This window comes from Vigna radiata, unplaced genomic scaffold, assembly GCF_000741045.1.
Source record: "Vigna radiata var. radiata cultivar VC1973A unplaced genomic scaffold, Vradiata_ver6 scaffold_160, whole genome shotgun sequence".
NCBI classification, from domain to species: domain Eukaryota; kingdom Viridiplantae; phylum Streptophyta; class Magnoliopsida; order Fabales; family Fabaceae; genus Vigna; species Vigna radiata.
In genome coordinates, this window is record NW_014542361.1 from 59,309 (window position 1) to 130,294 (window position 70,986).

Here is a 70,986-nt window from a genome sequence, read left to right on the forward strand (position 1 = left end):
TAATCAACCTTCACTAAAGTAATCGATATTTATTAACTAAATTGACTTAGTCAACAAACAATGATAAAAATTGGAAAACAACCTTAAATGGAAAAGAAGAAAAAGAAACTAAATGCATAAATGAGAATCCTAATATGCTTAACATCATAAAAGTTCAATCCTAGCTTTTGCATTCAACATTTATCTGCTTCATCAAGACATGTATGCAGAGTATAACAACAAAGACATTGAATTCCCATAACGAAACACATGTATGCAGAGTTCTACAATTTAATTCATCCAAAACAAAGACAATAGAGACTACTCTTAAACCAAGATGGAGAGAGTATAACAACAACAAAAATTAAACCAAGATGGAGAGAGTATAACAACAAGAAAACAAAATAATCTGAATTAAACACATTTCAAGATTACAAGCCGCCCATTTCCAAACCCCAACAAAATATGCTTGTGCATTGATATATATTAAACCCCCTACGGTTAAAACAACATACCTTGTGGATGGTTAGTGGTGGCTGCAAGTATTTGAACCCGAGTAATGGAGCACGAGAACAACTGTCACAAATATAAGAAGCAGACAACGCTCTTGAGCTTCAAATCCTTTAATCACCTGTACACAATAGGCAGAAACCAAAAAATAAATAAAGATAACTTAAAATTAGCATCTGCACAAATAATATGAATTAACTCTTAAATATAATTCATGAAGGTGAGAAAAATGCTCAAAAATCACGTGTCCAAAAAGAGAGGACCTGTAGTTCAACCAAATAAATGGAACCTAATAGCCCTTTCTAGGAGACAACAAAGAAATGAAAGACCCCAGATTTTTTAACTTTGTATGTTAGGATTTACTTAATTTGAAAATGCCAACAATTTTGTCTTATGTGACTCCACACTAAATGGGCATGGTTAGTTAGTGGACATACAAATTTCCGCACTTATTACTAAGAAACCTATTTATAAGATATTTTGAAATATGAGATTATGAAAAACTCAAGATTGTGATGCGTACTCATAAATAACATAAAGATCTTGACTTTCAAGCATGCCAAACCCCAAATATTATTCATAGAACCTACAAACCCCTGTGGTGGAAGCTCCTCACTTCACAAATGCATCGAGGGAGGATAATTATATGTAGCCTTCCCCCATTGCACAAAGCAATGAAGCGATTTAAAAACTAACCAAGGCAAAACTTTACTGTCGTGTCAAGGATCTCCCTCCATATTTCATAGATTTAACATAATAATAGAAAAAAATAAATAAACCCTTGGGAATTTAGAAATCTATCATGCTAAACGACTCCTCTTAAGCACAAAGTTAGGAATCTGTTTCTCTGTTACTATATTATATTAGTACTACCTTAAGTCTATTGTAGCAGGTTGAAGCTGATGGAAGCCGATCTACATCCTATCCTCCAATTGTTGACCAAAGAGGAACATCACAAGCAACTTGTGTAAACAAATAGACATGAGTGCTAATCAATGGTTTCATCTAATAACTGGATCTTGACGTTGCATAAGAGGGAAAAAGAATAACAGAAATCCTAGAAAAAAAAGGCACATGACAACATGAACGCTTGAGTATCTCATACGAAGCACTTAAAGCACTGAATATCTAATGGAAAGCTTCTTCATTTGCAGCATCGACAACAACAAATAATTATAGATAACTGATTAGAAGAGTTCAAGATGTTTTGCTTCCTAACTCAAGTGTTGTGCTTAATATACTTTGCGTGAACAATAGAAAAAATTGAAATATATCTTAATTATTAAAGAATAGAACACAATGGGAACAGAGAAGACTTAGTATAAATGATTTTGAATGTCCATCAAACATAAAAGATTAAGAACATACCTTCTGAATTGAGGAAACAAAACTGAGGAAACAGAAGTCAAGCACCCCATATATCAAATGAATTGAGGAAACAGAACTGAATAAACCAACTCCACAAACTCAAGCACATGAGAAATTTTTGCAATGAACTTAAAAAGTGAAGACTCACCTGGATTAGGGTTTAGGGTTCTGCCGTCGAGCAAATGGTACCGTGATTCTTGGTGGATGGAAGACGGCGGACGGGCGGACGGTGTCCGGCAACGGCAGTGCGATGGCAGTCTTCCCGGTGAGCACGAGATGGTGAGAGGCGGGTTTGCGAAATGGGTTTGCAAAATGGGCAACGCGGGTTTGCGAGAAGGGCAAGGGAAATGTGGTTCGAAATGCTTATCAGATTCAAATTTCAGAATAAAAGAAACATTTCTCTCTCTGCCACACGTCAACATCTCAGCTCATCTTCAAAAACCTGTAACTTTTTCTCTCTTTGCCACGTGAACGAATGAAATTTTGACACCTGTGGCGTGTCTAAATGTTGTTGAAAAGTGTTGTTCATATATCATTTTCCTTAAGATTAATCATTGTAAAATAAACTTTCCCATCTAAAATCTAGTTCAAAATGTTCTTTTCAGAATAATTTCTCAAATAATTGGGACTTGGGAAATCCCTTTTCCCAAACTCTATCAACTAAGATGTTGGTTCATATTCTCTACTTTCTTGTTAGAGTTCTTAATTTGAAATCCCTTGTATTTGTCAATCACTCATTTAGAATATCTAATTTGGAAGCTTTTTGAATCTACTTCCTATCGTATTTTCTAGGATGTGTAAAAATTTTAAAATATTAATTTCGACATTCCATATGGTAAAAATATATTGGGTTAAATATGATTTTAGTCCCTATACTTTGGGGCGATTTTGGTTTTAGTCCCTCTTTCAAACTAAGATACAATTTAGTCCTTCAACTTTAGAAAACTCTGGTTTTAGTCCTTTTTACCAAAATTTTTTAACTTTATTTGCTGTTTCAAGCACGTTTTATTATAGCATTTGGATTGTTTACACTGTTTGGCACATTTTTGCTTTAATGTTAACTGAGAAACGCATTTGAAACAACAAATAAAGTTAAAAAATTTTGGTAAAAAGGACTAAAACCAGAGTTTTCTAAAGTTGAAGGACTAAATTGTACCTTAGTTTGAGAGAGGGACTAAAACCAAAATCGCCCCAAAATATAGAGACTAAAAACATATTTAACCCAAATATATTTAGAGACAAAAGGTAAAAGTATCCTTATATCGGTGGTGGTGCGACAAAATATTTATAAATAAAAAAATAATTTTTTAAAACGACAAATTTATAATTTATAAGTTCTAAAATGATAACTTGATAAAGTAGAAAAATTTAGTAAACTAACTAATAAAACATTTGGTAAATATAAGTAAATATAACCACCTAAGTTTTGTTGTATAAATAAATTTATGTTTTCAGTTAAAATTATGCAATTATAATTTTACATTTTTTTTAACTTTTCTTGAAAATAGTAGTACTTTTTTTTAAAGTTGGGTAGACTTTACTTTATTTGAATAAATTATTTCATTTAAATGAGTTGATGTAATAAATATTATTTTAATTAAATTTTTATTTTTTACTTATCAATTTATACCACTGTTATATTTAATTTATATTTTATGATTTTCATTGTATAACATTAAAATATTTATTAATCACTTCAATTTATAATGTTAAATCTGAATTACATAAAAAATTAAAAAAAATATTAAATTAATATTGCAAATACTATAATAATTAATTATGTTTAAAATATTGAAATAAATAATAGTAAATAAAAATATATTAAAATATAAATGATAGTAATTGAAAAAAAAAACTATAATATTTATCATCTAAAAGAAGTTTATGCTTTTTAATATATATTTTAAACACAAACTAAGTTAGTAAGTGACTTAATAATTTATCATAGATAACATATTTTATGAATACTAAATATCATTTAATTCATCTTTGGTTACAAAAATAAATACTACCATTTGGATTGAAAAAATATTTTTAAAATTATATTCTGATTAAACAATCATATAAACGAAATTTTAATAGAAAAAAAAAACTTTGAAAGAATCATTCCTAAAAAAAATTAAAAAAGAAAACAGTATGAAAGTTTGAAGATTTCCAGATTGTGAACATATATATTTTTTATGATTTGATTCAAAATAAAACAGAAAGAAATTACAGGGAATCTATTACAATTGAGAATAATAGATGATGTCTCTCACACTGCCTTTCCTGTTGACCTTCCTCGCACTCTCTCAAGCTCAACCACTCTCCGATGACCCTCCGCAACCATCAACAACTATATGCATCGTCGGCGCCGGCATCGGCGGCTCCTCAGTTGCCCATTTCCTCCGTAAATACTCCCCGGAGTCAACTCCAGCCACCGATATCCGAGTATTCGAGCGCAACGGCGTCGTCGGGGGCCGCATAGCCACCGTGACGGTGGCGGGGGAGACCTTCGAGGCCGGAGCCTCCATTCTCCATCCTAAGAACCTGCACACAGTGGATTACGTGAAAATTCTGAACCTGAAGATCAACGAGCCTGATTCGGATCCCCTCTCTCTCGGCATTTGGAATGGGAAAAAGTTCGTTTTCAAAACTGTTACTCTTAGTTCCGATGTTCCTCTCATCAATAAGCTTCTTGAACTCCCATTTGTCGATACTCTCTTGTCGCTCTTTAATTCCGCTCGCATGTTCCTTCGCTACGGCTTCTCGCTCTTCAAGATGCAAAACTTCGTTGAGGTATTTCAACTGTTTAACCGTTATACTTACTCAGTTATTTAATTACTTACTAAATGAATCTTTGTCAAAGGTGAACTTGTTTACAAGTGTAGATACAGATTTTACACGTTCGAATAAGTCATTTTTAGTGCTTAATTTGCATACACAAGTGTACTCCTCATAAAAAAAAAAAAAAAAGAACTGATTTGCTAGGAATAATACAATCACACACACTGACGAGTACTCATTTGGCAACACAAGCTGATCTTGTGAAGAAAGACTTGAATTTCATTTCTCCAGTACACACACTATTAGAAAATATTTTTACATAAATATCTAATAGGGATTTATTTTGTAGTATAAATTAAACTCTTTCTTAATTAACAAATTACCTGTATTTAAGTTAACCAACAATGCAAAAAAGTTTAGTTAATGAAAGTGGGGTAGGGAGGGGGGTGTCCAAAAAAGTTTAATTAACAAATTACCTGTATTTAAATTAACCTCAAATATGTATTGTTTCCTGACGAAGCTTTATTTAATTTAGAGTGCTGTTGAGAGATTCTTAAATTACTATAAGGACACTAGTTCGAGACCCATTTTTGAGACTGTGGATGAGATGCTGCAGTGGGCTGGTCTATATAATCTTACTACAAGGACTTTGCATGATGAATTGGTGGATGCTGGGTTGTCTAACTTGTTGATCGACGAACTAGTCACTGTAAGAATTCCTTTGATCCTTTCAAATGTATATCTCAATCAATATTAATGTTTCGGTGATTCTGCTGAGTACATTGACAGCACTATTTTGGTTATGATTTGCTAGCAGTCATTGTGGTAGACTAGTGGGGTTTTGTTATGAAGGATTGTCATTGTTTCACTGTTAACAGTTACAAAACTGTTTTTTGTGTACATATGACAACACCTTTTTTTTTTTGGTTTGGTGGGGTGGGGTGGGGGGTGGAGAGGGTTATTAAACTACCTACTTAACGACGAACAAAAAACCTGACTAGTTTTTCAGGATTTGTGTTTGCAATTAATATTAATGGTTTTATGTGGAAGTCATTGTTACCAGAGAGCAAAAGATTTCACACAAATAATAGATTAATATCTAAGATTTAAAGTAACTGATCTGAAGATGGACTTCTGTCCGTTTTATTTATGCAGGTAATCACACGTATTAATTATGGCCAGAGTGTCTCCATGAGTGGGTTGGGAGGGGCAGTTTCTCTCGCAGGATCAGGCGGAGGATTATGGTCTGTCAAAGGAGGTAACTGGCAAATGGCTGCTGGACTGATTAATCGGTCAGATGTTGCACTACACCTGCACGAAGAAATAAAATCTGTTGCTGACCTTGGAGATTTTTATGAGCTCAATTCAACAAAAGGAAACAGTTATAAATGTGAAGTTGCTGTGGTTGCTACACCATTGGATGAGTTAGATATTCAGTTTATTCCCCCAATTTCGATTCCTGAGAGAAAAATGCAGCACACGTATACAACTTTTGTCAGGGGCCTTCTGAACCCTGTGAGTATTTAGACTTGAGGCATAAAATTACTGAGATTAGTATTTTTCAGTTTTGTATGTCTTTTCCTTTTATGGTGGTTGGTGTTACTTCTGATGGATTTGCTTTCTTGTGCACTAGGCATATTTTGGGCTCAAGGCTGTGACAAAAATTCCTGATCTTGTGGGCACAGTAGAGGATCCTAGCCTTCCATTTTCATGCATTGCAGTTCTCAAGAAGCACAATGAAAAAGAATCCACTTATAAATTATTCTCTCGTCAACCAATGGAAGACACATTACTGGATAGCATCTTCAGGTAATAATATCTGCTACTTGTTAATTAATTTCCCTTTCCTTGACACTGAAGTTATGCTACTGATTGTATACCAAAGCCTTCTTTACAAACCTGCCCTGTTGGAAAAGAAGTATAGTCCTTAATAATAACAATGTGGGCTCTAACAAATCATTAGAATTCAGCTTCTCTAAAATGAGCACCTCATTTTATAGGTAAAGTAACTAATCCCAATAGTAGATAGCAAAACTAATTTTCAATGTTACATGCACATATATAACAAATCATCTGTGTTGAAATATCAACTGCTGATTCTTTTTTCAACTGATATCACTTATACTTGCTCACTTTAAAGAGCCAAACCCAATTATTTAGTCCTAAGGTGCAAGTTGGACACATATATGGTTTGGAACCTGATGTTGATATTTACTTGTTGAGCTTTGCATTAACTGTTGAGTTTTCTATCAAGTGTCGTCCCGTTTCCCTCCCTCCTACAAAAACGAGAAAAAGAAAACTTGAACAAGGTTGTAATATTTTGTTGATTGGTATCACTGGCAGTGTGAGGAAGGAGACTATTCGGATAAACTGGGCTGCATATCCTCATTACCATGCCCCAGAAGTATTTGCACCATTTATATTGGACAAGAGGCATCTATACTACGTAAATGCATTTGAAAATGCAGCTAGCACCATGGAGACAAGTGCCGTAGCAGCTGAGAATATTGCCCGACTCATACTGTCAAGATATTTTGGCAAAGAAATTGTGAATTCATCCAATTTGTCTGCAACTTCTCGAGGAGAGGGTACTCATTTAGATTTATGATACATTGATTTTAATTTGTAAGATATTGTTAGTTTGGGTAATGTTGAAAGATTTTATGCAAATTGTATATGAGAATTTGGATAATCATACAACGTGTATGTACTGGCCAACCAAAAAAAGATACTCCCTACCAACAAAAGCGACTCATTTGCCTGTTTATTAAGAAAATGGAGGGAGAGGTCAAACTTAATATAATGTTTACATTTTGATGCATACGGCATACACGCAAAATACTCCATCCCCTTGTATTTTATTAATTGATGATGTGTGTTAATGTTAAGATTCCAATTGCTAATGAGGGTTCCGTCACCATGGGGTTGGTTTTGTACACATATCTAGTAGTAAGCAGTTCTTTTCATTTGTAGTAATTATATTTATCTGCGAGTAATTTCTTTTAAATCCTGATTTCTAAGAATATTATAAATGCTTTTGATGCTTAAGAGGTTCCTAGATTTGTTGACAATGTTTAGTTTTTATGCTTAACTTTTTTCCTACAATGGAAACCTTGCATTTTTATCCCAACAGCCCTGTTGTGGGGAAATATGGTTGAAATTGCAATCATGGGAATGCTATGGAGTATGGACTATTTGGTTAAGTTTTTTCTTCTTTCTATTTTTACTGTTGAGTACAGAATACCAGTTTAGTTTTAATTTATTTTTGTTTATAAAGTTTTATGCAGGAAATAATGTAAGTAAATGTTTATTTCTATATAATTTATAAAAAATATTGAAAACTAGAAAGTAAAAATAAAGCATTTTTTCCATTTTTTAGTAATCATGGTATGGGTATAAGGATATAAATCTTGGATCAAATGGTTAATTTAAAGATCTAGAAAAGTGATAATGATTAAAATTAGTGAAAATCGATTATTTTAATATTAAAAAGTTTTAATAAAAATAGTTTTTTTTTATGAATAAGTTTTATTATTTTAAAACACATCATAATGATTTGGGTCTAATCAAAATGACCTATTACAAAAAGCATGGTTAAGAAGATCTAAGAAGGATGGGAAACAATAGATGCCAAGCAATCTCTTTTCAACATGTTTACATGGAAGGCATAAAGACTCGTTCGGCAAACTCTATTCCTCGACCAACTATTGATCAACTAACTACATTAGAAGTCACTCAATGTAAGACATTTCAGAGAGCATTCTAGGCCCAACGGGTTACTTCACGCCCAGCGAGTTGCATCTCGCCCAACGACTTTCTCCCTCGCCCAACACCTATGTCAGATACCTCAAAGTAGCATGGTTTGGGCCCTGTATTTTGGGCCAAGTAGTCTAGATTTTATTTGGGTTTTGTATTTTAGGCCAAGTAGTCTAGATTTTATTTGGGCTTAATATTATGGGCCTAGTAGTGTAGGACTTCAATTGGGCCTTGTATTTTGGGCCAAGTATAATAGGATTTTGACCAAACAAGTCAACAAAGGGCCAAGGCCCAAAGTTGACTATGCTTGGATGTCCAAAATGGGTGTGTTGAACAAGGGGTCAACATTTTGGCTAAGCTTGGAGAACAAGGGAGAAGAATTTCATCCTAGACATGTGGAAGCTTCCCATTGGAGAGTTTTCCTCCTAATTAGTGGTCATGTGTCACTCTAGGAATGAAGAGTTTCTTCATAGGTAGTGGCCACATGTCACTCTCTCATTTGAGAGGATTTTTGCCACTTGTCTCCCTCCTATTGGAGAGGATTTCTCCTTGCTCTCCAAGACAACCAAGGTTGCTCTTTTAGGTTAAAGTTTCAGCCCATTTTTGAGACACCTTAGCCTATAAATAGAGGTGTTCTCCATCATGTAATACCTTTGATTTAGAGTAAAGTTATGCTGCCATTTTTGTGCCATACTACTCTTTTAAGGTCACCCTAGGCTAGAGCAACCCAAGTGGCCTCCTCTAGCCACCTTCCTCCAAGAGTTGGCTCAATCTCTCTTAGAGAACCACCAAACACACCTTCCATCACCATTCAAACTCATCAAAACCATGGGTTATCAACACCTTTCACCACCACCAAATTCTGCAAACTTCATCCATTATCTTATGGCTTGATTTGCTTCTAGATTTTGCTTGTCCTAGCTAGAGCATTGCCATCAGTGGTGCAAGGTGCAAGAAGTACTAGTCCAGGATCTTTACTTGGCCAAAGATGCTGACAAACTAACATTGTGTGTGGTAGCTTGGGTAGGCAAACTATTCCACCACCAAAGGTGCAAGATCTCACGAGATTTCACATCAATGTTTTATCTAGATAATTGAGTCTAATATGAGTCTTCATATGTGATATGATTATTTTTTATGAATGAGTGATGTATGATAATATTTCTATGTTTGTTTTATAAAAGTTCTTTTTCATATTAACTTATCCTGTTGTTTTTTTCTTATGGTTGTGTTGTTTCTTTTGTGATTATCGCCTTATTGGTGTGAGCAATTGAGGGATAGGTATTGAAACATTTCTAGTGGGAGACAACAATGTTATAGGGTTTTCTTCTTAATGGTTTAGTAATTATTCCTAATTGTTCTAGATATATTTATTATTATGGTTTTTATAAGTTAGAGATAAATATATTTTGTTTTATCAATCTTAGCACATTTTATTTTATCTGTTATAAGCTAGTAAATTTGGGATGATACCATAAAATCATTATCACTTATCTTAATTAATGCTTTTAACATTTTTTCAATTAAAAAATTAATAAAATTAAAATTTTAGAATTTTATTTTTAAACCATATAACTTGATGAGCTGATAAATTTCTAATTTAATGAGTATATACCAATATTGATTGGCTGGAAAAATATGAAACTTCTAACTAATTACTTCATGAAAAACTAAACAAGTTATCACCTTTAGTATTTCAAATAATAACACAGTTCCTTTTTTATCCAATAAAAAAATCTTATTCGTTAATTGAAAATGTTTGATACATGTTGAAAAAGTGAAAAAGGAAAACATTGAAGTATATTGCTCGATAGTAAAAGGATAAATGTGGATTGTTCTCATACTTTAAGGATAGGGAGGCTTTTACTTCCTACACTCCCACAATATTTTTGACAAGTTCTCCAATTTTCAAAATGATCATTTTATGTATTTTTGACTTCCAAATTGTTCTGGAAACTTTCTGGAACAAACTTTCCAAAATTTCCTAAATAAGTTTTACAAAATCTTTGAAATACAATTTTCGGAGAAGAATTTTCGAGACATATGAAATGCATTTTGAAATTAGAATTTCTGAAAGAAAAAAACTTTTTGAAATGCATATAATATTTTTCAAAATGGTTTCTCTGAAGAAGACCCTGTATGCATGAAGTGTTTCAAGAAGAGTTTTTTTAAACAGATGAAATACTTGCGGAAAAAAACTTTTCAGAATGAAATTCTTTATCATATTTTCTCTTTTCTTCTTCCTTTACAGGAACGGTCGATGAAAACGGTGGCGGTAATGATACTAGTAGCGGTAGTGGTGAAGAGTATTTGAGAAGTTTTTTGCTGTAAGAAGAGTGCAGTTAGTGTTTTGAGGGGTGAGGAAACAATAACCTAGTAATGTTGTGATTAGAAGTGGCTAAAAATAATTCATCTACTGAATTATAATTAATTGTACTATATTATATTAAAAAAATTATTCACTTTTACTAACTTAAGTATACTATTTTATGATTTAGTTTTTAAAAATTGAACTTATAACATTTTCGGTTTCAGTTATCTAAAAGAACATGTATCTACTCTTTCCTCTTCTTCTGTTTCGTTTTAAAAAAAAAAGTTATTTAATAATAAAATATTAATAAAAAAACCGTTCACATAAAAAATTAATAATAAATTTTGTATTGACAAAATTTTTTATCACAAATTTTTATATTTTTTTTATTAATAAACATATATTACATTTTAAATAATATTATTTTGAGTAATAAAAGTAAAATATGTTTTTTTAAATCTAATTTTATTAAATGATTAAGTAATATAAATAATAAAAGAAGAAAAAGACTATATAAAAAATATAATACTTTAAATATATTATATTTTTTAACATATTATTAAATATGTAAAAGTATGTTAAATTTTTTTTAATGATATTAAAACGTCTGTAAATGCACACATTAAAATAACTATTTATTTTAAAAATCAACTTACTTTAAAATAATTATCAATATTATTATTTTTAAATTATAGTATTTTATGGACTAAAACTAAAATATATTTTTTAACATTAAATTTTATTAAATAACTATATAATGAAATATCATAAAAAAAAATAGTAATATAGCAAAAATAATTAATATTATAGAAATATCAAATAACAAAAAATATTAACAAACTTTCATAGTATCATCTTTTATTATATTATAATAATAAATAAATATTAGTTTAATTTTTATATAATAAAATATAAATAATAAATAATTGATTAATAAAACAATTTTATGAAGCAACAAAATAAATATAAATAAAAAATTATTTAAAATAAAATAAGTAGATAAAAAGATAAAATAACTATATACACATATAAAACGAAAAAATAGAAGTAAAAAATTAAAAAAATAAATATAAAAGTGAAATATTATTCATGACAAAATAAATATAAATAAAGAAATAAAAAATAAAATAAAATAAATAAAAAATAAAACAATTTCCATACACATATAATAATAAAAGAAATATAAATAAAATAGAGAATAATAATATCGAATAATTAAAAAAGTAATTTGTAAGATACTTATGAATAAGATAAAATAAATGTTAAAATAAATTTTGATTAAAAACTTTTCAATTTTAATTAAAAAATTACTTTAATAATTTATTTAATATAATTACCGTGTTCTTTCATGGTATCAGACGGTTACCATTTAAAAAATTAAAATAATTAATCTTTTTATAATAAACTTTTATAAGCATAGTTGTATGTGTTTGTGGCAATTTAAGAAAGTGGAAATATGAAAATATTGATGATATTTTTCGGACTGGAGAAGTAAGTATTTGATGTAAGTTTTGCATAAATATTGATGATTTGAATGTACTGTTTAATTTGTTTGCATGTCTTGTAGTTTAAGTTGGAGTGGTATGTTGGCGAGCGTTTCCGTAACATGCCCGAAATCAAAGCTGCTTTTCAGCTTTTTGATGGAGGGATAGGTCTAGCGCAATTGCCAAAACGATGTAGAGTTGAGGAAGGTGATGATGATAGCTCCGATGATGGCACCTTTGAAGCAAAGCTTGAGGAGACATTGAAGAAAAAAAATGAAGAAATGATGGCCTTGAATTCAAGGCTAGCTTTTTTGATTGGATCCTGGACGACGAAAACATAAGATTACTGGATGCGCTATCGGTGTATGGGTTGTTGTAGGATAATTGTCCTGTGTTCAAATGTAGTGAACATTGTAAGAAACATTATTGTTTATGGAGACTATGTATTTTTAATATATAGAAACACATTGTACAGATTGTTATATGAATAAGAAATATGATTTCTACCTTGTTTATGTTCAATGCACAAGGATGTTGTAATCGTTAACGCGAGTTTCTTTGTAATCGTTTATATATTTGAAGACATTGTACAAATGATTATTGCAATACAACGATTGATTTTGAAGATTGGTTATGTACAATGTTGAAATAATTGTTGACTGATGATTGATGTCCAGGTTTTACTGGAATCTCCCACAAAAAGCACTCCTGTAATCGTTTACAAAAGCCTTGTAATCGATTACGCGAGCCATAATGCAGTTTTGGACATCCTGTTGAACTGAAGGAGCCACCTGTGCCAACGTGGGGGACCACTGGTCATTTTGGGTGTTTTTTGAAGGAAACTTGACTTGTTTTTGTTGCAAGTGTGAGTGTAGGGTTTGATGTGATGGTTGAGACACCCCATGATGTAGAGGGGTCCCACCTAGGGTGATGACATGAATCTACGCGAGTTTTAGTGTAATCTGCCACAAAAAAACTCTTGTAATCGTTTACAAAAGCCTTGTAATCGATTAAGCGAGCCATAATGTAGTTTTGGACATCCTGTTTAACTGAAGGAGCCACATGTGCCAACGTGGGGGACCACTAGTCATTTTGGGTGTTTTTTGAAGGAAACTTGACTTGTTTTTGTTTCAAGTGTGAGTGTAGGGTTTGATGTGATGGTTGGGACACCCCATGATGTAGAGGGGTCCCACCCAGGGTGATAACATGAACCTTGGTGAGTTTTAGTGTAATCTGCCACAAAAAGCACTCCTGTAATCGTTTACAAAAGCCTTGTAATCGATTACGCGAGCCATAATGCAGTTTTGGACATCCTGTTTAACTGAAGGAGCCACCTGTGCCAACGTGGGGGACCACTGGTCATTTTGGGTGTTTTTTGAAGGAAACTTGATTTGTTTTTGTTTCAAGTGTGAGTGTAGGGTTTGATGTGATGGTTGGGACACCCCATGATGTAGAAGGGTCCCACACAAGGTGATGACATGAACCTTGGTGAGTTTTAGTGTAATCTGCCACAAAAAGCACTCCTGTAATTGTTTACAAAAGCCTTGTAATCGATTACGCGAGCCATAATGCAGTTTTGGACATCCTATTTAACTGAAGGAGCCACCTGTGCCAACGTGGGGGACCACTGGTCATTTTGGGTGTTTTTTGAAGGAAACTTGACTTGTTTTTGTTTCATTTTGGGTGTTTATTGAAGGAAAGTAGATTGCTTTGAGAAAATAAATAGTGTTGAATTCATTCATCTCAAAACAATGATTATAATAAGAACATTACATGACATCTTACTAAATTATAAAAGTGCACAATAACAACATTGAAACTTGAATACAAGTACAGTCATCCAATAACCAGTCTTAGAGCTGATAACATACTATTACAGTACTCCATTAAAGTAATTTTCCCCCTTCACTAGAAAACATAAATTAAAGCATACGTAAATTAATCTATTAATTGTCTGCTTGTTTGGATGATGATGACGGTTGGTCTGCTTCTGTGGATGATGATGACGGTAAGTCAGTTGCACGCTCAACTGTCCAAAACAAAATAACACACTAAATCAAATAACAAGAGGATAGAAGGCAAGAAACACACCAAATCAAATAACACACCAAATCAACAAAACCATAACGGATGCAAGAAAACACAAGAAGCCCAATACCCAAACCTAAAACGAAATACCCAAACTTAAAGAGGATAAAAGGCATTTACCTTGGTCCAACGAAGGTCCATTCCGGAACTTGCCATTTCAGAGCAATGGAGAGCACTTGAGAGCAATGGAGAGCACGCAAAAGGAGAGACGAGAGGACGTTGGGAGACGACGGGAGAGAGACAATTTGTCACACAAAACCAATGAAAAAGCCGAGGAGGTAGAATTGGAATACAAAGTTTCTGAAAAGCTTTCCATTTTGCAAAGCAAATTTAAAAAAGAAAAAGTAAAAAATGACTACCCAATAAGATGTTGACACCTGGCAGTGTCAAATATGTGTCAAAAATTGGGTGTCAAAATAATGGGACCCAAGAAATTTTAAAGAACTCCAAACAACTCATTATTTTATATTTTATTCTCTTTTTTCATGTACATACCACCACACTCACTCATTCACTCTCTCACTCGCTATCTTATATATATATATATATATATATATATATATATATATAAAAGCAAGTTTCCTTAAGTAACTTGCAATGGCAACTCATGGACAAGCAAATGGTACTTTAAACAACTCACGGTGTTTAAATCGTGTTCATCCAATGAAAAATAGCTTTAAACAACTAGCACTTTGTTCAACACCTAAATAAACGTAGTTGATTAAAGAATGAGTTTAAACAAAGAAAATTTTAAAATTTTAAAAACATTGTTAAAATATCATTTCGTTTATGTTTTAATTTCTTAAAGTTTAATAATGTTGTTATAAAGTCATTTTTAGAATATTTATTAGGATTAAGTAAGCTTCTAATCTCACCATAAATAAATCCTATTAAATTTGGTATCATTAAATTTTTTTCCGTTTTTGAAGCCAACATTAAATAAGTACATAAATTTGATTTTATAACTATTTCTATTACACATTAATTTAGATAATATCGTGGAACATGTCCATATCTTAATTCAAAAGTAATAAAAATCAAAATCAAATTTATTTATTTTTTTGTTAACAAAGTTTGAGACGGAATGGTTCAGATCAAAGGTTGAGATAGATCTATGCTAAAATTCAACCAAATTTGAACGTGATACCACAGTCAAAACTTGGTTGAATTAGTTTTGACAAAAATTTGATTGAGTCAGTCCTGACCAATAATCGGGCCAATTCGATTAAAACGACTATGATCGAAAATCAACATAATTCGACCAAGACTTTCACGATTGAAACTCGGTTGACTTGGTCCCGACTAAAATTCGCCTAAATTAACTCGAGATAGTCCCAACCAAATTCAATCGGGATTACCACACCGAAAATCGATCTAGTCAATCCCAACCAAAATTTGGCCAAATTCTGGTAAGTCGACCCTGACAAAAAATAATCAGGACAGCCACGACCAAAACTCCATTGAATTAGTTTTTACCGAAATTTGGTCGAGTTGGCACAGACTGAAAATCGGCCAAATTTAGGCGGGAAGGCCATGGTTGAAACTCAGTCGACTGAGTTAGCACCAGTCGACAATTGAATGCATTCGGCGGGGATCACCACAGCTGAAACTAAGCTGAGTCAATCTTGGCCAAGATTCAGTCGAATTCGACTAAGTCGACCCCAACCAATAATCGATCGAATTTATCTAAGTCGGCCTGGCCGAAATTCAACCGAGTTTGTCCCAACTGAAATTTGGCTGAGTTGATCCTAACCAAAATTCGATCAAACCGATTCCGATCAAAAATCGGCCGAATTCGGTCGAGTAAGCCGCAACTAAAGTTTGGTTTAATCGACAATCATCAAATTAAACTGCAACTTTAGAGATTCTCAAATAAGTAAAAAGTATAAAATAATGTAGTTTTAAGTTAACAAGTAGTTGTCTGAGCTACAACTTTAGAAATTAAGTTTTTTAAAGCTGAACTACAATCAGTTCAATATTTTTTGGTATAACATAATATAGTTAATTGATAGTTCAGTACAGTTGAGTTAGTTTTACACACTCCTACTTATCACATGGAAACCTTGTAATCAATGTTTCCACATGGACAAGGAAGGCACTAACGAATGGCACAACATCATCAACCAGGAATTTCGGGATATTATTGGTAAACATTTTCGGTTAACCTTGGAGTATCTGACGTAAATGATGTGAAAGTAGTCGAAAAAGGGAAGAAGGAGGGGCAACAAAACATATGATTCAGTCTATAGCTCTGGTTAAAAGTCATGTACAATTATACATGGAAATCTGTACAAATTAAATGTCACTGCAGATAAATCAATCAAACTCAGTAGATGCAGAAATTTTGCAAGAGAAATCTGTAAGATACAGGCAAACAAAGTCATATTGCAAACCTTGGTTTACAGAGCAATTGACATGTTTTTGGTCGCAATGTTCTTCAAGCTGCCAATGGTTCCTCCATAACTGTTTGCGTAATAAGTAATTAATTAAAAGTTAGATAATTTCTTTTCTTCTTTTATCTCTGCTTTGGAAGTGGACAAGAAGGAAGTGGAAGATACCTTTTCTTTTCGTAGATACATCAGCATCACTGGTAACTGGTGCTTTGGTTGGTACATCAGGAAGGTCCAACTTTTCTTCGATTTCTTCATGAGCTGAGTGAGGAACTTCAGGAAGATCTTGGACGGTAAGCTGAAGCAACAAAATGAACTCTGTCAAATTTCCATATCTAAGCCTCTTTTAATCAGAATTGTTTTTGCGACCATTTGTTATATGTATCATTCCTATTCCAAATTCATTATCTCTGTAGTCAATCACCAGCTCAAAACTTTGCATACAGGAAAACATAATTGAATCATATGCTTTTACTAGGAGAATTGCCAAGCCTATAATATTAGATCCCCATTCATCTTAACAACAAATAGTTGGCAAATTTAACCTATAAGAAGCCCTATTAGCCTTGGCTAGCACAACAATAATATGCTCATGCCATTCTCCCAAAGATGTACAATACGTGTGAAAAGGGTTAAAATGAAGCACAACAATTTATGTCCCTTCCATAATCCAAACTATTATGATTAAATCGGAAATTCAATAGGAACAATTTGAATGGATGATATTTATATTGGAGAGAGTAAAAGGTAGAACTAATACCAAATTATAAGAACTGGGAAAACATATACCTGGGTTTCCAAGTCTTCAAATTCTGCTAAAATCTCCTCCTCATCTTCTGCTGATAATTTTTCCCCTAGTATCGCATTAATTTCCTTCACATTCAACAAAATTATGGCAACCATCAGTGAGCATCAAATATAAACAAGGCATATGAAAAATAGTAAACAGATAAATAGAAGCCAATAATAATAGCACTTTCAAGGCCCGGTTTTATCAATCTTAGATAGCAGAAAATGGCAGAAAGCCAACAATCTGTTGTACATATAGTGGATAGCAACGTGAGAAAATTATGGAAGTTACGCTGGAATATATTACATATACCAATTATATATGTATAAGAAAAAATTGTGCTCTATATATGCATATAAAAGATAAAATGCGCACAAATTGGCATAATAATTATTCAATATATCAATTAGGCAGAGACTCCCTATAGATAACAAGAGGATGCAAGTGACATGCCACAACAACACTTCTAGCAAAAGGAGTTGCAATCATGGATTCAAGGAATTTCACAATGCAATGGTGCTATAGCAGCTGTAAACATGTTTGAACACCCCTCACATTCATCTACCTTCCCCAAAAAAGGAAAACCCTCAATATAAAAAAAGCCAGACATGGAAATCAGTTTTCGTAAGCAGAAAAGCTGAAGTGTAACCACAATAGTAAAGTCAAACTCACATCTTGATAGGCTTTAGCTTCAGCGGTGTCATCCATAAGTTTCTGAACATCGTCAATATTTATCTCACTTTGTATGGCTTTCATTGCATCATTACCAGCCTTCAAACTTTCAAACACAGCCTTCTGCTTGCTTGCCAGTTCAATATCTGCTAACTGAAAAAGAAGATTGTTATAGGTGTATAATCAAGTAAAAGGACAGCAATGTTAATTCACAATAATTTCCTCTGATTATTGCAAAGAAACAGAAAATTGTAAAGCCATATAAGATGCAAACAGGTAATAGTATAGTTATTACTGATGGATCAAAATGAAACAAAAACAAAGACAAAATATATAAAACAGAATAATAATATAAAAATATTACTTGCTGCTCAACATTTATAAGCCAGGTATCAACTTGCTTCAACAATTCTTCTTGTGTCTTCTTTTTCTTCAGTGCTAGCAAGGCCCTATCCTTCTTCTTTTCACGAATCAAATCTCGTGCAGCCTGTTTTTCTGCTTCGATAACTGCATCAAGCTGGAAAGACGAAATGATAGAAAAAAATGAAATAGCATAAAAAAAGAAACAAAAATGAACTAAGAACAAAAGAAAACAAATGGTTAAAATAAAACCAATGCCTCTCTAAACTTCACCACCAAGGACATGCATGAAAAGCATTGTTATCAATTGCAGATTGCAGAAAATGGCAGAAAGCCAATGATTTGCTGTTTCGTAAAGTGAATAGTGCCATAGAAGTCACAAATGTTGATATATATGCGTTTGTGCGTATAAAAATCAAATTGTATAGAAAACAAAGATTAATTACATAAAAGTTAGCATTATATTAACTCAAAAGTTCAATAGACTAAAGAATTGTCAGAGATAATAGGAGCAAGTGAGATGCATTCCACAACCACGACAACTATAGTGGCTGCAACAGCACACAAAGTTCCAAGCGCTAAAAATTCCACTATACGATAGCTATGTAGCAGATATTTAACAAAACTTGTAAGAAATGCAATTAATATGCAACCACACACAATCTCATCTCACGATGCAATTTAAATTAGAAGCATGCTCTATAAACACAAAAATTAAAAAACATGCTCTATACCACGATGCAATTAGAAAAATGTGTTGGTCTAGCTTGGAAAATGATTGAAATTGGATCAGAATTATGGAGAAACAGAAGAAATTCCCCTGATTAGAATACGATTGCAGAAATTCAAGGTCTCCCAATACCAAAAGGCCTCGATCCTCTCAAATGACAAAATAACCTTCTCTAAGTCCCTCCTTCTATTTATAGGCAAACGCCCAATTTCTTATCCAAACCCCTCTACAAATTCACATCAAACTAACTAAATCTAGAAATGCACCATCAACTAACATTTACCTATCACAAAATTCAGCTCATTTATTATTAAATTGCCAGTGGATATCATATTAATTTGAATGGAACATATTAAAGTTCAGGAACTGCCCACTAATTTTGCAGCAATTTTTATGAGTTAGTTTCCAAGAGTTTAACATGGATAAGAGGTTGTAACATTATGAAAGCGTGCAATGTTTGCTGTTATATGGTGTATTTGGTTAGAGGCTTACAGCAGATGCAGCAATTATATGCATAGTTGTGAAATACAATCCAGCAGACATTTATTCATCGGAACTAGCCATGAAAAGATTCCAAAAGATCCAAATTCATATATGTGCATCTTTACTGATCATATTTTTTACCCTATTGTCTTGTAACATAAAATTCAATCAGAGAAAAAAAAAGATTTTTGGAGAAGGAAAAACCTTCTGTTGATATTGGGCGAGTTTGCGTCTCTGGGTCTTGAGAGCGAGGATTGCTTTATCAACGTCTGTGACCTTTGGTTTCTTCACAAACAAATTACCCATTGATTATTCTGATCTGAATTTCACTCTCCTTAGCCTACAATTGTCTCCTAATTTGTGCTTGGACTTCAATCGAATGATCTTTGAGAAGGAATGTGTATTGATGAATATAGTTCTGTTGAAGCTGCCAGCGAATCAAACAAAATCTTTGCTGCTTTAGTTTTACCAGACCATACACACACTTTTACAGGGTTTTGGTCCTTTTCTAAAACAACCTAGTTATTATTAATTTCAAATTTAATTTATAGGTTTAAAGATAATAATTTATCAAGAAAGTTAATAATATAATTTATATATTATTAATGAAACCACATGTACTATGTTCTTGTGTCTATTTTTTTATTATAAATAAAAGATTTATTATTTTATTAGTATAATAATTATTTGAATAAAAGTAATATTAAAATATAAAGTAATTTTAAATTATTAAAATAAAAATATTTTGAATAGTTATTTGAATTAAATAGTTATTTAAAGAATAAAAATAAAAAAAATTGTATTAAATATTAAAATATATTTCCTTCATCATAATATAATTAAAATGTTTATGGATTCTAATGGTAAATTATTTGCCAAACAACTTTTTTATTACATTTATTTTAATCATGATATTGATTCATAGTGAAAACACAAGAGTTGTATTAACTTTTTTTATAATAATAATAAATAATAGAATTATTTTTATTCTTATTATTAATAAATTTTATAATTTTATTGTAAATGGTTTTTATTAATTGTAAGTATTTTTTTAATTAAAAAATGGTTAAATTTTAAAAAAAAAATCTCAAATAAAAAAACGGTTAAATGTAAAGAAACGGTTACTTAAAGAAAAAAATAATAAAATAATCATTTTAATTTAGAACAATTTTTATTTAAAAATAAAATTAAAAGATAAATATAGACATCAAAATAAAAAATCATTTTTATATATAGTTAGACTTTTTCTTTAATTTCTACGAATTAGATAAGTTATTGGAAAGTAGTAATGGATAAGCATTATTAGCTAGACTCATTTTCTTATTCTTGTAAAAGTATATTCATTTAATAGTATATATTATAACTACCAATAATTAATAAAATTAGAGTATAGAAACATTTCTTGATCATAATTAGTAATGGTAAAAATATTTATGTCTATGGGTATTATGAGAATGAGTTTTATATTAACTATTCAAAAATGATAAAAACATACTTATCTTTATTCACTTTTTTAGTCATAAAATAAAAAATTATCACATAATGAAAGGCAGTTCACTCGACGAGGAGTGTGACTCTTGGACTGAGTGAAATTTGGGCGCCAAAAGCTATTTTAGGTTTCAATATTTTCTTGTATTTCTGTCAATCTATTAGTGTTTTCATTTTCTATAAAATCCCATTTTCTCGCTTTGTCATTAATATTCACTCTAATTAATCACTCATTCACGACACAGAAGCAGAAAAGAGGATTCAGGAAATGTCTGGGAAGGCCAAGAGGAGAGACGAAGCCGGTGCTTCTGACGCCGAATCTGAAGGCCACCATCCGCCAACAAAGATACCCAAGAAGGATTCCGACGACGAATCCGACGATATTGTCGTCTGCGAGGTTTACTTCTCTACTATACTAGGGTCTATCTTTTTTCCTTTTTTTACTAAAAAAATTTTGTTTTATCGTTTATTTACTATGTTATTTCGGTGGAATGTAGATTTCTAAGAACAGGAGGGTTTCTGTGAGGAACTGGCAAGGCAGGGTTGTGGTTGATATTCGCGAGTTTTACATCAAGGATGGCAAGAAATGTCCTGGCAAAAAAGGTTATATTATTTTGACGTTTTTGTTTGATTATGTTTTTCGAAATTATTTGGTTTTTTGATTTTTTTTATTACTTTTCTTACATTGGTCTGTGAGTTTATTTTTAGTTCAGTGGGTGTGTTGTTTGAGGAATAGGAAGGGTTTTGGATTAATTTTCCAAGGGTATAAAATGTATTATGCTGGATGGATTGAAGTATTGCTATCTAATACCCTATGTCTCTTGTGGGGTGGCTCATTCTTTTTGCAAGAAGGTAGTTAAACTGATGAATGTGATATGTTCTGGCTGATGATCTATTCAGTTCTTGTACATTGGTAATGTATTATTGATAAAATTGATGATAAACACGTTCCGTGGGATATCAGGTCACCTCTTTGAGATTTACTTTGTTAGCTACTGGTTACTCAGCCCATTTTTTTTCATTTTGTGAGTAAAGGAAACTCTAGTTCATTGTAATGTATGGTTTTGGCAAACAATTAGGTTTAGGATAATATGAAAACTGAATTAATTTTTATGATTTTGAACTTTGTTACTGTTAGTATAAATGAATTTTGTTAAATCTGCGAACATTCAATTTGATTTTGTTTAAGAATCTGGACGTTTTTTTCTGTGAATGAATTGGAAATAATTCTTACTAGTCACCATATCAGTTGTTGGCTCATTGGAAATAATGTTGTTGAGGTGTATATATGGACTGCACTTTTACATAATTATCATGGGAAATAATGACGGGGATTTCTCTTCTCTTCCTGACTACATGTTTTTTTTTTCTGTTTCTGCTGTATTCCCGTGTTTTCCTGCTACATTTTGTTCACACATGTGTTTATGTTGTTTATTATAATTGTCGTGCATTTTGAATGGGGCAGAGAGAGAGAGAGTATTTACTTGTATATAAGTCATTTTTAAGTAGAATAATGGCTACTCAGCGGTTTTCTATCTTGTCATAGTATTTTGTCGTTGGCTGTATGTACTGATATCCTAGATCTGTAGCTATGCATTTATATTGAAAATTTGCTTTTGCTGCTAACCAATCTTCTATTTTTGTGAACAATAGTTGTTTGGCTTTTGACCTGATTGACTTTTCAAAGGTCCTGATTTATGCCACCCATTTGTTTCCGAGATCATGCTTGTGCATTGCAAATGAGGCATCCTTATATAGATATTGTAGAGAAAGATTGGAGTGCAGGAATAGATTTTGTTGTCTTCTATTTTGTCTCCACTGAAAATTTGATTCTTGATAGAGCTCATTATATAGATATTTGATATTTATTCTTTTATTTTAAACCAAGGGTTATCCTAACATCTTTAAATTTCTTTTCAGGTATCTCGTTGAGCATGGATCAGGTATATCTTGAAATAATTTGGATGTTGCTTGGTTACAAGTTCTTTTTCTATGCATATGATCAATCCACGCTTTATTTTTTTCCTAAAATTTCTAAAGAAATGATTTTCAAGTCAGCAACCAATGATTCATTTTCTTTCTCGTATGCAGTGGAATGTGCTTCGCTCTCATGTTGAAGAAATTGACAAAGCAGTCAGTGAGAATTCTTAGGAAATCGGCACCGTGTGTACTTACGAAATGACATGTGTATACAGTTTTTTGGAGTATTAGAACAACACTGAAGGGTTATGTGATGTCTAATCACACCTTCTCTAAGCTGGTACTGCTATTGTAGGTTTTGGATGTCTAGCTTTGTTTAATGGTGCCTGTAAAGTGAACAGTTATGTGCTTGTTATCGATATGCTCTGCTTCCAGTCTAGTGTGTGCCTTCCATTAACTTTGATTTAAACTCAACTTCTTCATCGACGATGGAATGCACAAACCAAGATAGAAATGAACTCCTGGAACAAATCTTGGAAGTTCTCCTAAAATGGGAAAAAAATACACGCTTTGAAAAATATTTTACAATTATAACAAACTATTTTCTGTTTTTCCGAATATAGTCATATGACGTCTTTTATTAGGCTTTTTTAATGTTACAGGAGCATCTGGACTAAAAGATTATTTTCTTTTGTATTTAATCAATTTGGTTAAGAGAATTTTATTGTTCTTTTTCGACTCTTTTTGTCTACTTTGCTGTTTAAAAGAATAAAAAAGAGGTTTGTAGAGTGTATGTATACATCACTTTGGAACTTGATAAATGAATACAATTCTTTTTCATATTTCAAAATAATATGAGTAGTTTAATCTATTAGTTTAATTTTTCAAGTAATTTCTACCAAGCTTTTGAAGAATTTTGGTGACATTAAAATTTAAAGTATTCCCATATTTGACTATTATCTAAAGGACTTTTAATCTTACTGGGAGGTGTCAAAAGGGTTCTGCAACATTTTTAAATTTAATATTGCATTTTCATTACTAGTGGTCTAAATCAACGTTATACGAGAAGAAATTTATAATTGTCTATTTGTATGAAGTCTCTGACTACTGTTCTGTCATGCATTGAGCTTCGGAAGATGAATTCATTACCCATATCATTTACACGGCAAAAATGATAAAATAACGTATAAGTTAATGAAATTGGAGCAATTTTGCAGTCACTAATGAGAACGCAACACTTTTAGAGCTTGAAGCTCTTAATCAATGAAAGTTAATCAGAGCAAAAATAGATCACACAATCATTTCTAAAAATCTAGAATGTCGTGTTACAACAATCATCAGGACGTGCATGTATCCTCTGCAAGCATCACTTCATTATTTCTGAAGTTGAAAATGCTTCACCCAATGCATTTTAATTTTCAGGTAATTATGGTGAAAAGTGGCATATACAGAATTTGAAGAGTCAGGAAGAGATGTCCAATGGAGTGGCGACGTTTAGATTTTACCTGAAGAAGAGTGTATAAGAAAGTTGGGCTAGTGGATAACTTCATACATGTTTTCATCTACCATCATTATATAGCAGGTATGCTTATAGATCCCATGTCAAGTACTCTTGGCAGGATCTGCAACAATTCACAGCTTGTAAGATTTGAGGCAGCAAGCAGCAGTATCGAGTATAAACAGAGAAGATAAACTCAATCCATACCTCACCCAATCGTGCATTGATTTTCAAGGGAACAAAATCATCAGCACGCGTCACACCCACGTTCACAATTGCAGTAGCAGCACCGGCCTCGTGAGCTGCTCTGTTAAAGTCAAGTCAAATCACAAATCCAATTATGTCATGTACGCAATCAATGCACAAGAAAATGAAAAATATTTCACTGCTTGAAAATGGGGATTAAAAGCTTCTTTCTAAATTAGAGTTTTGAAGCTAATTACAACAAATAGTTTTCTAATTTCAAATGATATTTTTATACGGATCTCATTCTCAATAATATAATTGCCTAAATTGCATTGCCACAGGTAGTTTTTTAATTTCAAACATTATTATTATCATCATCATCACTGTTCTTATCATCATGATCATTATTATTATTATTATTATTAGTATGTTGTGTATACAAATACTAGAATTTAGATAATATAGACACCATAACTAGAAGACCCTGAGACATTATAACTTCAATCTACCTGACAAGTCGAAAAGCAGACATGGTCATCAGTGACGACCCAAGAACAAGAAAAGCATCACATCTTCTGGACGCTTCCATTGCCATATCAGCTCGGTCCTTGGGAACATTGTCACCAAAGAAGACAACCTTCATAATTATTCAAAACGAGAAAATTAAGGACACCAGCGTAATAGACAAATCAAAACGATCACACATTTTCATATACATGATTGACTAAGTATGCTTTCTCTGTCCATAATCATTTTTGTTCAAAATGTACTTATATTCTGTTCCTTCAGCTGAATCACGAAATATCTTGAATAACATCCCTGAACTTATTCAAGAGATAGAATAGCATAAATCATAACACACGAAAGAGATACATTAGAGAATACACCAAGATTTATCACATAAAATAGAACCACAAAAAATAATACTCAACTTCAATGGTCATCAACATGGAATTTTATCTCAGGGATGACAAAATAATCTGCATGCTCCAATATTCATGAGTAAAATTCATAATAAAATGGATATTAGATAGGTATCTATAATGGATGCCTATGGGTAATGAGTTACTTGTTGATGGGCGGATACAAATATCATTATATCAAACTTGCATAGCCCACTACCACTATCCTTTAGTGACTTTATATATTTGAACTGGCAATCAAAAGATCCAGAGGTGTCCACTCAGCTTCTCGCATTTCAAGTCGTATAATGCTTTATGGCAATGTTTTTTTCTCTATGAGAAGTAGAGAGGGTGTGCTCATAGGCTCACGGTATCAGATCCATAATTATAAAGTAATGATTAAGATTTCTTATACTCTTCTTGCCCCCACTTGTTACCAACTAGATAATAGAGAACAATACTAACAGGCTGAAGTATCCAGAAAAGTATCACGCACAACCAAATATCTCAACTGAAAGAAACCGGATGGCTTACATCAGGTTTGAGAACTCCATTGCACTTATGACATGTTGGGATTATAAAATCCTCCTCCCAAAATCTTTCATCAATCTCAATATCACCATCAGGTCTTTGTTTCATGCCAAAGCTCTTATCTGATCCAGGGTTTCCATGGTCCAAGTTATCAATTGCTTCCGCCCACTGGTTTATCAGAAAAGGGAATCTCAGAACAGAAGAATGCAGTCTTATTGTTTTAAGAAATGAAAACTCCAACTACTGTATAAAAGCATTGATAAAATGAAGCAATATATTGTTGCTTTCAAATGCACAGTAATGACGCAAGCTATGTTCTCCTACTTTCAGAGTTTCAGTTTCAGTACAAGGGACACATTTAATAGAAATTATGGAAATGATCTCAACAGGCAAAAGCATAATTCGTAAGAAAACTCAACTAACCATCCTAATATATAGTCAGCTTTGTAATTCTACCGTACACAGTTTAGTAATCCCTGCAAGATTCAAGATGAACCCCTCAATAAATTGTCTTTTTATCTCCTTTATTTATGTGCAGTGTGAAGGAATTTAAGAAAACAATAAGTATTTGAGGAAAGGAGTTAAGAAATTCTATTTTAATGCCGCAACAAAGGGCATAAGTCTTGCTTAAAACATGAGGTTTAATAGCCAGTATTACTAAGTAACATTTGAAATATTTAAGCTTTATCTACTTAAAACATGGAATATTTACTTACACATTTGAAATATTTCAGAGTTTTTCCCATACTTATCTCTCTACCTTTACTATGAAGCATGGACTCTAACAAACATCCAACACGACACAAACATTCCTGAAACAAACAATGTCTAAAGTGTAGGACACAAGGACATACAAAGAGAGCCGCCAAAAAAATGAACTTCGAGTAACATAACAAAATATCTAATTTGACGATATATTCACATTTTTAACCTTGTTAAGAAAAGCAAGAAACATTATTTCATGGTGACTTGCTCCAAAGGCCTTGAACAGTCACTAAATAATAAGCAGATAGCCAATGCAGAAGCTCCACGAAAATGAGAACTAAATGTGCAGCGGAAATGGAAGATGTATGGTGTGATGGAAGAATCTATGGTGTGTGTGGTGGTGGATCTAGCTTAGACAGCCTACCAACCAAGGAAGGAAGCTAGAGGAGTTAGGGAAGAACTTAGAATAGAGGTGACTTTCAAGCATAGCATTGTTGGAGTGATCTCTATACAATAACACTATAATTGCATCAAAATTGAGAAATACAATGGATGAGAACACCCTGTATGTATATTTAACACAAAGGGAGATTAATCTCATACATAATTTTCCACTATATATAGTAGTAATCATGAATCACTTATGTATTTGAAGGGTCAACATAAGTTGCAAAAGAGACATGCCAAGTGGTTAGAGTTCTTAGAGCAATTCTTCTATGTTATTAAATACAAGAGAGGAAAATCCAATGTGGTGGCTGATGCTTTGTTAAGGAGAAACATTCTTTTAGCCACTTTGGGAGCTCAAATTCTTGGATTTAATAATATTCCTGAATTATATTCTGAAGATCTTGAGTTCTCTAACACTTATGAGGCGTGTTTGCATAAGTCTCAAAGTGGTTTCTATGTGAAAGATGGATATCTTTTCAAAGAAGGCATGCATATCCCAAAGTTCACATAGGAAACTCCTTGTCAAGGAGATGCATGAGAGTGGTCTAATGGGGCATTTTGGGGTAGACAAGACCCTACATATGCTAAAAGACAATTTCTTTTCGCCCCATATGAGGAAGGATGTCCAAAGACATTGCTATAGATGCATTACTTGTTTAGAAGCCAAGTCTAAAGCAATGCCTCATGGACTTTATACTCCTTTTACCTATTGCTTCAATCCCTTGGGAGGAAATTAGCATGAATTTTGTCTTAAGACTCCCAAAAACTTCAAGGGTTTTTGATTCTATTTTTGTGGTAGTGGATCGTTTTAGAAAAATGGCCCATATTATACCATGCCACAAAATAGATGATGCAAGCAATATTGCTAAATTATTCTTTAGAGATGTGGTTAAACTTCATGGTTTACCTCGCACAATAATTTTGGATAAGGATACCAAATTTCTTAGTCACTTTTATGGTCTAAATTAGGGATTAAGCTTTCTTTTTCCACTACTTGTCATCTTCAAACAGATGGCCAAACTGAAGTAGTGAATAGATCCCTACCTACCTTGTTGAAAGTAACTTTGAAGGGAAACCATAAATTTTGAGATCCCATATAGAGTTTGCATATAACAGAGTAGTTTATAGGATTACTAAAATCTCTCCTTTCGAAGCTATCTATGGTTTTAATCCACTCACACCCATGAATTTGATACCTCTTCCTACTTTTTTTGATTTTGTTCATAAAGAAGGGGTACCCAAATCCAAATTTATAAAGGAATTACATGAGAGGTGTTGAAGTATAATGTCTTTATTTTATTATTAATATATTTGTTAGGGTTTTGTTAAGGGCTTCCCGCCCTTTACCTTTCAGAACTACTGTCTTCTATATATACAATAGTAAGTTGTATCAGAATTAAGTTAATAAAAATATAAGAGTTTTCTTTTTCTCTCAAATTCAAGTAGAGGATTAAGACACAAATTCAACATCAAAATGAGAGATACACAAAGTATAACAATAAGGGGAAAAAGGAAATGATCTTCAATGAAGGAGACTTAGTTTGGCTTCATCTTAGAAAAGAAAGATTTCCAAACCAAAGGAAGTTCAAACTTGGTCATAGAGGAGATAGTCCTTTCAAAGTCATTAGGAAGATCAATAATAATGCTTATCAACTAGACTTTCCTAAGGATTATAGAGTTAATTATACTTTTAATGTTGTTGACCTTCGTCCTTTTGTAGGGGATTTGGAAAGTGAAGATGATTGTTTAGATTTGAGGGTAAATCCTTCTCAAGAGGGAGGGGGTGATGACTTGGGGCCAAACCCAGACTCCATTCAAGGGTCCATTAATCGTGGTATGGCTAGGAAGCTCCAAGAAGAACTTGAAGATACATCAAAGGATCTCAAATTACTATATACTCAGTTCCATTGGCAGCTTTTAGGCCCAAAAGAAGCCCACTTCAAGCCCATTTCAGCCCATGAAGAAAGCCGCCCACTTTAGCTTGTGGATTGGGCTTGCTCAACGTGGCATTTGATCCATGATTAGTGGCTGACGATCAGCAGAGCCACCTCCTCGTTCAAGAGTGCTGAAATCCCTATAAATTCAGCCCCTCATCCATTGTATTTCTCAATTTTGATGCAATTATAGTGTTATGTTGTAGAGATCACTCCAAAAATGCTATGCTTGAAAGTCACCTTTATTCTGAGTTCTTCCCTTACCCCTCTAGCTTACTTCCTCAGTTAGTAGGCCATCTGAGCTAGATCCACCACCACACACACCATAGATTCTTCCATCACACCATACGTCTTCCATTTCTGCTGCACCTTTAGTTCTCATTTTCGTGGAGCTTCTGCTCTGCTCGTGATTCAGTGACTGTCCAAGGCCCTTGGAACAAGTCACCATGTTAATATTTCATATTATATTTTAAACAAACTTTTTAAAAGATGAAAAATGAATTTATGTGTCAAGCCAACCAAATTTTTTTTTACTGTATATGTGTGGGGGAAAAGTAAAAAACGTGTGCAACACAGTGACACTTCAACCCAAAGATGTATCTGTGCTTCATAGCTTTTTGGTTCACATTACTTCTCGACAATCAGATTCCACCCTAAATCTATAAAGTATGAACCATTTAATGGTATCACTTCCCCATGTTATACACCCGATGATTGAGCAGCAGCTGCACCATTCTTCTCCTTCTTGACTTCTCTCTTCCTCATATATAAGAGAATAAAAAAGAGGAGAATTTTTTTCATCACAAGAACCAACCCAAAGAAATCATCAAGACCTTTAGTCAAATGGCACTTACACAGATACTATAATTATCAAACAACAGAGCCATTATGACTTATATCTAAGTGTTACATCTCTCAACATGATAATATACTTTATCCCTAGAACAAAAGATTATATCTTTTATGTATCATGACTTAATCACACTCACTTCAATGGCATTTTTCTCATTACATAAAGCACTTCTTAAACTCTTATTCATCGATCATACAATTTTTTCCATTAGCTGCAAATCCTAACCTTTGGATTAAGGGCTTTCAACTGGTCTTGAAATAAGCTCCGGCAAAAGGAATATCCACAATCTATACAAATTACAGTGTATACAGTCCCATGTATTTCTAATGGGTCGCTACCAGCACGATGATGCAGCCTGCAAATGACGTACAGTAAAATTCCAGGATATGTACAGCAAATTTATAATTGTAAAAGGTACCTATCAACATTTTGGGTAATCATAAAATCAATCCGGCCAGCTTTATCTAGTGTTGCCAAAGCAGTATGGGCAGCAGATGGTTGTGCCTCTGTAAATCGTCTCCACCCAGCATAGCTCCTTGCCCAATATCTCCTCCGAGCTCGACTTGAACGGAGAAACTCCTTTTAAATAAAAGAAAGGAGAACTTAAGACAGACTAAGATGAAGGGACTTCATGAGTCATGACTATTTTGGCATGCAAATTTAGCTGGGTATTCTTCATCAAAGTCATTGCCATAAGCATTCAAATTTAAATATGCACACATGAATACACTGGTGCCAAATTCTTAATAACTTATCAAAAGTCGAACTTGAAGTCCTTTTTACCAATCTGTAGATGGTTAGCATTCAGTTTTCCCTACTCTTTAGGCTAATAACTTTTTTTTTTCTCAAATCAAAGAACGTAACCAAAGATAACGGCATACTGCAGGTATTGTGTTCTTTCTTTTCCCCTATGAACAGTAACACCTAATGTATTTGAAAAATGACATGAAATCCCAATGCGATATCTCAAAGCAAAAGATCTATGTTCTCATATACTTAACCCTTTTTTCCCTCTTCCATTGGCCATGTTTTTCTAAATTATATAGGTCATATGAGGGTACAATAATCTAACAGAACAAGCCTTTAAATTACCTGATGGGTTATCGGTTTGAAACCAGAACTATAAGCTCCATTGGGGCTGCAGTAAATAATAAACTGCTATCAGTTAAGTGAAGAACAGATAAAGGAAAATAAAGTTAGCAACATGAATAATAAATGTTAGTAATGAATTTCACATTCTCAAGATATCAAACTCAAAAAGGATGACGCCTATATAATCTTTACACACAACAAGTACGGATATCTCTTTGATTCCACCGATGATTGAAAGTGGAAACTGATCAGAATTAGCACTAGTGACAGTGAGTGAATGGACCGGGCCCCTCCAATTGATAAGTCATTGATGCATTTGATTTCAACTATTTACGCAGTAGCTTTGTTTTTTCTTTTTTTTTTTTTCTCTTAGCCCTCTTTGCCACACATACATTATTACATATTGATGCAGCAATGATTTTAGAATTTTTTTTTTCAATTACACAATTCTTCTAGAAGCATATAATAGAATAAGATCAAATTAGCATAGACCGAGATCAGATTCATGTGATCTCAGACTTATTTTTTTATTTTATGTTCCCCTGATCTACTAGTTTGAAAAGCAGTCAGTTTGGTTAAAGAACACAAATCCAACTCACCCTATTAAATGAAAAAGATGAAACCCAAAGAGACCTACAGATCCCTTTTTTCTTAAGATTGACAGAAACATACGTAATACCAATGACCAAAATTTCAGATCAATGTGATGAAGTATAGTAAATATTATCAATCAAAGTACAGTATCTATAACATTACCAAAGAAGAATGTAGCTAACTGAGTAAAACATTTAATCCTTTTATGTTGCCATCGGTGAATGCTTAATGCTACATCTACAAAACTTACACGGTTCAAATATTAAAAATAGTGGAAATAGTTTACAATATCATAAACAAATTCTCACAAGTAGCAATTATGAGCACATGTTTTACTTTTGCTCAATAAAAATTTTAGGTAGCTTTATAACGTTAGAAAGTAGTACATAGAAGAGCCAGAAACCTTCTGTAGTCGGGGATGCCACACTCTGTACTGATTCCAGCTCCAGTTAATACCGTGAGCTTGGTACTGTACGTTGAAATTGAAGTTCAGTTAGGGAACTGTTAAAATTTACAAAAATGAAAACTATCAAAGTACTGTTATTATTACATGTAGTATGCATGGAGGGATCTAATATCCTTCTAACCCGTAAAAAGACAGATTAAAAAATTTAACCTCTGGTCCAAAAATTCATACAAAAGATGAACATCTTTGATACTGGGAGGATCTGCTTCTGGAACTGTCTTCTTATCCCTTGAGATATTAGACAAGGCCTTTTCTTCATTTCTTGGGAAGGTCCTAGGGACAGAGATTCGGCACGTTGTATGTGCAAGCCTTACACTACCTTTAAATGATACAAGTCTTTCTCCTCTTCTTGCTAAGTGCCAATTTCCACCCATTGGTTTAACAATATCTATTAAGATGAAATAATTTGCAGAAGCGCAATGCTATAGTGAGTGAAATAAGCCACTACTGTGAGGAATTACTCAAATTAAGAGTTTGTGTGAGTGCAAAAGAAGAAGCTTGAATGCAAGGGGAGAATACTTGCCTGTTATAAGATTCCCCAACACTTTCCTCACAACCCCAAAAGACTGTTCATTTAGATAAAAACAAAAAAACAAAAAACACATTGTTAGTTACATCAATAACTATGTTTCGGTATCTATAATCACATGAGTAACAATTTAAAGGACAGGGAATCCTACTATCATTAACCATGTTTCTAGAAAACCCTCCTTGCAATAACAATCCAAATTACCGGGAAAATGGTTCTCTACTTCAATTTTGTCCAGTTTCTGATTCTTCCTTTACTCATAATATCCAATTTATATGCAGTAATCTTTGATAAGACTCTAATAGAGAGAGAAAGGGAACTTACAGTGAGAGAGAAAGACAAAGGCATTTTGTTTGTGTGGTGGAGAGAACAACCAAACAACCTTGCGCATTGCCCTTTGGCCTTTTACTCTGGATTTCGGTTCATTATGTTCAACCACTTCCACGTGGCATACTTCTCCGCCTAACACAGTTTGTTTTCTTTTCCAAAAACACAATAATCATATATAAATCTATAATCTTTTGTTGAAAAATGAACTTAATTAATGGACTATCACGGTCGAAATTTCTAACCTCTCAATCAATTAAATATGTTTATGTAACACCTTTAAAATCTTTACCATAAAATCTAAATCATAAATTATGAAATCATCCATTTGATTAATGATATGTTTCTATTGAAAATCTAATTAATAATGTACAGAGAAGTTTAATTTTAATTTTTTATTCACAGAACCTAGATTCCAATTATAAATCTTTTAATAAAAAAATCAGAAAGATGAGAATAAGTAATGTAGTTTAGTTTAAAAAACAATATCTGTGGAATAACAATATATTTGCTATTATTAATATTTTTAGCATCAAGAATACGAAGACGATGAATAATAATGGAAATAATTTAAAAAATGAGTATCAAATTCACTAATCAGCCATATATTAATATTACTGTGAATCTCAAATTTGTATAAAATTAATGTAAAACTAAAAACAAAATTTATTCTCATAAAATACAACAAGGAGAGAAAAAGGAGGAAGTCAGAAGAGAAAGGGAGGAGAGAGAAAAGAAAAAGAAAAAAGAAAATAAGTGAAAAGAAAGGGAGGAAAAACAAAAGAAAGAGAAAAAAGAGATTAAGAGGAGAGAAAAGGAGAAGAAAGAAATTTTACTTAAAGAAGAACTCCTACACAAAGAAGTGCTACTTAAGGCATCTCTCACTCCCCCAATCTTAATTGAGTCAAGAGTTCTAAAGGGAGTTTTCCAAACATTATCCTTTTATTAATGATTCTTATTTTTTGGTTTCAACCTTTACTTTTTAAAGTTTTTTACCTTCATTTTCTTTCACTTTTCATTAATTTTAACTTCTCAATAACCTTTGAAAAATCAACCTTTGAGTTGTTGTTGTCTAACAAGTTACAAACAACTAAAAGTGGACAAAATATTTTTTGTAAAGTCAGTCTTATTACTTTAGAAGAAAAAAAAATCCAATAATCTTTCTCATAAAACCTTTTCCAAAAATAAAATGCCTTCTTTCTTTGTTCTTCTGTCTAGATCTATTCTTTTAAAAATACTCATACTTACTATTTGTTGTAGGTGTTAAAATAAAATCATCTATAAGACTAATATGTCTAGAAGTTCTCATGTGTTTTGAAGTTTAACCAAATAATATTAAATGAAATGAGAATTTAAAGATTCTACAACTAGTATAATAGGACAAGCAAAAACATAAGTGTTAGGCTCAAAAATCCCTAATCACCTAGTAACATAGGAAAAGCCTTAGGAAAACACTTAGGCATAAACGAAACGTAAAGCAACCCAAGTTAAGGGATCCAAACAAAACACCAAATAACTTCCAAGTCAAAGTGTCTATGAGGGTTATGCTAAACGTGTAAGTTATATTGTACCAAATGGTAATCAGTTAAACTCTCAAAAGGATGTTGAAGTGTCAAGACAATGTTTTGGTAAAATCCTTAAGTGTCTTAAGTAAAAATCCAAAAGCATGTGAAAACCAAAACTTACTTAGCATTCTAGACAATACCGTGAGTAAAACTTTTCACTTCTGTTGATGGATCGACAAGTGTACCGAATTGCACAAGTAATATAAAATGGTAAGACCAAGTATCATATCCCACAAGACTCTCGGCACCAGACAGTCGTGTGATAACTCGATTAATTAAGACTTGATATGTGAATGCACATTTACTGATTAGGGATGTTTTAGGAAGACCAAGTATCATATCCCAGAAGATCATTGGTTTCAAATGCAAAAACACAAAATTAAATATGATTGCAAGTTGATCAATAACAAAGTAGCACAGAGATGAACGAATATTGTTTAATATGAGATGAATATGTTGTTGGGGTTAGATTTCACTAAGTTCCCTCTCATGTATGTAAGAATTCTTCTTTATGCATTAAAGTTAACATCACTCACTAAATCACCTATACCTGATCACTCGGCGAATAAGCATGTCCCAAATTACCAGTTCATGCAATTCCTAGCATTCCTAGTAATAAGATATGAAGATCAAGAGCCTTAAGATGACCAAGACAGAACCTGAATTGTAAGGAGCCTCCCAGCACTCATGCAGTTAATAAATCATGCTAATGAATGAGTTAAACACAACAAGCATTGAAACATATGAATTACTCTAACAAATAATGAAAAAAAAAAACATATATTATTGAGAATAAATTCAAATACATGAGAGTTCACAAGGTTACATCATCCCCCAACAACAAATAGAGTTTAGTTCCCCCATAGACATGGAGAAACTAGATGAACAATGGAGAAGAATGAGATAAAAAAAACCCTAAAAATTGGGAATGGAAGCTCCCGCATCCAAATCTGCTTCTAGAGGTGAAAGAATGTGTTGTTGCGCTCCTCTCTGTCAAAGATACTAAACCTAGGACGTCTGAGTCCTTTAAATAGAGCGAAAACGAAGTTCGACCCTTGTCGCTGGCGCTCAAGCGCCCTAAGTGGAGCACCTGGGCGTCAAACGATACTTTTTGGGGTTAAATATGTTTTTGGTCCCTTAACTTTCAGTGAAAATTGAAATTAGTCCCTCTTCAAAACTTTAGCCTAATTTAGTCTCCCAACTTTAGAAATGTATGAATTTAGTCCTTTTAACTAAATTTTGTTAACTTTATTTGATGTTTCAAACGCATTTCTCAGTTGACATTAGTTAACATTGAAGCAAATATGTGTCAAATAGTGTAAACAACCCAAATACTGTTATGAAATATGCTTGAAACATCAAACAAACCTAACAAAATTTAGTTAAAAGGACTGAATTCATACATTTTTAAAGTTGGGGGACTAAATTAGGCCAAAGTTTTGAAGAGGGACTTATTCCAATTTTCACTGAAAGTTAAGGGACCAAAAAGATATTTAACCCTACTTTTTTGCGCTTAAGCACCCCAAAAAGGGCGCCTGGGCGAACAACGTCACTTAAACTAGCGCTCAACACCTAAAACTAGCGCTCAGCGCTACTTTTTCTACACACTGGTTGACTTTTCTGCATTCTAGTTGATTTTTTTGCATTTTGGTTGACTTTTCTGCACTCTAGTTGACTTTTCTGCACTCTGTTAAGACTCCGACAAGTGTACCGAATCGTATCAAGTAATATAAACGGTAAGACTGAGTATCGTTTTCCCAAGAGACTCACGACACTAAACAGTTGTGCTTTTGCTTAACCAATCAAGACTATAAAAGCAATATTTTTGGGTTTTTGAATGCAAAACGATAAAGTAAATATGCATACAATTTGATCAATTGAGGCTAAACACAAAAGTGAATTGATGATATTGGTAATATGAGATGAATATGTTGTTAGGGTTTAGATTTCTCCTAATCACTCTCATGCATAAACGAATTCATCTTCTTCATTAATGTTAATGCGACTTTCTAATTTACCCTAATCCCAATGTCTTGGTGAATAGAGCCTACTCCTAATTACTAGTTTACAATGTCTTGTCTCCCTAGCAATTGTTCATTCATTACATTCGCACAGAAGCTTAAAGGCAATCGGTCCTTCTATGTCTATGTCTAGGTAATATTGCTCCCGAGAGAATTCTCAGATCGTGATTTGTAAGATATCTCTTGATAACAATCCTAGGGAGAGAAAAGGAGGGTTGTCACATCCCTAAATCCTCCAACCCTAGGAGTACGAAATCTCCTGCAACCCTAGGAGTACGAAATCTCCTGATATTTACAAATCATAACATCAAGCGCATTGAAGCAAAGAAGAATATCTCTAACAATTAATAACAAGAATCAATTCAAGTACAAGAGAGTTTAGAGGTTACATCATTCCCTAACAACAAATAAGATTAGTTCTCCATCGTCATGGAAGAACTAGGTGTACAATAGAATGGAAGAGATAAAACCCTAGAAAGAGAAGAGGAGAGCTCCCGCATCCCCAAATCTACTCCCAAAGGGGTGAAAAGTGTGTTTCTATGCTTAAGCCATCAAAAGATACATTCTCTAGGTTGTCCAAGTCTTTAAATAGGGCAGAAAAATAATAGAAAATAGACCTACTACAAAAAAGGGCATAGATAGCGCTTTTTTTTTTATCATAGATAGCGTTTTTTAAGCACTATCTATGCGTGCACTATCTATTAATAGATAACGCTTCTAAAAAAAGCGCTATCTATTGTCAGCCACCAATAGATAGTGCTTCTTTAAAAAAACACTATCTATTGGTGGCTGACAATAGATAACACTTTTTTAAATAAGCGCTATCTATTGGTGGCTGACAATAGATAGCGCTTTTTTAAATAAGCGCTATCTATTGGTCTAAATTTTTTTTAAAAAAAATAATTAATTTTATAATAAAATATAAAATATTGGTTCTATTATTTACAAATCCACACTATTTATTGGTTCTATTATATACAAAAAAAAAATATAAAATATTGAAAAAAATATCACAAATGTCTCAAAAAGAATGTTCATTAATATGAATAAAAATTATTAGTACAATAATATTTCAAAATTTAATCGTTAAGTCGTCCAATACATGTCATGACATAACATTGCTTTATAAGATAATATATACAACCATAACATATGTATCCTATCAGTACTTATAAGCATCCACATCACTATAACATAACCTATGATCATGTATTAATTACATGTAAACACCAATGTTGCCTAACTTCAATGGTTTGACTTTCACAATATTGCTGACATCTGCAACTAGAAAAATACTGCAAGAAACAAAAAAATATAGAATTAGTTAATTAAATTTTACTACAGATTAATTATGACAATGAAGATAACTTACATTAGTTGAAATTATTCATTCTTCACAATATTTGATAATTTCCTTCATATATTGACACACGTAATACCCACAATCATTGTTGTTGGGTTGTCTAGGACACTAGAAACCAAAATTAAAAAACATCTTTATAATTTGAATATAACAACAAACCAGAACTCTACTAAACTCCAAACAATTATATACCAATTAGAAGTTTAAACTTTAAATTCCAAAATAGTAAGTCATGCTTTCAAATCATCTCTAACACTATCATTCCCATTTCTTGTTACCCCTTTAAAGCTTGCAATTTACTACTATAGACTATAGTTGGTCATATAATAGTACAATAAAACCTCTATTTGAGATTGGTAGACTTTGGGGTCATAAATTTTTTAGATTGTACAACTTCCCAAGTGATGCCGGAATGTTCCCACTAAGGGAATTGCTCGATATGTCCCTGTAAAATAGGGAGTTATATTGTTGAATATGATGTCTATATGACTATAACACCAAAATTAAAGAATTTGAATTTGTTTTAAAAAAGGACGAACTAGAAAATTCACTAAATAACTAAAAAAAGATAATCATCTTAAATATTACTTTTTCTTTCCCTTTATTCTTTCAGGCCATTTATTTTTCGAAAGAAAACATAGTGAATGTACAATACAATACGCCCAAATAATTAAATACAAACAACCAAGAGAAGCAAGAACTAAAAGAAACTCACAAATATATGAGCAACGAAAGGTTTCCTATTTCACTTGGAATGATTCCACTAAGGTAATTACTCTGTAAAAATCTGCACAACCAAAATTAGTAGTTATTACCAAGTAGTAATAGAAAAAAATACAAATTTGCAATATTTATAGGATTTAACAACCATTCATCATCAAAATGAATTGAACAACAGAAAAATTAAAACTAAAACAAATTATTTTAGAATTCTAATTCAAAGAAGAGATAATGCCTTGAATCAAAGCTTACAAAAAAAAATGTCTGACAGTTAAGCAGTCACATATATTTTGGATGTCCATTACCGTATAGCCAAATTTACTCTTAGAAGTTGATAGTTAAACCACTTAGAATTCAGTATTGGATTTGGGCATATCTAATTACCTGGATTGATACTTGGGTAGAAAATTTTACAAGACCTTCTGTAAGTTTTTTAGATGAACTTTTTCCTCGAACACCTTTTGTTACAAGCTTTGTAGATTCCTTACCTTTATGCCTTTCAAACAATCCTTCGTCAAAGTGCATCTATATCAATAAGCTTACCTTTTTCCTTACCTTTTGTTACAAGCTTTTTCTCTTGCTTCAGTTGCGCTTCTGGTCGCCCGGGCTGTGTGTTTTCCCTCCTTCCGGTGCCTTTTGACCCCTTTTGAGCTTCCTCTGCTTGGTCTTTCATCTCTTCTTCCAGTATTACTTCAATCTCTATCAAAACAAGGGGAATTAATCATAAAATCAGTGAAATCAACCTCAACTCTCTCATTCACACAATTTATTCAAAAAGGATGAGTCCAAACAAGTTTCTAAGTGAATACTGGTGCTTTTAGTATCAAAATCATAACACAAATAACTGTATTTTAAACCGTTATTAGCAGGCGCGGTTTCAACTTTTCCCTTTCTTGGCTTGCCCTAAGTGTCATTGTCCATATGCTACTTGTTTAGCTTTCAAAGTTTGAATTTCATTCAATTTCTTCTCAAACATGCAACAACTAGACCCCTAAAATGCAACTATAACATAATCAAAACATAAAACAAAAATCAATCAACTGGGTTGCCTCCCAGGTAGCGCTTGTTTAATGTCATGAGCCTGACCCAAACTCTTTCTAGCACCCATCAGTAGGTGCAAACCTTACCATCACCCATCAATAGGTGTACCTTCCTGGTATCCTTTAGTAGATACTCAGTCATCTAGCATCCTTCAATATATGCTTAATCACATAGCATTCATCAGTAGATGCTAATCTTTCTTATCTTCATTGGTATCCCTCAATAGACACCAATCTTTCTCATCTTCATCGGCATCCATCAGTATATGCTTAGTCACCTAGCATTCATTAGTTGATGTTATAAAAGCGTCCATCAGTAAATGTTATCATCATTGCCATCAAAAGCAACATTTAACCTAAAAAATCTCAAACACACAAAGAAAAATCACATCCAAACCACACAATTAAATCGATTAAAAAGAAAAAAAATCAGAGACTGGGTTGCCTCCCAGCAAGCGGTCTTTTAACGTCATTAGTTTGACCCAATTAAGCTCAAACACCCATTAGTAAGTGTTGGTATTCTCCTTGCTTGATATTTTTTCCTTTTTTTCTTTTTCTTTCTGCTGAATTTCTTTAGAAATTTGATAAAACCAAGCACCTGTAGTGACAAAACCCTAGAAAGAGAAGAGGAGAGCTCCCACATCCCCAAATTTGCTCCCAAAGGGGTGAAAAATGTGCTTCTATGCTTAAGCCATCAAAAGATACATTCTCTATAGTGTCCAGGTCTTTAAATAGGGTAGAAAAATAATAGAAAACGGGTCCAGGCCCAAAACAGATTATAAAATAACAGAAAAACTGGCCTAGATCCATGAAAATGGCGCTCAAGGCTACAATACTGTTGGAAAACAAGTTGGCTTCGTTTTAACACCAAGAGGGGGGGGGGTGAATTGGTGAGTTTTCAAAATCAGAGTCTTTTCACAATCTTTTTCACAAAGTCTAAAACTTTACAATTTTTCTTGAATCGCAAGTAATAAAAATTTAAGTGCAGCGGAAAATCAAAATAGACTAAGTGAATAGCAAAGTCGACTAAATGTAAAAGTGTAGGGATAGAGAATTCAAACACGGGTTTTTATACTGGTTCGGCCTCAATGCCTACATCCAGTGTCTTTCCAATCCCAGGAAACAAATGCACTATAATGGTCAAGGTTTTTACAACAAGACTTTTATAGAGACCTCCACGTCAAAAATATAAAACACCTCTCTCACCCTCTAACAAAAATATAGGCAGAACAAACAACAAGACTTACAGTAAGATATCCCCTCTTCTGCAATCTCCAACCCACTTTGAACAATCCTCAAAGTGTAACAGACTCTACGAGTCTACCCCCTGTAATCACAACAGGTACAACAACAATCACCACAGAATGCAACACGATTCTTGATCAACCAGAGAACACCCTAATTGTGTGGATAATGATCAAGCAGTAAGCACACAACAAAAATCTCCTTCAGAACCTCTTCAAAGAATGATCACCACGGTCTTCTTATGAGTTCTTGGAGCTCTAAATCACAGAGAAACAATCTGAAATAGAATATGAAAATGTTAGATTTCCAAAAGTTCTCTGAAACAACTCAAGTCTCGTCTATTTATAGATTTCTATAAAACAGACGCTCTTGTAGTCGATTAAGCTACTAATACAGTCGACTGTCTTCTAACAGTAATAACAATTAAGTCAAATTAGTAGTTGTCAAGTCAAACAAATTAATTTCGCATTCAATGCAGTTGACTTTCATTCAATGCTTAACTAACTTTTAAAAATATAGTCGTTACTATTCACAAGCATAACAAAATCTCAAATAAAAAAACTAACAAAGTCGAATGCAAAGCGAACACAATCAACTTGGACACATCTGTACATTTTGAAATTCTTTTCAATGTAAAATCTCACATAGCACTGTATTTTAAAATTTGTGCAAAGTCTTCAGTCTTCGTCAATTCAATTAATAATGAAGTCGACTTGAACTATCAGATTTGCCACACAGTTTAAGTTCACAATAGTGCATGTGGTTTTTTTTTTTCGAAATTATGTGTAATGCAACCAGAAATGATGTAATATATACAAGCTCAGTAAATGTGCATTCACATATTAAAATCAACACAAAACATGTTCAACAAGATATTAATCAATAAGCAACAGAACATGTAACACATAACAAAACATGTGTTACTAATAATGTGTTGTCATCATCAAAAACAGAGTGAACTAAGCACTGTGAGATTAAGGTTAGCTAAACCAGTGCTTCCCTTATCAACAATCTCAACAATCTCCCCCTTTTTGATGATGCACAACCTTGATTATTAAATAACCATGTTTGTACACAAACAGTTCAACCAGTCAATTAACTACTCAAAATCAAGTAATCAGTAAGAGCTAGTGATTAAAAGAACTCTCCAGTGTATCAGAGCAGTTTTCAGAGTAACAAGCAATAACAAACAATATAACTCTGAAATGCATTGTCAAGCAATCACAAATCAAGCATATTTTTCTCCTTTGTAAGCTATCAAAGATAATCAAAGATATGATCAACCATTTCTCCCCCTTTATGCATTAACAAAAAAGGTATGCTGATAACCACAATTAGAGATGCATCAATGTAAAAAAAATTTATAATCAGAGATGCTCCCCCTATCATATATATTCACATGAAAAATATAACATCCCCCTGAAGTGTAGGCATGTGAAGAAATATGTAAATGTGTAATGCTCCCCTTGTCATCATGCATAATTTTCTCAATCAAATTCAGATGCATAATGCAGTACAGTAAGAATCAGAGCATACAAACAGCTTAAACCAGACTTGTATCATAGTTATGATTCAAGCAACATTATCATGCAAAGATACAATCATCAACAATCTCACAATATAATCTCATATAGGAAACAAGTAATCATTATGAAGCAGAGATATATTGAAGATAAGCAAAATAAAATAATCGATCAACGCAATAATCAAATTCTAGTGATGGAATTTATAATCCTGTTAAGATCAAGTCGATTGAATTATTATCCCAATCGATTCCATTGCTTTCCAGTGAATTACGATTCCAGCTATGAATCTCAAAGCAATGTTTTCCTGCAAAACCTTTTATGATCTTTTGAAGATCAAGCATTTTAGAATCATAGAAATGCAAGAAAAATACTCAAACATGAAGTGAATATGTAAAATAGTTTAATGTAACAGTGAAAATATGCATAGTCAACTTCACTCAGTACAAAGTTGATTTCAAGATTCATTCAAGCAGATCAAATATAATCAAAAAGAGTAAAGCAAATGATGTTGAATCAAACTACTGATTTCATTACCCGTTCATAAAAGATATTAGATTGAATGATTAGAACAAGACCAAAACAAAATGGGAATCTAAGCCATTATAAAAAAGACTAAAACCAAACATACGAACTCGATTTTTCTTTTTCTTTTTGTTAATAAATTCCTTAAGGATCATGTCACTGTCACTATCTTCGGTCTTTTCCTCTTCTTCATTCTCATTTCCACTCCCTTTGTTAGAGCTTTCTAGAGTTCTTGCTTCCTCAGAAAGTGATTCTTCAGCATTTTCCTCATTTAGCTGAGACCTATCTCTTTGCTCTTCGAGCAACTTTCTCATAGTCTTTAATTCTCTTAGGAGAATCCTTTCGAACTCAGACTTTTCCCTGTATTGGTTGTTTTGAAGAGATTCCAATTCATTTTCATCATAAGCTGCATCATCCTTATACACCCATCCTTCAGGTGTTTTTACCATGTGCATCAAGTGAAGAGTAGATTTGTCAATAAGACTTGTTCTGTAGTATTGTTCAATTGATTCACTTATACATTCAACACCGAAGTGAATTAGAACTTTTGAAATGAAAACACAATAGGGCAGTTTGGCTGACTCTAACTTGGTTACTTTCAGCATGTTGTCGGATGTAGCTACCGGCCAATCCACTTGAATATTCTCTTTCAAGGCCTTCAGTAGAAACGGGTCTTCAGTTGTAGCCTGAGCATGGTTGCCTCCTCTTACCATGAGTATATAGGAGATGACATAAACTGCTAGTCTATCATCCTTCATCCTTGAAAAACTTCAGCTTTGAGAACTTGTGTGTCACCAAGCTCCTCATTTTCCAACAGTCGAGATATCTTGATTGCGCTTCATCATCGCTTATCCAACCTTCAAGTTTAGGAATCAATCTAGTGATCTTTGTTGCTACGGTCTTGACTCTTTTCCTTGGTGCAGAGCTTGAGGCCATTGATGTCGAACAGAAGTAGCGAATTTCACAGGAAGTGAGAGAGATAGAGTTTCGGACAAATGAAGCTTAACATAGTGATACATGATCATTAGGTTTTTATTTATACAAAGCACACTTAAAATTTTGGAGGGAACATATTAATCCAGTTTCGTACCAAAAATTATTTTGAAATTGAAACCCATTCCAATAGAAGACTAAGAGTCGATTTAGTTAAAAAGAAAGTTAACTCAAGTTTTGAACAGAGTTTCCAAAAACAAAGTTGTACACCTAAAAACATATAATCGAATAGATTTATAATAAAGTCGACTAAAATTCGTGAAACTGTTTTTCAGAACAAATTCAATCATTCAAGCATACCGACAATCACACATACAATCAGATATCAAACAATCAATCAATTAATGCATGATGCAATGAAGTAATACTTGTTACCCGTTGTAGACACTCAAAATGATTGATATAGCCAATGTAGTTCATCCTTGAGCTCTCACTGCACATCCTTCCATAAGATTGTTATCCTGCAAAACAACTCGTTCACTGGTTACCGTTCATCCTTCACCCTGTTCGGTCGTAGTGAGAGTTTACCTACAAAAGACACTCTGATGCCAAAGTTAGTAAAAATTCGACAATCTTAGCAATGAATTTGTACTAAATGTAACCAACCTACAACAATACCTCAAACTTGTATTTATAGATTTTGGAATGAGCTTCAGATTAACGTTAGTCTATTTACGACCCAATTAGTAATGATCATGCTTTGAGTTAAATTAATCATTATCAATTTTAATTGTTGTTTAAGACTAACTGTTCAGTTCATATTACTCAACCAACCAATTAGATGTTATAGTGGGACCATCCGCTTCTAAACTCACCAAACAATCATATAATATAGACGTAACAAATTATAAGAAATTAAAATAAAACTTCCTCGTTTCATATTTTAACTAAAAAACAAATTATATTTAAGAATATATTCAGAATTGATTGTGAGACAAAATTACTTTCTTATTCTAATTGATTAAAAATTATAATTAACTAGAAATTGTAATTAACTATAATAATGTGAATTATAATTAAAAGTCATATAAATGTAGTACTAAATACATTTATATAATTTTAATAAACTTAAGAATAATGATTTATTTTTATTAATATCTTTATTTTATTATATTAAATTAGTGAAAACGTTTATTACTTTTTTATGATAATAAAAAATTATAAAATTATTATCATTATTATAAAATTATGAAATAAAATATAAATAATTTTTATAATTATGTTATAAGTTTATTTTTATTTATTTTATAAGTATTTTTATAATTAAAAATAATTAAGTTTATAAAATTGGTCATATTAAAAAGTAGGTTAAATTTAAAGAAATAGTAAAATTATAAAATAATTCTTTAAATTTTAAATTTTTTTATTTAAAAGATAAATTTGGAAATTAAATATGAATAAAAAAATATCTATAGAAATGATTATTTAATAAATATATAACATATATCTTTGTTTAATAATAATAATAATAATAGTATTAAAGGGTTTTATTGATTAGGAAGACGGAATAGCCAACCAAACCGGTCCTTTGTTTTCCTTTTTTTCTATCTATCTACGTGCAGATAACAGAAAACCCAAAACCCTAGAATTTGAGAATCGCCGGAGGGGAAGGAGTCATGGACTTTGACGAGTACGATTACTTGGAGAAGACAGTGGAGGAACAAGATGACCGCGACTCCAGCAGAAAGAAGAAAGAGACAGAAAGGAGCTACCGGAAGCGCGAGGAGATCGACGAGGCCTCCGAGGAGAGGAAGAGCAAGAGGTCAAGGGGCGACGACGAGAATGGCTCGAAGAAGGATAAAGATCGCGAAGACCGCGACAGGGAGCGCCACAGAAGTAGCAGGGATAGAGATAGAGATAGAGACAGAGATGGCGAGAGAAGTAGCAGGGACAGGGACAGAGACAGAGATAGGGAGAAGGAGAGAGACAAGGAGAGGGATCGGAGGGACAGAGACAAAGATAAGGAGAAGAGGGAGAAGGAGAGGGAAAGGGACAGAGATAGGGAAAGGGAGAGAGACAGAGATAGAGACCGAAGGGACAAAGAACGGGAAGAGAGGGAGAGGTCTCGGAGGAGCAGGAGTCGTTCTGAGCGAGAAAGAGAAAGAGAACGAGAACGGGATTTCGACACCAGAGATACCAGGTAATGTTTCTAATCTTTCTTCTTTTTGCCAATTCTCATTTTAATTTATGACTACATTATATATTAAATAGACAATATTAAATCACAAGAAATATACTATTTGATATTCTATAGTCCATGATAGTATGATTAGCTTCATTTTTCCTCTAGACTGTCTATCATCCAAGTCATTGTACTTTAAGAAGTTAGGATGTGACAGAGAAATTAAGAGTATTATTTCGTTTCAGGAAGTACACATCCCTTTTCTGGAGCCAAGTAGAGTTTCTGTCAATTTTTTTACACTGATTTAATTTATTTTTAATTACTCTTTGTATCTTTAATTCGTGTGAGTGAGGTGTTTTAGGAAAGGGATTCCGTGATTTAAGTGATTTTTTTTCTCGAGAAATGTAAAGAAACTTTAGATAACTTTGCTCAATTTATAACTGGGTTCTTATGCATGTATAATTTTTTTGGAAAACTGAGGTTGGTCATTTAACACATGGAAATTTACCAGAGTTACGAAAAAGTCACTGAATCCGTCCCGGTGTTTTATTGTCAGATGTCTTCCACCCGGAATGTAGATTTAAATTTTCTGCATCATCGCTAAGCTGCTATGGGATTCAAATAGGGGTGTGATTTTGGATAGCAACCATTTCCACGTGTTATATTTGTGCTACCGTGATATAGACTTTTTACCCTAGAAACAATGATGTTTGAATTTTTGGGTTGCAATTGTGATTTCTGCCCCATTTTGTAATGGTTTTCTTGCTTCATATTAATAGTGAGATTTTAAACCCTTTTTCCTTTACCGTCCTGCAAAAACTTACCTTTGTTTTGACCCATGTTTCTTTACACTTTAGAGGACTATCTTTTCCCTTGTCCATGCTTTCTTGTTTCTTTATACTTCCTAGTTCACGTTCTGCTAGTTTTATGTAATATGTCGAGTATTTTTGCAGTATCAATTCCGCTATTATCTCCCATTTTTTTTACTTTGATTGATGGTGGCTGTGTGCGTGGACAGCAACTTATTATTTATCATCAGTTTCTTTAATTTTGGGCTGTTTTGGTTTTTGAATAGTTATAAGAGGAGTATAATTTTTTTTGGTTTGTGTTGTAGTGTTTAAAATAACAACCTGCCTGGTACATCGCCCTGCTACTTGAGATTGAAAATATGGGGATAAATATTGAGATACACAAGCAGCTAGGACGTTGTATTTGATTTTAAATGTTAAGAACCTGGAAATATTTTTTTTCTAATTTATGAGGGAAAATAAAGTCCAGAACAAGGGCAATGGTATATCTGAATGTTATAGGATTGAATGCTACTTTGGACTGTTATATTAACAATATACTTTGGAATAATGGCTACAGTTAAGAGATTGAGACATCCCTCTCAAGATTAGGTGCTGTTTGGGACTCTAATATTAGCAATGTACGTTTGGATTTATGCTACAAATTATACAATCTGAATATTAGGTATAAGTTTGATCTACTGCTCTATTCATATCTTATAAGCTAAAATTCAATTTCAATTGCAGGAGATTTAGGGACAAGAAAGAGGCAGCAGAGCCTGAGGCAGATCCAGAAAGGGATCAGAGGACTGTTTTTGCATACCAGGTTGATTGATTGAGCCTTTTTTGTTATAAATATTAAAAACATGATCTATTTGGGATTTGGTATTTCATTCTAATTAATGCCATCTGCTATGTGATGATTACAGATGCCCTTAAAGGCGTCAGAGAGGGATGTATATGAATTCTTCTCAAAAGCTGGCAAGGTCAGTAAACTTGCGCGCATGTTATTTTGAACAATTGGATGTGGTTTTCTGTATGCTCGATTTAATAGTACCTCTATTTACGTCTAGTATTCCTTATTTTCAGGTAAGGGATGTCCGTCTAATCATGGATAGGAACTCAAGACGATCTAAAGGAGTTGGGTATGCGCTCTCTTATAGCATAATTTATTCTTCATGTGCATGAACAATTGTGGTATTAGGTATCAACTTTCAAGAATTATGTTTAACTGTATTCTTAAATGGACTAGCAATGCGATAATGATGAGGGATGATGGGAATACCTTGCACTCATGTTTAATCAATTCATGCTGCGTACTGAAGGTAGATGACATAATCCCGGTTTCCTTTTTGGTCCTTTTACCAATTTTCTTCCTCTGCATTTCTGATATGCATGCAGTGAAGATTTCTTTCATTTGTTGTTGAGCCTTTTCAGTTTATATCTCTTGAACTGGTTATTTCATATTTCTTGACAAGGTTGATATGGAAGGACATTTCTTCTCCATTCATTTTATTACTTTTTTGGGGGGTAGGTAGTGGCAGTGAGTGTGGAAATGATTTCTTCTCCAGGCCAGCCTTCCTTAGGTCCCTTTCATAGCATTTCATTTGCTTGAACACACATATAAGTAAAGAAGAGTTGCTGCTTGCTGGTTACTATCCTCCCCGCCTTAGTGGTTTCCCATGGTTTTTGGTTCTGACATGTGTATCTTATTCTCTATTGATTGAAATATATGCTTTAGTTCGGTATCTTATATCAGGCAAACATTTTCTTCATGACTCAGATGCATCAAAAGATACCCTCAGATTGTGTTGTGTGCTAGAGTTTTTGTTTCCCTAAATCTTTGTTGTATGCTTTGTAAGTTTTGTTTGAACTCTTTATATTTTGTAGTTCTGAAAACTTGATGTAAGTTCTTGATGAGGCTGCAGGTACATTGAATTTTATGATGCAATGTCAGTCCCAATGGCAATTGCTCTCTCTGGCCAACTTCTTCTGGGACAACCTGTAATGGTCAAGCCTTCTGAGGCCGAAAAGAACCTTGTCCAATCTAATACTACCAGTGGAGCTGCTGGGGTAGTAGGACCATATGGAGCTGTGGACAGGAAACTGTATGTGGGGAATCTTCACTTCAACATGACAGAGAGTCAATTAAGAGAGGTATTTTACTTTGCTGTGTGGTGAGTATGGCATGAATTTTCATTACTTGCAGTCATCCTAGGGAATATGAAAGAGGAGAACCAAATACTGATTTTATTTGAATAAAACCTGAAGAAATGGTGAATTGGGAACCGCTAAACTTGCTTAGTGCAATCTAGTCTGCTGTCAGACATTAATTAAAATAATTTGATAACTTGTCATTTATAAGCTTTTGACTTTTTTTCTTTAGATTTTTGAGCCATTTGGTCCAGTGGAGCTTGTGCAACTGCCTCTTGACTTGGAGACAGGACATTGCAAGGGCTTTGGGTTTGTTCAAGTATGTTACTAATGCTTAACTTCAAGAAGTGTTGTTTCCAATGATAATGATGTTACTAATCTCTTTTGTATATTAAATTCTGGAACAGTTTGCTCATCTTGAGCATGCCAAGGCTGCTCAGAGTTTAAATGGAAAGCTGGAAATTGCTGGCAGGACTATAAAGGTAGACATGTTTTTGTGTGGGTCTATTTGTTTTTCTCCCATTTGTTTGTCCTTGAGTTTGTAATTAATATTGTTCATCAAACACAGGTTTCATCTGTAACAGATCATGTTGGAAACCAAGATACAACTGCAAAATCTGCAGACTTTGATGATGATGAGGGTGGATTGGTAAGTGTTCAGTTGAATAAAAACAAAAAATGGGTTCTATAGGCATTTTTTAATTGGCATTTCTCATTGTATGATAATTTTATTTGGGTGGATTCGATTTCCAGTTTGTTTGGTTCAATTGACCAGAACTTGTTTGTTTGAGTAACTAATGATTTAGCTTTAAATATTTGCACAGATGGATGACTGGGCTGTTACTATTTGATAGATACTTGATTGAAGCTTTATTTCAATTAAGTGTTGACCATTTTTATTATTTTACTGAGTAAAGCTTGGGATTGAGAAGGCATTACAAATTGTTGATGTCAAACAAACTAAATACCAATTGATGTCTTACTAGTGTTGTTTTTGCATATTCACTAGGCGTATTTCCATGTCCCTACTATTTCCCTGATCCGGCTCAAAATTTGAAGTTTTAAATTGTATTTTATGCTCCCACTTATTCTGCAGCCAGAACCTTGATCTTTTTCTTTTCCATGTGGGCTTCTGGGACATGGTGTGGTGGTTGAGAAAACTGAACCAAAATTGCTACTTTAGTCTGTTTTTTGTTATGAGTTTGTTGCTGATATATTATGCATTTTTCTGTATACAGGCTCTAAATGCCCAATCAAGAGCATTGCTTATGCAGAAACTGGACCGCTCTGGCATTGCAGCAAGGTTTGTTTAAATATTTTCTTCTACCATATTCTGTAAACTTATTTCTTTTCTTAACAGATTTCAAACACTGCAGCATTGGTCTGCCTGTTGGGAATGGGTCAGCTCCTGCTCAACAGGCTATGATGCCTATTGGTAATCCAGGTGTAATATCAGCACCAGCTGTCCCTACGCAAATTGTGCCTACCCCGGTGATTGAACCTGTTGGAAACCCCAGTGAGTGTCTACTGTTGAAGAATATGTTTGATCCCAACACTGAGGTGAGGATTAACTGATTGATTATAATTACCCTCTGCTTTTTCATTCAAAAAGTACTAATATCAAATATTACAAGATGCAGACTGAGCCAGATTTTGATCTAGACATTAAAGAGGACGTGGAAGAAGAGTGTTCCAAATATGGACGGGTGAAACATATTTATGTTGACAAGTAAGTTTATGAACACGTATAATGTCCTTAAATAATCCATTTTTTCATCTTATCTTTCCCACACAAGCCTTCTGTAGTTCCGATTTTATAATTGATGCATCTTTTGTACAGAAGAAGTGCAGGGTTTGTGTATTTGCAATTTGAAACAGTCGAAGCAGCTAGTGCTGCTCAACGTGCAATGCACACGAGGTGGTTTGCAGGAAGAATGATTTCTGCTATCTATATGGTATGCGTTTATTCACTTTGTCTTGAGTTACTCGCTGACTTTGTTTCTTCAGTTTTAACGTGCTGATTTTAACTGTCTTGAATGGAGGGTTTGTGTCTGTAAACTGGGCATTGTCTGTTGAAGTTTAACTGGGGAGATTAATATCAATGTAATTTACAAAACAAGAAGTACTAGTGTTACTTAAACAAATCACATGGGATAACTGGGTCGGGGAATGTTTTGATCTGATAAGTAGTGGGAGTTGAACCAACCCTTTTGACAATATATTTACTGATTGATGGTGCATATTTGTGCTTTCCTTATTACCACACTCATCATTGGGAAATAATTATTTCCAATTACGTTTTTATTGTCTAACCTAACCTTACAAAACCATTTTATGAGATGAAGTTTGTATTTATTTATATTATACTATTTGACCATATTTCTAGGCAATGTAAGATTTCTAATACACCTCAAAGCGTTAAGGACAAGACTTATCAAGTGAGACTAAATATTTGTAGGTACTAATGATGATGAGTGACATGATATGCCCAAAAAACTGTTTGGATAAATTCTAATACTATCATAAAAGTGAACTTAAACTTGTAAAATGGGTTTGGAAGATGAAATTTACATATACTTTTATATATTATAATTTAACTGTATTTTTGGTTGATGTGTGATATCTAACACACTTAATAGAACCAAGAACCTTAAATTTTGTTGATAAAATCTTATACAATTAAATATTGACATTATCACACTTGACAAACTCGTTTTTTTTTTTTTTTTTTTTTAATGAGAGGATCCTTAAGTACGAAGCTTTGAAGTGAATTGTGTAAAAGTTGAGATGTGTATTTTATTGACATTGCCTTGCATGCTAGGTATTATTGGTAGTATTGAGTTTTCTAGAAGATAGGCGCTTAATTCACTGTGCCTTATTGAACATTTGTGTAGAATGATTTATGTAGGGATAATGATACTTTAACGATATTTTTTTGACAACATTTTAACATTATCTACGTGTCATTCTGTAATTGATCCAAAATTACTTTCACAATCAATAATAATAATCATAAATACCATCATGGACCAATTACAAAATAACACACATTATTCTTTATGTAGTGGGTTAAATTAAACTTCAAGTGCTACTTTTTGTGAAACTCTGTAATAATGGTGTGCATACATTGATTCTCAAATGGCAAACTTGTGGTTTTGATGCATCGCTTTCCTTTTAGTGGGTATCTCAAACTTTCTTTTGTTTTGCAGCAACCTCAGATATACGAAGCCAAGTTTAAAGGGGACGCTTGAAGAAGTGCTTATACACCTTTTAGTTCTCAGACGACAGTTTGCATATTTTTCTCACAGTAGTTCTAAGAAATTGAGTTTAGTTTATAAATTTTGATTCATGTCTTGTACTATTAGATGTATGGTTACAGAAATTTAACTGTCCAGTGGTGTGATATTCATGACCAGTAATTTATTTTGATCTCCAATGTATTCAATTGTAACCGTAGGTTCTTTTGAGTTTATTTCTTGGTTACCACTGGACTAATGGTATGTGGAGGAGTGCTATTGCCGAACTCTATAGTAGTGAAATGTAAGATACTAAGGGTGGTAACATAGATTCATCTTTTTTAACTGTTAGCATAATTTTAGAAACTTTGACAGTCTGTTTGACTAGAAATATGTCGGGTTACCGTTTACCTTAAAAACCGGCTCATCTTAGAACTAGTCAGAAACTCAGCAACATGTCAGTCCTGAGCGTGTATATTTTCAAGCTTTCCATTTTTCTTTTTTATATTTTAAATTGGAACTCGCATATGAATATTCACATACTGTTTTTTTTATAACCATTCAACATTTACTTTTTTATATCTTTTTCGATTTTTTATTTTATTATATAAATATTTAATTTTTTATGATATTATAAATATAAGCTTTATTATGGGTTAACTTTGACTGAAATAATAATCTGGCCTAGTAGTTTTATTAGTAGAAAATAATGACTGATGTCCAATGGAACAGATCGTGGGAAAGATTAAAGAACCAGATGTTGAGGAAACCGGGTTCCTTCGAATTGCGATGTTTTTCTGAAAATGGTATAAGGGCTTCATTCAATAATTACAAGTTTGAGACACTTTCTTATTAAAATACCTCGAGATGAAATAAAATCTTAAAATCAGTAGGACATTATAATATTTATAAAAATAAATGGAGATATTATGTAATAATTCTTACAATGGTGATAATCTAAGAAATCGAATTTGACCTAACATTCATCTGTAAACTATTATTGTTCATCTACATTGAAAATAGGTAATTGTTATTGTTCATCTACACTAAAAACAAGGAAACTGTTATAGTTCATCTATATTAAAACAAGATAATTGGCTTTCCAACTGTACCAAATGGAAATGTATTTATAACTTAATTATTTTCTTTTGTATTATTATGAGAAATTGTTTAATGTTTCTTATTTAAGTAGGTTTAATTTAGTTAAATAACATGCCCAATTATGTTATTTGTGAGTATGAAGCCAAAGGAAAAATGTCATGGTGAGGATTCCGTCTTATTGTTCACATTACAATAAGAAGGATTATAGGTATTTGTACTACATCTTAATGTCTTTGCGCTACTTGAGATCTTAATATATGTAAATCGTACTTAACCAAACGTTGTTTGTTACTTCATTTTGCAACTAAATATTGTGCTACTATTTTCGGCCGAGATAATCAATAAAATTGTTCTTCTCATCTTTTTTCTCTTGCTTTTTATGGATTCCGTTTGTTAAATGATGGTACTAGAACTGTTCAATTAAACAGCTATGTAGCGCTATTTGATCTTTCTTTTTTGTTTTCATATTTTCCATTTAATATGTTCCATTATTTGCGAAGTACAAATTCAATATCAAATATCTTATGTGCATAATGTTTTACATTCATCTTGGAGAAAGTCATGCTACGACGCTTATTTTCTCAACGTTGCTCGTCTAACATGTTAAAATTCATGAGAAAGATTCTTATGAATGGTAAATAAACTTTTTTTATGTATTGTTTGAATAAGTTTCGATTTTGAGAGATAATTCTCACGTCAATTGGTACAAGTGTAGATATGGAAAAATTCTTCTTTTATTTTTTAAACTGAATATTATTATGATATATTTAATAATTTCAGACAAGATCGTATAGATAATAGACTGTTTAAGTAACACATATTTTCAATTTTAACAAAAAAAATTAATGAAAAATTGTTATGTATGAAAATTTGTTTAAAAGAAATAATGTCTTAAAAAGAATATTTTGTAACATCTGTTTTAAATGGAATCAAGCTTATGAATAATGTTTTCTAACCTAAATTGTCTAATAAACTAAAATCATAAACAACGTCTAAGAAAAGAAAGTGTCTCTATTTAAAATCATCTAATAGACTATATGAGTAACAAGCTAGTGTCTTAAGAAAAAGAAAAGTCTATCTTTTTTATAACATTGAAGCTAAACGGAATTTTCATTTAATATAAGTGTGATCTCAAGAAAAACATTTTAAAGAATACATCGTCTCATGAATGACTACTAAACACTATAGACTTGAAGAAACATTTAATGTTTATACCATTTAACACGTTATATGTTTTACCAAACGATGCATTTATGAATGACATGACTAATGAAAGATGTCTTGAACACACAATACAGTCTAACATTTATCAACATTCAAAACATTTAATGCATGTACGATAAAGTGTTTCGATGCTTGTATACTTTGTTCTTGACATATGTCATATAACTAAAGCAGAAAGATATGATCAAAATCACTATACTCAAGAAAAAGAGGTTGTGAGAGAAGAAGAACTTTCTGAGAATGTTTTTCTTGTTGAAGTCTTCTGCTCTGTCACATCATATAAGCTAAGTTTGCATAAGGCTATGATAAAGCTCCAACCCCTAAAAAGAAGACTAAAGTATGACTTCCCATCTCATATCCTTGCCAATTCTAGGGTTTTATCTACACAAGATCAATTAATCCCCCGTCTCTCACGCTTCAACTATATATATAGAAATTCCTTTCTCCTCTTGAAATTCCAATCTCTTTGTCTCATAGTGCTCTTTTTCTTTTCCTCTCAATTTTTATGTGTCTCCCTTCTTATTTCTAGTTCAGTAAAATCCTTTTTTAAAAAATTAAAATCTATTATAAACTAAAAGTAACCGCCTAGATAATGCTCCCTATAATATCCTATCTTATTTTTAAAAGCATTATTGCTAGATTTCAAATCTTTTATTTTTTTTAGCTTATTTTATTTCAAGTACAGGCCTTCTGTACCCCCATTTATAATTTTTGCATCCCAATACCCAAAGGGAAACGACATTTTTTTCCTTAGGCAAAAATATAACTAAAAAAACAAAGGTTTTCCATTAAACCTCTCTCCCTAGGATTTCAACTCTCATCCGTTCAATCCTAGACAACCATATCTAACAATAAGCCAACACATAAAATTGAGAATATCAAACATCACAAATTTAACAACCACACAATAACATGTGTTGCACTTATGTCAACAACAAAAAATAACATAGCATTTATGTTCTAAAAAAGATGTAACCACAAGTGTGCTATACAACACCTTGTTAATATCAACTCTTGAAAGAAATATACTCAAGTCTTTTAGAAGGAAGTGCTTATCTCAGTGGGTCTAAGTGGTTAAGCATATCTACTAGGCAAAGTCAAGTTTTGTAATCCTTTTGTGGGTCTAAAAGAAGTGTTGTTCATCTCTTGTTTGTCAAGAGATGTGTATTCTAAATCTATACTCTACTTCATGAGTGTAAGTTTTGGTTTATTTTAGTAATAGTTAATCCCTCTTTTAGGGAGATTAACAACTAGACGTAGGATCTTTTGATATGAACCAATATAAAAATCCCCTTTGCAAGCTTCTCTTCCTTATCCTCCTTTGTTTACTTATTATTCAAATTAATTTTTCCAACTTGTTAAAAAAAAATTTAAAAGTGAAAACTTGTTAAAAAGAAGCAATTTTTAACGCAAAACCAATTCACCTCCCTCTTGATTGTTGTATATTTCTTAACCATTCTGTTGCGCATGTTTTACATACATGGGCGAAGAGTTTCCTATAACAAAAGTTTTTCTAACAAGGATTCCATGATAACGTGTATTGTAATGATGAATGGTAATACAAGTAATGGTCACTAGTAAAGTACTTGAGATTAAAAAGTTTAGTAGAAGGAAAGTGTACTAATATGGAAGGACTTACATGAAGAAGAAATTGTTAAGAATCCAAGTGTTAATTTGAATTTCACATCAAATAAAAATAAAAAAGTCTAACAACATATATAAAAAAGATCCATAAAATTATTGTCTTCAAGTTTTGAATATGAAGTGATGCCAAACCTTTTATATGAGTGGATTCATAACTATTAAAGTTGAATTTCTCTAATATATTTCCCTTGATAGAGCCAACTGATAAAAACACTAAAATCCAATACTATTCTTGAAGGAAACAAATTTTTTAGTAAAAGATATGGTTATACACCAAGCATGCTAATTGAATTGAAAAAGTTGTCATGGCCATGGAAATCACACACACACAAGAGAATATGAATATTTTATTTGGATGTCTATAATAGTTATCTCCAAACTTGTTTATCATCTTTCCATTGACGACTCTTGTATCAGGTATATAACATATTCTCTTTATTTGTCCTTTAAATCAAAGGACTAGAGCATGTTCAACCTAAATAGCATCATGCATGTTAGTAATATTAAAAGGTGGTTGGGAACAAAATCACTATAAAACATGGTGAATATTTTATGGCAACAAGATTGTTAGGAGTTCGAGTTTAAATTTGGTTTCATATTAAATAAGAATTAACCTTAAGAGTAATAATACCTAAGAAAACTCATATACTAATTACTTTAAGTTTTAAGTTTTGGACATTGTCTTAACTTTTATATATACCATTTCATATTCATTGATATCAAATATCTCTAACCTTCCATTAAAGGGAACTAACCTAGATCTCACTCTTGTTTCCTTATACGCGAATCCAATTGCATTTCAATCTTGGAACTCCTCTCTCACCTGGAATTGCATTTCAATGTTTACCTTTTTCTTCTCCTTTTGATATAAAAATGAAAAGAAATATTAACCATTACCTATCGGATATTGATTGAGGAAATAAAATACTTCTCTTTCAGAAAATAGAAATACATAATAGAATATAAATAAAATGCAGAAAACCTTTGATATTGAATAAATATTTTCGTACTAAGAGATCATAATTTCTGGGAATCACAGACCTTAAGAATTATTATTTTTAAGACTGTCTAAACAGTTAATACAAATCTTACTATTTTCTTTAAATGAAAAAGGAATATACTACTTTTACTAAGATCTAGTTTATTATCACACTAGAGGCTTAAATTAGAATAATATAATAATTTTCTTTACCACAAATATAATTTGAGAATTTAAATTTTCGCCTCGCCACGAAATTTTTTATTGTAAACTTTACAAATGGTATTCTGTTCAAACTTTAAACTGAGCATGGGAATCAAACTAATGTAGGAAATTGATTTTGTTTTACCAAATAATGGTTTGCTCCGTTGTATTGTAAATAATATATAGGGAGTTACTCCCTCCACCTCTACACTTTACTCCCTCTGTCTCTCTATTCTAATTTTACCCTTCATTTCAACGAATATTAACATGAGTTAGATTCTTTTGATATCTGGGCACATATATCAATGGGACAAACGGACATCGACATTCGTTACGATTGGAGGGTGCACCGGAAAAATTAAAATATATTAAGATACACCAGTAGCAAACGACTCCAACCTTCGAACCACTGACCAGGAAAAAGGGTCTCCTCCTAATCCTCCTCAATCTCCTTCTTCATCAGCGTCAGATTCAGCGATCGCTTTTCTTTCTCTGGCGACCCTCTTAATTTCGGCGGCTTTTTGGCGCTGCGAACACTCTTCAATGGCGAAAACGACTTCTGACCCCGACCTTCCTCTCTTCAATCCTGACCGTCACAAGAGCGATTGGGTTTTGGGTTTGCTCTAGTTTTTTCTTGCAGGTCTCGCGAATCACAACGACGTTGGGTTTTAGGGTTCTGTTTTGGGTTTGAGTTGGGGTTCTTGGACTGGTTTTTTTGAGTGTAGGGTTGAAGATGAAGATGCAAGGGAGGAGATGACGGAGAAGAAATCGCACGCGCAACGAAGTGATTTAGGTTGGTGAAGGTCTCGCAATGGAGATTTCTGGTGAAGAAGATGATCTCGCCGCTGTAGATGATGTGATGACGTGGTTCTCGTGGTGTGGCCTGGTGCGAGTAGCTCATGGAGAGGTGTTGGTGCGTTAATGGTGGAGGCGGCTCGCTGAGGACTGGTGGTGAGGATGGTGGCGACGCTAGAGTTTGGCGGCGTCAATGGAGGATTCACGGTGATGGTTGAAGATGACGACGATTTGCAATTCTGATTGTGGTGGCAATGGAGGCTCGCGACGAGGTTGATGGTGGTGGAGATAGGGCTTAGCGGCGACAAGATTGGTGACAACGACAACAAGGTTGGTGGTGATGGAATGAAGGTTTATGTGTAGAAGAGGAAGCTGGCGTGGCAGGTGAGGAGGTGTAGGGAGATTTAAGATTTTAAAAAAAGTAAATAAAGTTAAATTATTATAGGATATTCTTAGAAAAAAAAGGTTTAAACCATTTAGGCGTCACTATTTTCGTTTGGTCATCCCACTTTGGTCCCCTTCTTTTAAACTTTCCCGATTGAGTCCTCAGAATTGCTAATTTGAAGCAATTTAGCCCCTGCCGTTAAAAATGGTTAACGGTCGTTTAAATATTGATGACATGACATTATAAATGAATTTTATATTAAAAATTATTAATAAATATTTATCTAATCAGGATTTTTAGAAGGGCAAAAGTGGGAATAAAAAAAGAATTCTTCTTCATATTTTCTCGCTCCTGCGTCTCAAGTTTCCATGTCATAATGTCACTAACATCTTTTAAAATTAAAAAATCATTCCCAGGACTCTGACTTGTCCCTGTCCTTCCCATGAACTAGTGCAGGAAGCAAAGCACAATCACACAACATAAACAATATTGTAACAGTAACACAAGCAGCAAAATCCTCTCACAACAAGACCAAGCCTTTGAATTTAATATAAAATGGAAGCCTTCTCTAATAAACATCTAATAACTTTTCCCAAAATAAGAAATACTTTTGCTGTATAAAGATAATCAGTATTTTATACTTTCAACATTAAACTTGATGGTTTTAGCTAAGGTGTAGTTGGAGATTATGCAGAAAAAAAAAAAAAACAAAACTTGATGGTTTTCACGAGTAGAGTCATGGAGAGACGAAGTTGAAGAGGTAGTAAAACATGAGTCTACATCTTCCATCATTTTCTTCTTGAAGCAAAACCACCACTTGTTGTCTTCTCCCCTCTCGTGATATAGAGCTAAGGATAAGACTAACATTCAGGGCCAAAGACAGCACCAGCAAGTGCCTCAAGGAAAACAGAGATGGAACTGCAACCATTTTCCAGCAAAACACAAAGCACTAAAAAACTGAAATGAAAACAGAATACAGGAACAACTTGGAATGAACAGTGCCTGGTATGGTCCACGTTTTATAGTGCTGGAAATCACTGAGACCTATTGAAAAAATGGTAGCAATTAAAGAGGTAGAGTGATAAGTGTTTGGTAGAGATGTTAAAAGTTAGAGGTTTGGGTCGGTGGTAATAAAATCGCAGAAACCTAAACAGAAATGGAAAAGATTGAACTAAAAAACCGGGAAATGGAGAATCAGCGACATAACAAAATTGCAGAAACCTAAACAGAGAAAACCAATTCGCCATCACATCTTTGTCTTCTCCACTATCGCACAACCAATAACATGTTCTTTTCTGTCAGATCGCAAGATTCAATCTCCTCTATCCTCCAACTGTAATCACTGAAACTACCTCTCCCCACCATTATCGGACCAGCAAAGCCAAACCAGAAAAACCCAAAAATCCCCAAATCTGGCCACAACAGAAACATTCAAAAAGCATCCAGAGCACCACTGTGAATCTGCATCCACCTCCTCCATGCTGAAATCCTAATCACAACCTGTAAGGGAAACCACCTTCAAGGTTTGTGCATTCCCAGTTCAAAGAACCAAAACACAGTCATGAAAATTTGAAACGTAGGAGCGAGAATGTAGAGGAAGAAGAAAGTTTTTTTTATTCCCACTTTGCCCTTCTATAAGCCTGATTACATAAATATTCATTAATAATTTTTAATATAAAATTTATTTATAATGCCACGTCATCAATACTTAAACGGTCGTTAACGATTTTTAACGACAGGGGCTGAATTGTTTCAAATTAACAGTTACGAGGACTCAATTGAAAAAATTTAAAAAAAGAGGACCAAAGTGAGAGGACTTAACGAAAATAGGAACATTTAAATGATTTAAAAAAAAAAAGTATAATATGAAGGTGTAAGAAGGTTTTGGAGAGGTGGAGGGAACGGCCCTAATAGATATTGGGGGTTGATCCCTACACCTCCACCCCTTTTCCCTCCACCTCCCCACAAGACAAAATTACCCTTTAATTTTTAATAATTTTATTTTTAATCTTAAATTATTATTCACTTTTACGCAACCCCACCCCCCCTCCTTCAGCTTTCTCTCACTTTCTCTGTTTTGAGATCCGTTTCTCTCACCCCTNAACGTGTGCAAACATTACTGGTCACATATTTCAACTCTCAACACTCAAAATTAAAGAGTTGGTGTGTTGCTCTTGATTCTTGTGGACACTTTCGTNGAGGGGAGAAGCACTGCAGAGTTTATAATCAAAGCTGTGAACTTTTGAGTACTGATAAAATAAGAGAATATTGCATTAAAGACTAATTGTGATGCACAAATCACTTAGTATGTATAAGCCGAGAGGTACAACAGTCCAGTGGAGTACATCTCCTATACCAAAATATATTAAAATAATAACTTTGATGGAAGGTGGAATAGAAGTTGAAGGTGAGTATCCCATTGTGTGCGTTGCGAAGGAGATGGAGGCGCTGCTCTGAATTGGGTCTTCCCCGCGTATTGGAGAAAGAGTTCCTTGGGAGCTTACCTTTGTTACCAGTTGCCTTCATATNAATTGATATGAAGTGAGTTGAAGAAAGAGTATACATTGCATTTGGTGATGACTACGACCTTCCGAAAGAGAAATATTTTACCTTTGTACTGAGGGTAGACCAATGGCGCACCAGTTGCGTCACCACCGTACCCACCGCCACACCACTGCACCACGNCNAACAGTCATANCACCGCACTGTACCACATTACTGCACCACCACAAACGGAGAAAAACAGAGAAAGAGTGAGAGAAAGTTGGAGGAGGGGGGTGGGGCTGCGTAAAAGTGAAAAATAATTTAAGATTAAAAATAAAATTATTAAAAATTAAAGGATAATTTTGTCTTGTGGGGAGGTGGAGGAAGAAGGGGTGGAGGTGTAGGGATCAACACCCATAGATATTGGGTAGGGAGGCCCAAGAAGGAGAAAAGCCCAATAAGGAGAAAAGCCCCGGTGTGAAGGGAAAGAGAAGAAATAAAGAAAGAAGAAGGTTTATTTGGCGGTCTCTTCGGCGATAAGACCGCAACGTCATAGCCCTACTCACCAGCCTTTTTGTTCTGCTTGGTTGGTATACTACACTTTTCTTTCCATACACAGAGTGCAGCCAGACCTTGCCAGGTACGCACGCTTTCTCTTTCTCTTTCTCTCTCTTCAATTCCAAGCCTGAATCTAAAATTCAAAGCGCAGAACAAACAAACCCATATTTCCAAAACCTACCTTTCAACCCAAGCAGTGTGAAAGAGTGAGTGATATAGAGTATCATATCATATCTTATCCGTCTTCTATCGCACGCACAACATAACTAACTGTATGTCAGATGTGATCATTCTCTAAACCCTAGCATAGCATAGCATAGCACCCTTGTGTTTCCTTTCACTCTGTTTCTGAAATTTCCTTTTGCGTTCTGTTGTAGATGGATAGGTATCAGAGGGTAGAGAAGCCCAAGGCTGAGACTCCGATAAACGAGAACGAGATACGCGTTACTACTCAAGGAAGAATGAGGAATTACATCACCTACGCTACCACACTCTTTCAGGTTTCTTTCTCTTCTATCATCACTCTCTTCCCCTCCCTGCATTTTTATTGGGTCATTTTTTTTTCCAATTAATTGTCCTGAACTCGCCGTTTATTTGATTGACTCGGTGTCGATACTATTGCTTCGGTTGCTCGAATCAGATTAATGCTGTCTTGTTGTGTTCTTACACTGTTTGTTCTGGATCGCCTTAAATTGGTGTTAGCGGATTGAAATTTGTTTGGAATGCTTACAGAAAGGAGGAGGGATTTTTAAGATTGAAGTTTTAGTAAAACCTTGATATTTTATATGCGCTTGGTTTTCAAATGGAATCTCTCTCTCTCTCTCTCTCACGCACGCGTGTCAAAGAATGGAGTGGCTAGATCACTCTGATGTGTTTCTGAACCCAGGTATTTGAAAATGTGATCATTGGAAAAACACGACAAAATCGTATCCCAACACTGGAGTGAATTGACATGCAATGACAGTTAACATGTGAAGAATCCTATAACAGAAAAATGTTGAGGGTTGGCTGAACTTTTGGCAGTAGGCAATCAAATAAATTTAGAAAACCCTTCATAAAGTAGAAAAAAATGTACAACCAAAGAAGACAATATTCTGGTAAATTAACGTGACTGGTTTATGTAAGATAGAAAACAATATTGCTTATGCTATACAGGTCATTCAGGGATAAAACTTAAAGGATGTTTTTTTTTTACAATTCTATGTAGAAATATAATTCATGAAAATTACCCCGTTTTATGATATTCCTTTACTTCTTTGTTTGTGAACTTGATGATTTTTCCTTTTACGCACTGAAAAAACGAACAATACTATGTAAATTATCTAATTGTTAGCGTAATCATCTTCCTGCTTAGCGCCTTTAGTGTTGTGTGGGCCTATCTCTCTCTATTTCTGTTTTTTAAACTACATTATTTTCATTGATTTTCAGCTGGTCATAATGTTTCTCCCTTCTTTTCTGGTGCGATGTATGCATGAAAGTATAATTTTATCTAGAATAAACCGATATATATATATATATATATATATATATATATATATATATATATATTTAACAATTCTTCTTGTTCCATATGTATTTTCTATAGGAGAAAGGATCCAACGAAATTGTTCTCAAAGCAATGGGGCGCGCAATAAATAAGACTGTAATGATTGCTGAACTGATCAAGGTGAGAGGATCGATATCTGTATGGAATAGGTTAATCTGCTTTTATTCATATTACTTTTGCGAGTTGTGGGGTTTTGTTATTTGTTTCAGAGAAGGATTATTGGCTTGCATCAAAATACCGTAATTGGATCAACTGATATAACTGACACATGGGAACCACTTGAAGAAGGCCTTCTTCCGTATGTATTGTTATTTGTTTTATACTACCTTGTCATATACCAAACTTGTGTTTGGGAGTGATTGTTTTTGGTTTTGTTATATACTTGAACAGTTTGGAGACTACTCGCCATGTTTCAATGATCACAATTACCTTGTCAAAAAAGGAACTGGATACGTCCTCGACAGGGTAAGCACTTCTGTGTTGTTGTATGTCATCTGTATTTCTGAATGTACCTGTTTGATGCCTTGTATATTAAGAGGTCTTATTTACGAGACAAGGTGCTAGATCTTTAGTTAAGATTGGTTTCATTATTCTCTTTGATGAATCACAATCATTTATGATTTGGATCAGTTATGTATATAGATTTTATATTGATACATCTATTGACTGGTAATACTTTCCTGTGTAGTTATAGTTCCACAAAATTATGGGATCTAAGCAAACTGCTTAAGATATTGTGACAACCATAGTTGTAACTTTTTGGAATACTTTACTATCTGTTTGAATAGAGAATGGCTATTTTATTGTCACACAAGCTTTAGGTAGTTTTTATCAAATTAAGAATTTGAAGGACCAAGGGATTTTTATCAGAACACATTTGAGAGAACTGAATTGTGTAAAACTCTCTTAATTTTAACTTCTCTTATTTGAAACATAATTTCCTTAAAAATTTAAAGGTGACTATTGTCTTAAAAGTTGTCACATGAAGTCATAAACCCCTTGATTTCTTCTAAATTTAAACTAATGGTTGTTTTATTATTTTCAAAATGTTATGTCTGTATAATTTCATTAAGCTTGGAGAGTTACAGTTGTGAATTTTTACTTAATATGTTTCTTGTTTGTCTGCCATCTGACTTCTACAATTAAAATTATGAATAATGTAATGAAGATGTGGGAACATGTTAGATACTGGATTTTAAGTAAAGACCCTTTCTATTGTGCTGTTGTACTTAACCTTTTTGACTTTCATGTGACCATTTCTTTAAAATATTCAACTTCATTTCTTTTTAGTGTATTCGATTCTGATGATTATAAATTTGCAGTTTTCGTTTTTTGCTTTTCTAAAGTTTAGCTTTTTAATTTTTACTGTTGGAATGATTTTCACTTTGCTTTTCTAATGCAGATATCAACCTCCTCTTCCAGTTGATCAAGTAAAACCTTTAAATGAATATGAAGAGGAAGGAGGTGAATTGATTAGATTTTTCTTTTACTATTTCAAAGAGTGAATTTTGACTGATATTGATCTGATGTAGAAGCCTCACCAAGGATGCGAGGAAGAGGGCGTGGTCGTGGAAGGGGCCGGGGTAGAGGTATTGCTAAGTGCTTTGTTTCACTAACTGGCTGTAAATGACCGTATTATAGATTATGGAATGATCATAAAATGCTTTCTTTAACTTTTTGTTGGGGTTTCTCTAAAATGTAAAAGCTGCTTACAAGGAAAAAATATTTTATGCTTAGGAATTTACAATGGAGGTATGGAATATGGTGATGGTTGGGATTGTGGACGTGGCTATGGTGGAAGAAGCCGTGGCCGTGCTAGAGGGCGTGCTTTTCGGGGACGGGGACGAGGCTATGGTGCCCAGCCAGTTGGGTACTATGACTATGGTGATTATGATGCTCCACCTGCCCCACGTGGTAAGCGTGCAAGTCCAGAAAATTTAGATCTCGTGTGTGCCGATGAAAGTTATTATTTAAATTACAACTATTGTATTATCAGATAACATTTTGATTGAGTTATTGGTTGCATAGTTGATGATTTTGATTTTAACTTCTGTTTTATTTCTGTTTGCATTACACGGCGCCTGTGATTAAGTCAGGCTATAAAAGAAACTGAAGAAAATTAATTCATTGATTTCATACTATTTTCCTTGATATCTTTCTGATTTCCTCCGTTCTCTTTCATTCCTTCTTGTATCAGCCTTTTGGAGTTTTCATCCTAGTTAGCCGCTACCTTAGTGAACCTGTTGATATAAATTTTATGTGATGGTTTTGTAGGCCGTGGTCGTGGAAGGGGAAGAGGTCGTGGTCGTGGAAGGGATCGGGGAGTAGCTGCTTGAAGTTCTTGTTGCTTATCATGTATATGTTCAGTTAGAAAGTGTTGCCGCTCTGTTTAGTTCTTGTGAGATTTACTTTAATTTTGGTATTATTTGAAGCGTTCAATGTTGCAGCCATCTTCCTGCAGTTTTTATTATGTAGTTTCCCCCTCCCTCCCCCTCTGTAACCTCTAATTTTGCTTAGTTGGGTAGGTCAAGATAAAATCACAATTGTAAAATTTCTTAATAGGAATTATTGCAGCAAGTTTTCTTTTGTTTTTTTTGTCCTCGAAGTTTGATTTAGTGTGATTTGTTTTGTATATTTCGAAGGAATTGTATTTTTTTCAATTTTATAAGAGAAATTTTACAAAGCAAAGGACGAAACACGCAATTGGTGCACATTTGATTTCTTGTGTACTGAAATTTTAGGAAGGAGTCTGGCATAAAAGTAGAGTTTATAGATGAGAAATTGAATTCGACGTAACTTTAGCGCAACACCTTTGATTGTGAGCACCAAAAATTTCGAATAAATTCATGTGATATTACAGGGGATACCATATTTTGCTTTACACATTTTTTAGACATCTTTGTACCAACCGATTTTTATTTTTTCATTTCTTTAACAAAGTACCGAAACATATTTCAAATGATTCTTTTCACTCATTTAAATGAAAAACTTCCACCAGCAATTATCAACCTTTTGCTCTTCTATAACGTATATATATTGATAATATATTATGCTGTCCTTCCACTGCGATATATATGAAAATTTTTTATTAACCAATTTGGCATGCTAAGTATATGTATATATTATTTATTTATTTCTGAGACACACGTGGCCTCTCTTCATTATTCATTGTCATAAGAACAAAACAATGAGTAGAAATAGTGTATATATTGATTTTTGACATTACTTAGCATGTCAATTTGGTGTATAAATAAATTTTTTCATTATATATAGTGAAAGAACAACATAATATATTATTAATAAATAATGACATATTTCTAATATATATATATATATATATATATATATATATATATATATTGTATTTTACCTTTCAATAAATATTACCCTTTTTACTAAAAAAGACTGTAATATCCGCAAAACTATCACAGTTCAATTTTTATCTCCACCTACAAACTAACTGCTACTATTCCAAGCTTAATGCATAGTATTATATTAACATTCATTTTCAATTCTTATGGAATTCAAACAGCGGATACACAAAGGTGCCAGCCTAAGAGTCTCCGGTTATAGTAATTTTATTATGATTATTATTGAATGGAAGGAAGAAACAATGTAATAGAAAATGAAATGCTTGGCTTTTCGTGAATTTAAAAGAAAGGAGCATGATATATTAATTATCCTTCATCTTTTATATATAATTCAATAACAACCGAAAAGAGTAATTTTTTCTTTTTCAATTTAAAATTTCATTTATATTTATCATTATCATACAAATATAATAGTTTATTATTAAAATAAGTTTGTCACACTATATTGTTTTGAAAAATGATAGTTGTGAAAGTATCGTTTCTTTTCATATTATTATTTGAAATGCCTTCTAATATTTATTAGTTATTTTTCATTAAGGTTGATTCTTATAGTGTTTAGACATTTTTTTGGAAGTGGTGTATTTTTTATTTAATATTATTAAAATGGGTAAGTTTTTTTTCAAAATTTACACTTACAGGTAAATTGTATTTGTATAGTACTATTTTTGTTGTGAAAAAAAAATCATATTATAAACAAAACTTCAATCTTTAAATAAAATATAGTTGACCAAAATAATTTTTATATTAACGATAAAGTCGTGTGATACATACATAATTTTATTGTTTAAAGTAATTGAAGCTAACATTTTTTTTTAAATTTTTTTACTTTATTTAAAAGTGAAATCATGCATGTAGGATTGAAGTGATACATAATAAGTGTAAAAACTCAAAATTTCTAAAATAGAAAATCTTAGTTGACGAATAACATAGTTCATTAACATACATATAAAAAGATTTTGAAACATTTAGTTCAAAATAGTACATCAGTGTAAATATAAGGTATTTAAAAAATAATGGAGTATGACTTTTCCAACTCTTCAAAATATGATATTCATCATTACTAAGATTAATTATTACTCTAGACCTTCATGGATTATCTTCAACTCTTGTTGTGTTAGTATCAGTTCCTTGTACTCACATATTATTATACAATCATTATATAATGAGAAGAACCAAACAAACATAAGAAAAAAAAGATAAACTAATGCATTTAAAATAAAGAAAATAATATAAAAGAAAGTATAACATATAAAAAAATTATCAAGTTATATTTGACATCGGTTCTTAGCTTAAATTTTCTCATTTCGTCATTTATTACCATTCATATACTCATTCAATGAACATTATGAATAAAAACAAGGTCAAATGATCAAATATTTCACATTTATCAAAATCTCAAGCACATTTCAATCCAAATGACTCAAACAGAGAAATACATCTAGACGTTGCTTTTCGAAGACTAACATATTGAATAGACTCGTGATAACGATCTAAAAACCGTTATTTTGATAATTAATTTGATATCAAAACACAACCTTTATGACTTAGAATTAGCTTAGAAACATGTAAAACATCTTAGTTTGATTACAAGAGAGCCAAAAGTGGTTTTAGAGATATTATGTTTCATTTTACATTGTTTTGGCAGGATTTGATGAGAATTGAATGATGAAGATGAAGAAGGAAGGACTTAGAATGAAAAAAGGGTGAGAAAAGATAAAAAGAAGAAGTCAAGTCCACCGCTCAGCGCCAAGCCAACGCTGAGTGCCAGAGTCGCACACCGCTGAGCGCCAAACTGACCGTTGAGCGTCCTGCGAGTCCACTGTTGAGCGGTAATGAGCGTTGAGTGCCTAAATGATGAGCCTGGGCCGAAATTCTGTTATTTCTCTGTCTTATAAATAGACCCAGTGCGATCCTTAGGGTAATCTTTTGGCAGAGAAAGACTTCATAGCACCTTCTACACTCCTTGGAGGCGGTTTCTTGGATGCTAAGGCTTCAATTTATCAATTTTAGAGTTTACTCTTTCATCTTTTCCATTCAATTCATCTAGTTTCACCATGTCTATGGTGAACTAAACCCTTTGTTGTTGGGGAACAATGTAATCCTTTTGAAACTCTCTTATATTGAAATTCTTGTTTTATTCATATACTTGTATTATCAATAGTTTGAGTTTTCTTCTCCAATTTTAATGCTTACATCGTTTAACTCAGTCAGTGTTATGATATTTGATTTTGTGGATACGGGAACGTACAGGGAAATCTAGAACTAATAAGAATTCCCTTGGTTATGAAATACTACCTAGGAATAGGAGTAGGAGGGCCAATTGCTTTAAGCTTCTGTTAATAATGCGTTATTAATTACTAGGGAGACTAGGAATAGTAAACTAGTAATTATTAATAGGCTCTTTTCGCTAAAGAATCGGGTTTAGAGTAGATTAGAAAATTGCATGACATTGATAATAAAACAAATTTAATAAGAATACTAGATATAGGAGGGTGGATACGGATGAAATTGTAAACCCCAACAACTCCATTAATTCATAGTCTTATTTGCCACTTGATTCAAGTTTTTCATTTTGCATGTTTACTTTTATCTTTGCATCAAAATTCCAAATTATTCTTCTTTCAAGTCTTATGCAATCAAATCACACGAACGTTTAGGCCACTAAGTTCTTTGGGAGAACGATACTCGGTCTTACAATTTATATTACTTGATAACGATCTGGTACACTTGCCAGGGGCTTAACAACTCGTCAAGCTTTGCATCTGTCAATACTTACAATCAATTTCTTTTTGCCATAACAATATCAAAGACCAATAATCTTCATCAAGTCATGATAAGATTAACTTCACTAGATCCCTAAGTATAATCTTCTTTCATATCCTATCGTTTGTCATGTGAAGCCTTCTTCAACTTTCACCATCTAGATATTTTTCTCTACGAGTTGGATACTAGTATAGTTAGGATAGCCTTACTCACAAAATCCTATTCAATACATGTTGACACACTAAACAATAGTATTTTCCCTTGAAAATAACTATTGGGACTCAATCTTCACATTATCAAACCAAACAAAGTTCACAAAATCTACATTTACATATTGTCACCTAGTGAAACATCCCTACTGCTCAGCACTCCAAAACAAAGAGCTCTTTATTAAAATTTATCAGTTTTTTCCCAACACCTGATAGCTACCACTTAACGCCCACATGCCTACAATTATGATACCTGATGATGTTCAGGGCCCGCCCAATAGTAACAAGTTAGTGGTTGGCTTCTCAAGAAGTTTACACCAGCACCCAATGGTGGGGTCTATGATCGAGGTCGTACCTGAATCAAATTTAATGTTCAATAAAAGTGCAGTATATTAGGAAAATGATCCCTAGGTCGTCTCTAAAGGACCAAATGTGGTTCAGGAATTAAATCAAATACGTGGTGGGGGTTGGTAATTGAATAGTTTTTGAACTAGAAATTAACAAACCAAAACATGAATTTTACACAATTCAAAGACAATTTGGTCATTAGCTCAATTACAACACTTCCAATCCTCGATTAACAATCTATTAATCACTGCTCTCACCCTATTCCAACACCAATCAATCAACTAAGCGAAGATTAATTGGGTTTTCCTTAGAGCTGTCAAAATAGGTCACAACCCACGGGCCAACCCGACCCACCATGGGTTCGAGCCGGGTTGGGGTTGAAAAAATTGTATTTTTTTATGCGGGTCAGATTTCAACCCGACTCATTTAAACCCGGTTCATGCGGGTTGAACCCGTGGTGGCCCGGGTTGGCCCACCAACCCACCAACCTAATTTTATTTTATTAAAATTTAATTTTAATTTTATAAAAAAGATATTTATTATTATTTTTTGCTTGAAAAAATGATTTAAGTTTCCTATTTTCAAAATTAATTAAACAACCATGTTGGGAGTGAAATTTGTTTAGATTTGAATTATAGAAAGTTTGTAATTTTTCTATTTAAAAAAATTGTAATTAAGTGAGCTAGTGAGCCAACCCCGTTCACCCACCAACCCGTGGTGGGTCGAATCGGGTTTGAATTTTTCAGGCTCGCTAATAAATGAGCCAGGTTGGGTGGGCTCACTAAGTAACTAACCCGTGGTGCCAGGCCGGGTTGGGCTGGGTTACCCATTTTGATAGCTCTAGTTTTCCTAAAATAATATTAAGCAAACGAATTGCACACATTTAATCAACTAAGCGATAATTAACCCAAATTAAACCAC

General features: G+C 33.1%; 6 protein-coding genes across 15 annotated transcripts; 4 read left to right on the forward strand and 2 right to left on the reverse strand.

The window, feature by feature from the left end:
• Window positions 1-4,056: 4,056 nt before the first annotated feature.
• Window positions 4,057-7,540, forward strand: LOC106779708 (farnesylcysteine lyase). The gene is made up of 5 exons (XM_014667885.2): window positions 4,057-4,635; window positions 5,159-5,332; window positions 5,779-6,138; window positions 6,257-6,432; window positions 6,967-7,540. Exons 1-5 carry the CDS (start codon window positions 4,102-4,104, stop codon window positions 7,229-7,231), a joined length of 1,509 nt encoding a protein of 502 aa, XP_014523371.1. The 5' UTR covers window positions 4,057-4,101; the 3' UTR covers window positions 7,232-7,540.
• Window positions 7,541-13,936: 6,396 nt separating this feature from the next.
• Window positions 13,937-20,175, reverse strand: LOC106779727 (vacuolar protein sorting-associated protein 20 homolog 2). Of its 2 annotated transcripts, XM_014667907.2 has the most exons (7): window positions 19,892-20,175; window positions 18,479-18,631; window positions 18,115-18,267; window positions 17,442-17,525; window positions 16,821-16,950; window positions 16,656-16,725; window positions 13,937-14,203 (listed from the first exon to the last, which is right to left on the reverse strand). In XM_014667907.2, exons 1-6 carry the CDS (start codon window positions 19,991-19,993, stop codon window positions 16,700-16,702), a joined length of 648 nt encoding a protein of 215 aa, XP_014523393.1. In that variant the 5' UTR covers window positions 19,994-20,175; the 3' UTR covers window positions 13,937-14,203; window positions 16,656-16,699. The 2 variants fall into 2 exon arrangements, with proteins under 2 accessions (XP_014523393.1, XP_014523392.1); XM_014667906.2 differs by lacking the exon at window positions 13,937-14,203 and having other exon boundaries at window positions 16,482-16,725; window positions 19,892-20,174.
• A 1,036-nt stretch (window positions 20,176-21,211) lies between these two features.
• LOC106779729 (RNA polymerase II transcriptional coactivator KIWI) lies at window positions 21,212-23,534 on the forward strand. The gene is made up of 5 exons (XM_014667910.2): window positions 21,212-21,303; window positions 21,421-21,572; window positions 21,673-21,778; window positions 23,096-23,118; window positions 23,267-23,534. The coding sequence occupies exons 2-5, from the start codon at window positions 21,444-21,446 to the stop codon at window positions 23,324-23,326; spliced, it is 318 nt and encodes a 105-aa protein (XP_014523396.1). The 5' UTR covers window positions 21,212-21,303; window positions 21,421-21,443; the 3' UTR covers window positions 23,327-23,534.
• Window positions 23,535-24,290: 756 nt separating this feature from the next.
• On the reverse strand, window positions 24,291-33,307 carry LOC106779748 (NAD-dependent protein deacylase SRT2). Of its 4 annotated transcripts, none has more exons than XM_014667936.2 (11): window positions 33,157-33,307; window positions 32,827-32,869; window positions 32,475-32,691; window positions 32,241-32,306; window positions 31,244-31,289; window positions 30,570-30,730; window positions 30,377-30,506; window positions 26,216-26,380; window positions 25,289-25,416; window positions 24,801-24,900; window positions 24,291-24,717 (listed from the first exon to the last, which is right to left on the reverse strand). In XM_014667936.2, exons 1-11 carry the CDS (start codon window positions 33,178-33,180, stop codon window positions 24,667-24,669), a joined length of 1,131 nt encoding a protein of 376 aa, XP_014523422.1. In that variant the 5' UTR covers window positions 33,181-33,307; the 3' UTR covers window positions 24,291-24,666. The 4 variants fall into 4 exon arrangements, with proteins under 4 accessions (XP_014523422.1, XP_014523420.1, XP_014523423.1 ...); XM_014667934.2 differs by having other exon boundaries at window positions 32,454-32,691; XM_014667937.2 differs by lacking the exon at window positions 33,157-33,307 and adding an exon at window positions 33,037-33,099 and having other exon boundaries at window positions 32,454-32,691.
• A 12,354-nt stretch (window positions 33,308-45,661) lies between these two features.
• Window positions 45,662-52,805, forward strand: LOC106779745 (RNA-binding protein 39). 2 transcript variants are annotated; one of them, XM_014667930.2, is made up of 13 exons: window positions 45,662-46,294; window positions 47,812-47,890; window positions 47,994-48,050; window positions 48,154-48,209; window positions 48,993-49,221; window positions 49,451-49,537; window positions 49,626-49,700; window positions 49,787-49,867; window positions 50,457-50,521; window positions 50,595-50,778; window positions 50,859-50,947; window positions 51,059-51,173; window positions 52,428-52,805. In XM_014667930.2, the coding sequence occupies exons 1-13, from the start codon at window positions 45,771-45,773 to the stop codon at window positions 52,467-52,469; spliced, it is 1,683 nt and encodes a 560-aa protein (XP_014523416.1). In that variant the 5' UTR covers window positions 45,662-45,770; the 3' UTR covers window positions 52,470-52,805. The 2 variants fall into 2 exon arrangements, with proteins under 2 accessions (XP_014523416.1, XP_022632391.1); XM_022776670.1 differs by having other exon boundaries at window positions 51,062-51,173.
• An 8,959-nt stretch (window positions 52,806-61,764) lies between these two features.
• Window positions 61,765-65,968, forward strand: LOC106779723 (ribonuclease P protein subunit p25-like protein). 5 transcript variants are annotated; one of them, XM_022776674.1, is made up of 10 exons: window positions 61,809-61,910; window positions 61,980-62,100; window positions 62,206-62,328; window positions 63,414-63,494; window positions 63,584-63,672; window positions 63,765-63,839; window positions 64,777-64,838; window positions 64,907-64,963; window positions 65,112-65,288; window positions 65,649-65,968. In XM_022776674.1, exons 3-10 carry the CDS (start codon window positions 62,206-62,208, stop codon window positions 65,708-65,710), a joined length of 726 nt encoding a protein of 241 aa, XP_022632395.1. In that variant the 5' UTR covers window positions 61,809-61,910; window positions 61,980-62,100; the 3' UTR covers window positions 65,711-65,968. The 5 variants fall into 5 exon arrangements, with proteins under 5 accessions (XP_014523385.1, XP_014523387.1, XP_022632395.1 ...); XM_022776675.1 differs by having other exon boundaries at window positions 61,816-61,910; window positions 61,980-62,034; XM_014667899.2 differs by lacking the exon at window positions 61,980-62,100 and having other exon boundaries at window positions 61,765-61,910.
• The last annotated feature ends 5,018 nt before the right edge of the window (window positions 65,969-70,986 follow it).

Coding starts and splice junctions, on each gene's coding strand:
- LOC106779723 (XM_014667899.2), top strand. CDS start 62,206: ATGGATAGGTATCAGAGGGTAGAGAAGCCCAAGGCTGAGACTCCGATA. Junction 63,495..63,583: donor TGATTGCTGAACTGATCAAG/GTGAGAGGATCG, acceptor TATTTGTTTCAG/AGAAGGATTATTGGCTTGCA. Junction 63,673..63,764: donor CTTGAAGAAGGCCTTCTTCC/GTATGTATTGTT, acceptor ATACTTGAACAG/TTTGGAGACTACTCGCCATG.
- LOC106779745 (XM_014667930.2), top strand. CDS start 45,771: ATGGACTTTGACGAGTACGATTACTTGGAGAAGACAGTGGAGGAACAA. Junction 47,891..47,993: donor GGACTGTTTTTGCATACCAG/GTTGATTGATTG, acceptor TGATGATTACAG/ATGCCCTTAAAGGCGTCAGA. Junction 50,522..50,594: donor CGCTCTGGCATTGCAGCAAG/GTTTGTTTAAAT, acceptor CAAACACTGCAG/CATTGGTCTGCCTGTTGGGA.
- LOC106779727 (XM_014667907.2), bottom strand. CDS start 19,993: ATGGGTAATTTGTTTGTGAAGAAACCAAAGGTCACAGACGTTGATAAA. Junction 18,268..18,478: donor TTATAAATGTTGAGCAGCAA/GTAATATTTTTA, acceptor CTTCTTTTTCAG/TTAGCAGATATTGAACTGGC. Junction 17,526..18,114: donor AAGCTAAAGCCTATCAAGAT/GTGAGTTTGACT, acceptor TTGAATGTGAAG/GAAATTAATGCGATACTAGG.
- LOC106779708 (XM_014667885.2), top strand. CDS start 4,102: ATGATGTCTCTCACACTGCCTTTCCTGTTGACCTTCCTCGCACTCTCT. Junction 4,636..5,158: donor AGATGCAAAACTTCGTTGAG/GTATTTCAACTG, acceptor TATTTAATTTAG/AGTGCTGTTGAGAGATTCTT. Junction 6,433..6,966: donor TTACTGGATAGCATCTTCAG/GTAATAATATCT, acceptor TATCACTGGCAG/TGTGAGGAAGGAGACTATTC.
- LOC106779748 (XM_014667934.2), bottom strand. CDS start 33,180: ATGCCTTTGTCTTTCTCTCTCACT. Junction 32,692..32,826: donor GTTGGGGAATCTTATAACAG/GCAAGTATTCTC, acceptor TCATCTTAATAG/ATATTGTTAAACCAATGGGT. Junction 32,307..32,453: donor TATGAATTTTTGGACCAGAG/GTTAAATTTTTT, acceptor TTCAACGTACAG/TACCAAGCTCACGGTATTAA.
- LOC106779729 (XM_014667910.2), top strand. CDS start 21,444: ATGTCTGGGAAGGCCAAGAGGAGAGACGAAGCCGGTGCTTCTGACGCC. Junction 21,573..21,672: donor ACGATATTGTCGTCTGCGAG/GTTTACTTCTCT, acceptor GGTGGAATGTAG/ATTTCTAAGAACAGGAGGGT. Junction 23,119..23,266: donor TCTCGTTGAGCATGGATCAG/GTATATCTTGAA, acceptor TCTCGTATGCAG/TGGAATGTGCTTCGCTCTCA.